Source organism: Staurois parvus, unplaced genomic scaffold (genome assembly GCF_062004578.1).
Source record: "Staurois parvus isolate SC_StPar_1 unplaced genomic scaffold, SC_StPar_1.0 ptg001017l, whole genome shotgun sequence".
In the NCBI taxonomy this organism is placed as follows: domain Eukaryota; kingdom Metazoa; phylum Chordata; class Amphibia; order Anura; family Ranidae; genus Staurois; species Staurois parvus.
The window spans coordinates 368322-440410 of NW_028318813.1; the positions used below are offsets into that span (position 1 = coordinate 368322).

Genomic DNA, 72089 nt, shown 5'->3' on the forward strand with positions numbered 1-72089 from the left:
TTATATTTAACGTGCGTGTGCTTCTATGTGTATGTTGGTGGATCTCTGTAGATCGGAACTTCTTGTCCTTCCTTTTAAAAGTATTAAAAATCTGGAGACCCCCCACATCACGTGACCCATACCGCACCTTATCGCCATACGTCTGGCCTTTCTTTGGTGGTAAATAGATATCGCATTATTTTTGCTTTTTAATTTTTTTAATTTTGGGATTTAGGTTTTAAAATATTTTATTTTGTCTAAAGTTCATTTTATGTAACGAAGATGAGAAATCGTTGTACTTACCTGATCCTCCACTCTCCTGCTCCCCCAGAAGGTGGCGCCTTCCCCCCCCCTCCACCCATGATCCCTGTCCCTCGGAGTCCTCATGACCACAGCAGGGCTATAGACCCTTGATGATGTCAGGACCTTTAGGGCTGGTTCAGGGGCAGACTGACAACTCATGGGGCCCCTGGGCAATAGGGAATTATGGGGCCCCTGTGTCCTTGCCCACACTCAAAAAAGACTATGAAAAAGGTACCAGGGGCATCAAATGGGGCCCCCTACTGACCCCCAGGCCCTCGGGCAGTGCCCGAGTTTCCAAACGGTCAGTCCGCCCCTGGGCTGGTTCACACCACATGCAGTCCAGTGCAGGGGCGGACTGACCGTTTGGAAACTCGGGCACTGCCCGAGGGCCCGGGGTCAGTAGGGGGCCCCATGAGATGCCCCTGGTACCTTCTCTCTTCTTCTTTTTTTTTTTTTTTTTTTTTTTTTTTTTTTCATAGGCTTTTTTGAGTTTAGGAAGGACATGGCCCCATGATCCCCTATTGCCCAGGGGCCCCATGAGTTTAGTCTGCCCCTGGTCCAGTGCATTTTTTTTTTCTGCATCAAAACCGCAAGGATAGTAGGTTATATGGTTTCCAATGGCATAGTTCACACCAGTGCGGTCAGTTCCAGGAAAAAAAAAAGCAGAACATGCTGCATTTTTTTTTTCTGCAGTGAACTGAACTGGAACGCACCAGAATGCACATGTCCTTTAAGGTGAGGAGAAAAATGCACCGGAACGCAGCAAAAACATGCATCCGGAATGCATCCAGACTGTTTCTATGGCAGGGGCAGACTGACCATTTGAGCACTCGGGCAGTGCCCAAGGGCCCAGGGTCAGTAGGGGCCCCATGAAATGTCCCTGGTACTTTTTTTTTTTTATTAGGCTTTTTTTTGGGTGTGCTTTGAGCGTGGGCAAGGACGCAGGGGCCCCATGATCCCCTATTGCCCAGGGGCACCATGAGTTGTCAGTCCGCCCCTGGGCTCGGGTGTCCAAACGAAGGCCCTCCAGCTGTTAAAGTACTACAATTCCCATCAGGCCTCTGCCTCTGGGTGTCTTGCCTGTGGATGTCAGTCTCGCAAGGCCTCATGGGACTTGCAGTTCCTCAACACCTGGAGGGCCTTCGTTTGGACACCCCTGTTCTATGGTGTGAACCGACCCTTCGTTCAATGAAGCATCTGCACCCCCCACAGTCCAGCAGTCTAAGGGTCGGTTCACACAATAGATGGGGTGTCCAAACGATGGCCCTCCAGCTGTTGAGTACTACAATTCCCATCAGGCCTCTGGGTGTCTTGCCTGTGTATGTCAGTCTCGCAAGGCCTCATGGGACTTGTAGTTCCTCAACAGCTGGAGGGCCATAGTTTGGACACCCCTGTTCTATGGTGTGAACCGACCCTTCGTTCAATGAAGCATCTGCACCCCCCACAGTCCAGCAGTCTAAGGGTCGGTTCACACAATAGAACAGGGGTGTCCAAACGATGGCCCTCCAGCTGTTGAAGTACTACAATTCCCATCAGGCCTCTGGGTGTCTTGCCTGTGTATGTCAGTCTCGCAAGGCCTCATGGGACTTGCAGTTCCTCAACACCTGGAGGGCCATAGTTTGGACACCCCTGTTCTATTGTGTGAACCGACCCTTAGACTGCTGGACTGTGGGGGGTGCAGATGCTGCATTGAACGGTCTAGCTGCAGGGCAGAGCAGATAATTAGGTAAGTAAATCTTCCTTTTATTGTATACCTTAAAGACCACTCTCAGTCTCTAGTAATGATTGGCTGCGACAGCCAATCACAGCAGTCACATGCTAAATCAGACCCACCCCCCACCCAAGGCAGAATTGCCCAGTTAAAGGGACTCCAGGGCTGGACAGGAAGGGGTTAGTCTTCAGATATTCTTTTTTTATTTAGTGCTTTGTGAACAATTCTAGGACCAGGATCCTTGGCTCTTCCAATTGTTTGTTTTTCTCTCCCAGGCATTCCACACGCCTCTCCTGCAGGCTGTGTAATCTGATCTCACTGCCATTGCCACAACAGCAGCTACCATCTGAGCCTGCAAAAGTATTCATTTGCAGTATTTCTTGTAAAACGTCGGACTGTTTATACAATGGGGATTATAATGATTTGATCCCCCGCAGATTTTGTATGTGTGCCTCTTACAAAGAAATGAAGGGTCTATAACTTTTATCATAGGTGTATTTTTAAATGATGGAGACGGAATATCAACCAAAAATCCAGAAAACACACAATACAAATGTTATAAACGGAGTTGCAGTTCAGTGAGTAAAATACGTATTTGATCCCCAAGCAGAACAGGACTTGGTACTTGGTGGAGGAACCCTTGTTGTCCATCACAGAGGTCAGACGTTCCTTGTAGTTGGTTCCCAGGTTTGCTCACATCTCAGAAGGGATTTTGGCCCACTCTTCTTTACAGATCTTCTCTAAATCTTTAAGGTTTCTCAGCTGTCGTTTGGCAACTCGAACTTTCAGCTCCCTCCATACATTTTCTATAGTATTAAGGTCTGGAGACTGGCCAGGCCACTTCATGACCTTAATGTGCTTCTTCTTGAGCCACTCCTTTGTTGCCTTGGTGGTATGTTTTGGGTCATTGTCATGCTGGAACACCCATCCACGACCCATCTTCGGTGTTCTGGCTGAGGGAAGAAGGTTCCAGTCCAAGATTTTACAATACATGGCCCCGTCCATTTGCCCTTCAATGCGGCAAACTCGGCCTGTACCTTTTTAGCAGAGAAAGCATAATGTTTCCATCTCTGTGTTTGACTGTAGGGATGGTGTTCTTAGGGTCATAGTCTTCCTCCAAACACGGCAAGTCGAGTTAATGCCAAAGAGTTCACTTTTGGTCTCTGACCACAACACTTTTCTTCCAATCCTTCTCTAAATCATTTAGATGTTCATTGGCAAACTTCAAACGCACATGTGCCTTCTTGCGGAGGGAACCTTACGAGTGATTTCAATTCATGGCGAAGTATTGAGTTACCAATGGTTGGTTTGGTGACTGTAGTCCCAACTGCCTTGAGATCATTCATAAGCTCCTCCCATGTAGTTCTGGGCTGATCCCTCACTTTTCTCATGATCATCCTTACCCCATGAGGGGAAATCTTGCATGGAGCTCCAGACTGAGGGCGATTGATGGTTATTTTGTATTTCTTCTATTTGTGAATAATCTCTCCAACAGTTGTCTCCTTCTCACCAAGCTTCTCGCTGATGGTCTTGTAGCCCATTCCAGTCTTGTGCAGGTCTACAATCTGGTCCCTGATGTCCTTTTGACATATCTTTTGGTCTTGTCCATCATGATGGTGCCCAAGAGAGAGATTCTGTGGACAGGTGTCATTTATACACATAACGAGTTGTTGTTAGATTAGTCAATTTAAGAAGGTGCTCCTGCGTAACACAAGAGCACATAGCCAGTCTGTGGGAGCCAGAATCATTGTTGGTTGGTAGGGGATCAAATACTTATTTTACTCACTGAACTGCAACTCAATTTATAACATTTTGTATCGTGTGTTTTTTTATTTTGTTTGTTTTTTGTTTTGTTTTTTTGGGTTTTTTGTTTTTTTTTTTTTTTGGTTTTTGTTTTTTTTTCTGGAATTTTGGTTGATATTCTGTTTCTATCACGTAAAATACGCCTAGGATAAAAATGATAGACCCTTCATTTCTTTGTAAGTGGGCAAACCTACAAAATCTTCCAGGGATCAAATAATTTCCCCACTGTACAATGTAACCTATATTCTTTATCAGGGAGGTCAGGCAGGAAGTCCCCTCCGGGGCGTGACCCCCCCCAGCCCCCTTGTGTTTCATTTCTCTCTGTCTTCCTGCAGGTGGTCCGCTGCGTACAGCACAGGAAGAGGATGCGCCGGAACCGCCTGTCTAAAGATCAGCTGAAGAAGATCCCCATTCATAAATTTAAGAAAGGTATAGGATGGGGGAGGGTGGGGACTTCCAAATGCTGTCCACAGGACTGGAACTCAAATGGTTGAACATGTCCCTCCTAGATTGTAAGCTTGAAAGAGCAGGGCCCTCGATCCCCTCATGTTTTGCATTGTATTGGTATTGTTCTGTCACATGTTCTGTCCCCCTTTGTAATGTACAGCGCTGAGCGAACTATTGGCGCTTTATAAATACTGAATAATAATAATAATAATAATAATGTTCACAAGCTTGGTGCCTCTTTTAATTCTTTTTTTTTTTTTTTTTTTTTGTTCTGGCTATCCAGTAGTGCCCCTCACACACCCCTGATGTACCCAACCGCCTGCTGCTCAAATTGGGCAAATTTGAGCATTTTTAACTGCATAGAAATGAATGGAAATGCACCATTCCTGCGTTTCTGCATGTTTTATGTGCATTTTTGGAGTGTTTTTCTGTTCAAATGAAAAAGAAATACAAAAAAAAAAAATAATTGAATAAAATAAATAATATGCATAATTATTCCCTAATAAATAACTAATCCCTAACCTTAACCTCCTAACCCTAAAAAATAAATAAATTAGTAAGAATAATATTAAACTATAACCCAAAAATACATTTATTATTATTATTAATAAGAATAATATTAACACCCTAACAAAAAAATAAATATTTAAATAGAAGACAATAAATCAAATATTAACACTTAACCTCTAACCCCTTGCCTTAACAAAAAAGAAAAACAATACATTGAAAAATTCTAAAAAATTAAATAAAAGCTGATGAAAAAGCTTTAGAAAAAAAAAAAAAACTGAAAACCCTAGCAACAAATGATGAAACAGATGATCTTTTTCTCTATTGGCTATTAAAAAAACGCTGTACAAAAACGCCAGAAAAAAACACTCAAATACAATGATCGGGTGTGAACGCAGCCTAACAGTCTCTTGTAACCTGAAAACAGCCGTGCGGCAGACTCTTGCAACATAACAAACATTTCCGGGTTATATGACAGAAGACTAACAGTTTCTTGTAACAAGGCAGCACCATCTAAGAATCCCCTGTGATATGACTGTAGTTTCTAACAATCACTTGTAGCATTAAAACAGCTTCCAGCAGAGTACCAGGCAGGAGTCCATACCAGCCTCTTGTTCTAGAACAAATCCCTAACAGTCTTTTAACAAGGCAGCAGCCTCTAACAATCCTCTGTTACATGGCCATAGTCTCTAGCAACCTCTTGTTACAAGGGACTATTAGAGACTACTGCATGTTACAAGAGATTGCTAGAGACTATGGCCATGTAACAGAGGATTGTTAGATGCGGCTGCCTTGTTACAAGGGACTATTAGAGACTACTGCATGTTACAAGGCAGCAGCCTCTAACCATCCTCTGTTACATGGCCATAGTCTCCAGCAATCTCTTGTAACATGCAGTAGTCTCTAATAGTCCCTTGTAACAAGGCAGCAGCATCTAACAATCCTCTGTTACATGGCCATAGTCTCTAGCAATCTCTTGTAACATGCAGTAGAGGATTGTTAGATGTTGCTGCCTTGTTACAAGGGACTATTAGAGACTACTGCATGTTACAAGGCAGCAGCCTCTAACAATCCTCTGTTACATGGCCATAGTCTCTAGCAATCTCTTGTAACATGCAGTAGTCTCTAATAGTCCCTTGTAACAAGAGATTGCTAGAGACTATGGCCATGTAACAGAGGATTGTTAGAGGCTGCTGCCTTGTTACAAGGGAATATTAGAGACTACTGCATGTTACAAGAGATTGCTAGAGACTATGGCCATGTAACAGAGGATGGTTAGAGGCTGCTGCCTTGTAACATGCAGTAGTCTCTAATAGTCCCTTGTAACAAGGCAGCAGCCTCTAACCCTCCTCTGTTACATGGCCATAGTCTCTAGCAATCTCTTGTAACATGCCGTAGTCTCTAATAGTCCCTTGTAACAAGGCAGCAGTTTTCTAAGTGATTATAAGAAGGCATACAGGCTTGCCTGTGGTTGCATCAAATTTAAGCCCCCCATTCACACCTGAGTATTTTATAGCGACAACACTCAGCGACAATTCCCAAAGCGCAAAAAACGCTCAAGATGAAGAGTCCCATTATTCTCAGTGGGCCCGTCACACCTGATCATTGCATCACGAGCTTCTTTGGGGCAGGGCCTCTAGATCACATGGCTATCCTCCCGCTAAGTGTGAATGGGGGCTAAGAGCCTTTTAAATGTTTGTGAGCTCAGGGATTAGAAGTTTCTAATGTTTCCTTCATGTCCTGTCCAGGAGACCCATATGAAGTGTGTGCCATCTGCCTTGAAGAATACGAAGAGGGTGACAAGCTTCGCGTCCTCCCATGTTCTCACGGTAAGACCCCCCCCCCCCCCTCTGTGGATTTGGTGTTTGGAATATACCCGGGGGGTTCCTAGGGGTGTCAGTTGAGCTTATGATATCCTAACTGCTCCTCTCTTTGCAGCATACCACAGCGGTTGTGTGGACCCCTGGCTGACCAAAACCAAGAAGAACTGCCCAGTTTGCAAGCACCGCGTCCTTCGATCTGAGGATGATTCAGACTCTGAGGGAGGGGGAGAAGAAACCAGCGAGGGCGGACGGGGAGATGAGAGTGACAACGAGCGCACCCCTCTGTTGAGGCCCTCCCCGTCCTTTGGGAGCATGGCGGAATCTCCACCCGCCCAGCAGGGGGAGCAGGAGCAGGAGGAAGCATCCACTTTGGCAGTCGCTGTGTGAGACCACAAGCCATGTTTCGTGGATTTAGACTTCCTGGCCCCTCCCAGAAACCCCGTCTGTGTGTGTGTGGCTGTCCCTTTTGCTCTTGTGACTCACCCATCTCCACAGTAATTTTCTAAGGTTCGGGTATCCAGTCCTTTCCTGATCCTGAACATTTCTGATTCTTGTCGGAAAATTATTTTGTTCCCCCCCACTTTGTGATGTTTGTTCTATTTCCCATAATTCTTTGATTTTTTTATTTTTTCAAATTCCTCCCTATATCTCATTTTACTCCACTATTAGGAAGGACGTTTTGAAGGCCAAACCCGCCCTAAACTGATATTTTAATATTGAGTAGATAATACTGGGATGATCCCCTTGTAGCTCAGAGGACGTTGGAAAGCTTTGTTCACCACTAAGTCTGTGAGGGTCCTCGTTCATGGTGTATCCAGCAGTTGTCTTGGTCAACTGGGCTTCTTCTGGAACCCTGAGTAGATAATACTGGGATGATCCCCTTGTAGCTCAGAGGACGTTGGAAAGCTTTTCTCACCACTAAGTCTGTGATGGTCCTCGTTCATGGTGTATCCAGCAGTTGTCTTGGTCAACTGGACTTCTTCTGGAACCTTGAGTAGATAATACTGGGATGATTCCCTTGTAGCTCAGAGGACGTTGGAAAGCTTTTCTCACTACTAAGTCTGTGAGGGTCCTTGTTCATGGTGTATCCAGCAGTAGTCTTGGTCAACTGGACTTCTTCTGGAACCTTGAGTAGATAATACTGGGATGATCCCCTTGTAGCTCAGAGGACGTTGGAAAGCTTTTCTCACCACTAAGTCTGTGAGGGTCCTTGTTCATGGTGTATCCAGCAGTAGTCTTGGTCAACTGGACTTCTTCTGGAACCTTGAGTAGATAATACTGGGATAATCCCCTTGTAGCTCAGAGGACGTTAAAAAGCTATTCTCACCACTAGGTCTGTGAGGGTCCTTGTTCATGGTGTATCCAGCAGTAGTCTTGGTCAACTGGACTTCTTCTGGAACCTTGAGTAGATAATACTGGGATGATCCCCTTGTAGCTCAGAGGACGTTGGAAAGCTTTTCTCACCACTAAGTCTGTGAGGGTCCTTGTTCATGGTGTATCCAGCAGTAGTCTTGGTCAACTGGACTTCTTCTGGAACCTTGAGTAGATAATACTGGGATGATCCCCTTGTAGCTCAGAGGACGTTGGAAAGCTTTGTTCACCACGAAGTCTGTGAGGGTCCTCGTTCATGGTGTATCTAGCAGTTGTCTTGGTCAAATGGACTTCTGGAATCTTGAGGACATTTCGCAACCTGTTCAAGTTGCTTCCTCATTTCTAGTGAAGTCAGGAACATATCCACAGGGTTAGCTCCTCTACCACCATGATATCACATCACTGAGTGCCAATGCTGGTGGTGTAAACCATTGAAAGTCATGTTCTATCTAGCAGTCGTTAGTCATGGTGAGCGGGACGTCTTCTGTTATGTTGAGAACATTTTGAAATCTATCCAAGTGGCTTTCTCGGTTCTAGTGAAGTCAGCGCCCTATTCACATGGTTAGCTCCTCCGCCACCATGATATCACACCACTGAGTGTATCTGTTGATTCCATGGGTGAAATCTCTGCTCTCAAGTTTTCGGCCCTTACCATTTTTCACACCCATGACCAGTAATGGTCGCCCTCATCCTTAAATTGTAGAGAGAAGAAGGGAAAGAAGCTCTCAGCCCTTACCATTTTTCACACCCATGACCAGTAATGGTCATCCTCATCCTTAAATTGCAGAGAGAAGAAGGGGAAGGAGCTCTAAGACACCATGACGAGAAGGCTCGGGAAAGCCAGGAACATTGAAATAATGACCTGAAGACTCATGTCCCCAAGCTTCAGAATGGTTCACCATCCTGGTGTCTATTCAACACATGAAAACATATTTTGGACGGATTTTGCCTTTTACTTTTCTTTTGCTGCTGCTGTCAGTGGGTTCCGTTATTATATGGATAAAGAAAGAGGCACCCGTTCTCATGGAGCCGATATCCAGGCCCAAGTGGTGTCCGCCGAAGGTTTGTAGGCTTCTGTTGTGGAGGGAGATGTGTTTTGCACTCTTAATGACATCTGTAATTAATCTGTATCTGACTAATTATCCTGTACAGGTTTTTATATAAATGAAATTTCCTAACGAATGAGAATTCTTTCGTGTTTTCTATTTTTTTTTATTCTATTCTCATTATTATATTTTACTGATTTAGTTTTCCAGTGCCAACAACAAATTTAAAGCTGAGCTCTAGGGGAAATGCATAGGAGCTGTATTATTTTATTATTTATTTCAGGTACTTATATAGCGCTGTCCATTTATGCAGTGCTATATATATATATATATTCCTATTGCCCGGGGGGCCCTTGAGTTGTCAGTCCCTCTGCTTAGGACAGAGCTTCTAACCTGCCCCTCAGGAGTCTACATCACTTGTAGGCTTTGTTTTACACTAGAGCCCCACCGGGCCCTGGAACCTGGCTGAATATTCTCCAAATCTGGTCATTGGGAAGGAAAGGTAACGCCTGGTCCACCCCCCCTACCATCTTCCACCCTCTGAACCTCCCTACTGGTGCTAAGTGTGATGGGTGGGCTCAACTGCCAAGTGCGGAAGGAGCGGGCCAGCCTTTGACCTCTCTTCCAAAAGTCAAGATCTGCATAAAAAAGTGCTCACAGTTTCTGGCGTACATTATTGGAAAATGAAAGGCACCAGGAGGGGCCCACTGTACACTCTCGGGGCCAGCTTGGACACTTTGTGTCCTTAGTACATTCAAGAGAACTACATGGAGGCTGCTCTTTGCTTACCTTTCCATCTGAAGATGCCAGTTCCTTGGCTGACCAGGGGCGGACTGACCATTTGGAAACTCGAGCACTGCCCGAGGGCCCGGGGTCAGTAGAGGGCCCCACATGAGATGCCCCTGGTACCTTTTCCATAGGCTTTTTTGAGTTTGGGCAAGGCCCCATGATCCCCTATTGCCCGGGGCCCCATGAGTTGTCAATCCACCCCTGTGGCTGACAGAGACAAGCCTCCCTGTGGCTGCATGGAGAAGCGCAGGATCTGACGGAGGAGTTCTGTCCTCTCTGCTGAGACAAGATGGGGGCGGAAATGAAGGGGGTGCCTCAGCTGCAGGAGAGGTGCAAGGGACACATGAAAAGGCCAGTTTTGGCCCGCAGGCCTTGCGTTTGACATATGTGCTCTAGAAAATGCTGAAGCCAGAGGATAAGCATAACAACTTCACAACAGGAGGTTGGCACTGGAAGGCTTTGTGCTTCTGTCATGGCAGGTATGCTGATGGGGAAGTGTGCCGGCTGTGATTGCTGACTTTTCTTTCTGAAAGTACCATTTCTCAAGTTGTCATGCCATCCTCTGGCTTCCTCCTGAAATAATCAGTTTCCTGACTGTCATGCTGATCCTGTGGCTTCAACATTTTTTTTTACATCATTTGATCAGAAGAAGTATTGACTTCATCCCGACTCTCCTGAGCTTCATGCTTGTGCCCGGTCAGTGACTCAATATTTCTCTAAAAAGGCCACGCTCACATTGGCTTCAGAAATCCTTTTGGCAACCAGTTCCTCAAAGTCATCCGTGGTTCAGCAAAGCCTTTGCTTAGGGAAGCATTGTTGCCTGCAACGTCTGACTCGCATTAGATGCTACTGATCGCATCCCCTGGTGGCCTCACCCAGAAGGAAGGCATTTCAGAGTCAGGCAAAATGCTGCCCAGATGGGGCTCCTGCACTCCACCCCGATTAAAAAGCTGTCCTTAAACTCCTGAATGATTTTGTCTAGGCTGATATGATGTCATCAGTCTGCTGCAGGAAGAAGGAAAAATTTCCTCAGTCTCCCTTCCTCCCCCTGTGATCACGCAGACTGTACCTCGTAAGGGAAGATGTTGTAGCAGCGGCTGATCTGTGTCAGACTTTTGTGAACACTGCCAAAATATAGACCGGTAGAAAAATTGGCATCATTGTATCCTCTCTGGGCCGTCATCTTAGCCCAAGAAGTAGATGGTTACTCTGTATGGTGACTAAACAAAGATAACGCCATCCTTCTAGATAGATAATGAGCAACCTCTATCCTGGGTCTACTAACAATGAGCAACCACTATCTTGGGTCTACTAACAAAGAACAATCCCCACATTCGGTCTCCTAACAACAAGCAAACCCCATCTTGAGTCTACTAACAGGAAACCCCTGTATTGGGTCTACTACAACAAGCAACTACCATCTTGAGACTAATGACAATGAGCAACCTCCATTATGGGTCTACTAATGAGCAACCTCCATCTTTGGTCTACTAACAACAAGTGACTGCCATATTGGGTCTGCTAACAATGAAAAACCACCAATGTGGGTGTAACAACAAGCAACCTCCCTCTCAAGGCTACTAGAACAAGCAAACCTCATCTCAGGTCTACTAGAACAAGCAAACCTCATCTCAGGTCTACTAACGACGAACAACCCCATTTGGATTTACTAACAATGAGCAACCATTATGTTTGGTTTTCTAACCATGAGCAACCTCCATCCTGGATCTACTAACAACAACCAACCCCCCTCTTGAGTCTATTAACATCGAGCAACCCCATCTTGGGTCTACTAACTATAAGTAACCCCCCTCTTGAGTCTATTAACAACATCGAGCAACCCCATCTTGAGTCTACTAACAATGAGTAACCACCAGCTTGAGTCTATGAACAATGAGCAACCATTTATCTTTGGTTTTCTAACCATGAGCAACCTCCATCCTGGATCTACTAACAACCAACCCCCATCTTGAGTCTACTAACATCATCAAGCAACCCCATCTTCAGTCTACTAACTAAGAGTAACCCCCCTGTTGGGTCTATCAAAATCGAGCAACCCCATCTTGGGTCTACTAACAATGAGCAATCATCTTGAGTCTATGAACAATGAACAACCACCATCTTGGATCTATGAACTATGAGCAACCCCCCCCCCCTCTTGGGTCTATCAACAACAAACCGCCGTCTTTTGTCTACTAACAATGAGCAACTGCCATCTTAGCTCTATTAACAATAATCATCATCTTGGGTCTACTAACATCATGCAACCACCATCTTGTGTCAATAAGCAACAAGCTGATCCAAACCCACCTTCTTCATCTTTCCAGGGCAGGTAAGTCACTGCAGATAGTAAGTCATGATTGAAACAGTAAAGGAACCAATCCATTCACACTCGGTTGTGGAGCACAGGTCTTTCATCCTCCATCCCTGACCTCTGAATGAGCCATTGGGTATCTAGTTATTACATAACAATGGCATGGTGCAGAGCCTTAAAGATATACTACTTTATAATACCTCAGCTGCCCTCACCTGGGCTTTGAATAACAATAAGTGACCTCCATTTTGGGTCTACTAAGAATGAGCAACCATCTTTTGGGATGGTGAGACACACCTCTAGTGCCTTGATAGACCATGTGGGAAGGAGGACCTCTCCATGAGCTCTGCAATGGAATCAAATTGTTGAGGCTCTTAAAGATTCCCTTGCCAGATCACAAGCCCTTCATTTCCCATGGGGCAGGGAATCAGGCCGATACACTCATAGCTAGCCCGAGCTGTATCAACCTCAAGTATGTATTTCACTCCAAGTAAATAATGTAACCAGCTGTAAGAGCCATACATGCATGCTACACCTTGACAAGCCCATAAAACAAACACATTTCACTGCCAGTATCCCTTGGGAACCTGATAAGAGCACATTAGTCTCCTTGGGCAAAGGTCGGGTGGTGCTGTAGACTCTGGACAAACTTACCAATGTGCACATTCCACCAGTAGAAGGCAGTGCCTTCCGCAGGGGTTGTAGTGTGCACAGACCACCAACAGGGGGCAGCAGTTACCAGGGTGGATTCAGATCACATACCCTTCAATATGGAACAAGAATAACTATAATTAGTAAGTATACTCCGCCAAGAACTGTTGAGTCATCTAAACAATGCCTACAGATAAAGGTGATATGGATATGGTGGACCGGAATAAAAATACAAGGAACATTTGCCTTTTCAATCATTCGTTCAAAACAAATATCAAATATCTATTAACAATAATCATCATCTGGGGTCTACTAACATCACGCAACCACCATCTTGTGTCGATAAGCAACAAGCTGATCCAAACCCACCTTCATCTTTCCAGGGCAGGTAAGTCACTGCAGATAGTAAGCCATGATTGAAACAGTAAAGGAACCAATCCACCCACGCTTGGTTGTGGAGCACAGGTCTTTCATCCTCCATCTCTGATGGATGGTGGAAAAAGTAAGCAGACCCTGGGGCCTCAGAAGCTGGCATTGGCCCCTGTAGCAGAAATAACTCTGTGTAGGTGTTTTGTACCCACCGTCTCTGATGTGGACTTGGTAAAAATTTGTGGACTGTTCCTCCATAAATATCAGTAGATGTAATGGTGGATGGTGGAAAAAGTAAGCACACCCTAGGGCCCCAGAAGCTGGTATTGGCCCCTGTAGCAGAAATGACTCCGTGTAGGTGTTTTGTACCCACGGTCTCTGATGTGGACTTGGTAAAAATTTGTCGACTGTTCCTCCACAAATATCAGTAGATGTAATGGTGGAAAAAGTAAGCAGACCCTGGGGCTTCAGAAGCTGGTATTGGCCCCTGTAACAGAAATGACTCCTTGTGGGTGTTTTGTACCCACCGTCTCTGATGTGGACTTGGTAAAAATTTGTGGACTGTTCCTCTACAAATATCAGTAGATGTAATGGTGGAAAAAGTAAGCAGACCCTGGGGCCTCCGAAGCTAGTATTGGCCCCTGTAGCAGAACTGACTCCTTGTAGGTGTTTTGTACCCACTGTCTCTGATGTGGACTTGGTAAAAATGTGTGAACCGTTCCTCCACGTACAATGTCTTCAGTTGTAAGATGTTTTGTGGGTTTTCTTGGATGACCTGCTCCTCTTAACTAAATATCAATGAAAACCAAATTGACTAGGACAGCCCATAACTCACGTTTTCTTTTTGGGCCATTTCTTGGTGGATTTGCTGGTGTGCTTCAGATTGTCATGTTGAGACGCATACAGTTGATTTTCACCTTTTGGTCAGATCGCCAACAGATTGCAGGTTCTCATAAAGCACACTTTGATGATACAGAATGTAAAGTTCACTCGAGGACTGTGAGCTGCTCAGGTCTTAAAGCAGAAAAGCAAACCCAAACCATAACATAGCCACCACCAGGCTTCACAGTTGGTATAAAGTTCTTCTCCTGAACACTGACCTTGGTTTGCACTAAGCAGGTCTACTATAGGGCTCATTTAGACTTGCTGCCCCTCAGTGGATCAATTTTCAAAGGGCATTTGAGTGGTGTCTGGAAGGAAATAAGTCACTTCATCACCACCTGTTTTTAACTCTATTAATTCTGCACCACAACTATGTGCATGGCACGTGGCTGCAGGGTGGTAGTGCGCAAACTATTCATTAGAATGGGTCACATTCTGTGGGCAGTATCACACCCCGAACATGACAGGGCTCGTGTACACTTGTAGTGGGGGTGAGGGGTTAAAGATGGGCAGTTGAGCCGCAGTTTTATCTCCCTGTTCCTCTAACCCACCACAGAGGGGGTTGTACGCAAGCCATAACGTAGTGCTTTGCTTCATGGGAGAAAGTGGAGCAGGGTTGTGGGTTTCACAGAGTTAAAACAGGCGATTAGGAGGTGCTATACCGCCTCCCAGACACCTATCAAATGCCCTCTGAAAAACCATCAACCAGGAAAATTTGCAATGGGGTGGCAAGAGTTGCTGCTAATGTAAACAAACCCACAGGGGGTGCAAGGATTCAACCTACTGTATGTCTGTGGCCCCCTTGTCCTCGATACTTTCCTTACAGGGGGTGGCAAGTATTTTTTCTATTGTAAGCAAGCCCACATGTGCTAGTGGCAGAATCACCAAGTAGAGGGGCTGAGGAGACACTCTGAAGAAAAAATAAAACGAATGCAGCCACTAAATATAAGACCTGTACGTGATATTTTTGTTCTTGGGTTTAGATACGCTTTTGTGTCTTGTGGGGGGGAAAGAAGTGTCAGCAGGAATGAGGAGGACGGGTAAGGCAGCTAGGGAGGGAAGTCTGGCAGGGGGTGGGATAGCTAGGGAGGGATCTCTGATCCATACACAAGTACAGTCACGGCCAAAAATATTGGCACCCCTGCATTCCTGTCAGATAACGCACCACTTCACCCAGAAAATTGCTGCAATGACAAATGTTTCGGCATTCTCATGTTTATTTCTTTTGTTTGTATTGGTATGACACAAAAAAGTGGAGAAACAAAAAGCCAAATCTGACACATTCCACGCAAAACCACAAAAATGGACACAATTATTGGCACCTTCTCAAAATGGTAAGAAATAATTGCATTCCAAGTTTGTGATGCTCCTGTGATTTGTAATTAAACTCCCCTGTATCCATTAACAGATCTTAAAGTGGAGTTCCAGTCACACTGTGAAAAAATAAGTCAGCAGTGGAAGTGGTAGCTGGTACCGGTCAATTTCGGGTAACCACTGCTTCCCCCTCCCCAAAGGTGTCAATCCTTAATGGGGAGTGGGGGACCAGTCTTTAAAGTGGAACATCCCCTTTTGGGTGGAGCTCCGCATTAACGTTCCTGTTTCCACTGTGTGCAACATTGTCAAGAGGCACTGTGGCTAACCTCCCTGGATGTGGACGAAAGAGAAAAATTGATCAAATGTAGGGCCTAATGTCAGAAAGTTGGGTCTCTGTCAGAGGTCATGGGTCTTACAGCAGGACAATGACCCAATGCACACGTCAAAAAAGCACCCAGAAATGGTTTTCCACAAAGCGTTGGAGAGGACTGAACTGGCCAGCAATGAGTCCAGATCTCAGTCCCATAAAGTTCCTGTGGAGAGATCTCAGACCAGCAGTTGGGAAAAGGAACCTTCCAATCTGAGAGACCTGGAGCAGTTGGCGAAAGAAGAGCGATCCAAAATTCCAGTAGAGAGGTGGAAGAACCTCATTGATGGTTACAGGAAGTCATTGATTTCAGGTATTTTTTCCAAGGGGTGCGCTACCAAATATTACATTGAGGGTGCCAATAATTTTGTCCAGTCCATTTTTGGGGTTTTGCATGGAATGGGTCAGATTTGGCTTTTTGTTTCTCCACTTTTTTGTCATACCAATACAAACAAAAGAAATAAATATGAGAATGCGAAACATTTGGAATTGCAACAATGTTCTGGGGGAAGTGGTGCGTTATCAGACAGAAATGCAGCGGTGCCAATATTTTTGGCCACGACTGTACTTGTGTATGGATCAGAGATCCCTCCCTAGCTATCTCACCCCCTGCCAGACTTCCCTCCCTATGCCATGACTGTATGTGACCTGCAGAGCTGACACTCTAACATAGTTATGCATATTCTACAGCGGTGATATTAATATTCTGAGATTTTAGATACTATAGTTGAATATTAGACATGACAATATACTAGAGTGGGGCCATGCAGAGCTTGCTTTAATTCCCACCAGGGCTGCATCTGCTGGTAGTTCGATTGATCTCCCCTTTTGTATTGGCGCTCCACTCTCCTTTCCCTATCCAGGTACACACTGATATGATCACTGCTGGGTGTGAATGTGCTGGACCTTGAATTTCCCCAGTACTAGGTCGGGGGATCTCTAGGAGCAATCACCAATGAAGGGATCTGTTTGGCTCCACAGATTTTCCTCCAGATGATGAATGAGGTCCTGTTCAGAGATTCAGACCTGGCTGGTTCAGTCATAAACCCAGTCATGTGGATTGACCACTTCAACTGCAAAATAGGGAGCCAAGTCACGTGGCTGGCCTCTTCAACCACGGAGACTAAGGGACACAATAGACCAGCCATTCTCACTCAGGTCTCCAAGGAACATTAGGGTTCCTCCAAAAGTATTCCTGTTGAATGACCTTCCATGCATAGTTCTGGGGACAGGGCCATTTGGCAGAGCCAGCACTGTGACACCAATCTTTAAGCTGTCTATAAGGAGAGCTACCAGGAAAGGTGCATTTACCACTGAACTCCAATGGATTCTTTTAAGCAGGGGTTTTCTGAGATCTAAAACTAATTTTAAGGGTTCTTCTGGGGTAAACAGGTTGAAAGGATGCCATAGACCAGCGGTTCTCAACCTGGGGGTCGCGACCCCTTTGGGGGTCGAACGACCATTTCCCAGGGGTCGCCTAAGACCATCGGAAAACATATTTCCGATGGTCTTAGGAACCGAGACACCGCTCCTGTCTCCGGCGATGTGTGGGCGGGATGATATGCTGCCCCTGTCACCGCCTCCTCGCCGCTGATTGGCCACCGGAACTGTAGCTCAGGAGAGGCACACAGGCGGCCAATCACCGGTGAGGAGGTGGAGCTTGGAGAGGAGGAGCCGAGCGGCAGCGCGCGGAGATCGAAGAAGATCGAGGGAGCTGCAGGAACGAGTGAAGAGAGAGGCCAGAGAAGGAAGACAGCTGACAGGTAAGTGCAAATTTTGCTGCTGCAGCCAGGTATGCAGGCTGTAGATGGGAGAGGGAGAGAGCGAGCCCAGGCTGGAGCAGGAGTCAGCAAGGTAAGTATCATTGGTGTCAGTGGAAGGGATAGTGCCCCATCATTTGTGTCACTAATACCAACGATGGGGCGCTATTCCTCCCCCCACTGACACCAACGATGGGGCGCTATTCCTCCCCCCACTGACGCCAACGATGGGGCGCTATTCCTCCCCCCACTGACGCCAACGATGGGGCGCTATTCCTCCCCCCACTGACGCCAACGATGAGACGCTATTCCTCCCCCCACTGACGCCAACGATGGGGCGCTGTTCCTTCCCCCACTGACGCCAACGATGGGGCGTTGTTCCTCCCCCCACTGACGCCAACGATGGGGCGCTGTTCCTCCCCTCACTGACGCCAACGATGGGGCGCTGTTCCTCCCCCCACTGACGCCAACGATGGGGCGCTGTTCCTCCCCCCACTGACGCCAACGATGGGGCGCTGTTCCTCCCCCCACTGACGCCAACGATGGGGCGCTGTTCCTCCCCTCACTGACGCCAACGATGGGGTGCTGTTCCTCCCCCACTGACGCCAACGATGGGGCGCTGTTCCTCCCCCCACTGACGCCAACGATGGGGCGCTGTTCCTCCCTCCACTGACGCCCACGATGGGGCGCTGTTCCTCCCCTCACTGACGCCCACGATGGGGCGCTGTTCCTCCCCTCACTGACGCCCACGATGGGGCGCTGTTCCTCCCCTCACTGACGCCCACGATGGGGCGCTGTTCCTCCCCTCACTGACGCCCACGATGGGGCGCTGTTCCTCCCCTCACTGACGCCCACGATGGGGCGCTGTTCCTCCCACTGACGCCAACGATGGGGCGCTGTTCCTCCCACTGACGCCAACGATGGGGCGCTGTTCCTCCCACTGACGCCAGTGATGGGGCGCTGTTCCTCCCACTGACACCAGTGATGGGGCGCTATTCATCCCACTGACATCAGTGATGGGGCGCTATTCCTCCCACTGCAAAATTACAGTTATGAAGTAGCAACGAAAATAATTTTATGGTTGGGGGTCACCACAACATGAGGAACTGTATTAAGGGGTCGCGGCATTAGAAAGGTTGAGAACCACTGCCATAGACTATACTGCAGCATGCATTGTATGAATGGGATGTAAAACGCAGACTGCAGTGTGGTGTAATAGTGTAGTCACCAGTGTAGAGCATCAAGTACAGGGTTTCTCAATCAGCGTTCCATGAAACCCTAGGGTTCGTCCAGAGGTTGCTAGGGGTTCATTGAGCAATTTCTGCCTCTCAGATAAGTTCCCACTGACACCATTGATTTTTTTAAGCTCTCTGTGAGGGAATTCTTCCCAATGACCACAAGTGTAAGGAGCATTCTTCCCACCGACCGTCACACTAATGGATCATGAGTTGTAGATATAGTAATTTTCAGCAGGGGTTCCCTGAGAACAGAAAGTTATTTTAAGGGTTCTTATGCGGTAAAGGGGTTGAAAATGACCGATCTAGTAGCATCTGCATGAACCAGAAATCAAGCGGCAATTTGAGGAAAATGGAAAAAAAAATATACAACTACTGGTTGATTGGCACCTACAGCACAGAGACATGGAGAATGGAGTGATGGTCACAGACCTCCCTATTGGAGGACAACTAGCTACATGACCAACCAGAAGAGGAACCAGATCTAGGCAGCATCTGGAGATGAGACTCTATGTATGAATAAATGAGAACAGGAGATCCATTTATGAAGGGTAGCAGTGCAGCCTAAAGCCACATGGGTAGAATTAAAGTATTGGTATGACACAGAACCAAGTCCGGGAGCAGCTATTATAAAGAGCAGGATCAAAACCTTTACACCTTGAAATTAGATTTATCAGCAATTCCTCAAGTCCAGGAAGTAATTTTTGGGGTCAGTATGGGGAAAGAAAAAAAAAGGCCCTAGACTAGTAGGAAGAGTCCACCCTTCAAGATAGCTAAAAAGATCTTTGGTGATGGAGCTAGGTCTACCATGTGGAGTTAGCCTTGGAACTATGGAGGCACCATCAAATGGGAGGTTACATAACCACTGCTCAAGGAACCCCCTATAAACCTCTGGAGGAACCTTAGTGTTCCACAGAAACCTGGTTAAGAATAGCTGGTCTATATTATTGCCAAAGTGTGTTGAATTTCTTCTTTTTTTTTTTTAAGCAGAGCACCAATATTGTGCAATTAGACCAAGTGAGGCTTATCGGTACAGTAAGAGCCAGGGTCAACAGATTGATGGTCATCAGAATTGAGACAATTCATAATTTTACAGGTACTTTAGACCTACATTGCACCAATCTTAAGAGGGTTTTTCATTCCCATAGACCTGTCTGCAAAATCTGTTTGACTCAAACGCTCGTAGGCCAAGACATTGACAAGAGATGATTTTATGAATGGCCACATACATGGTCAGTCTCATGAATCTGTGTGAAGCCATCTTATATGCACGCTTCCTTTCTGAAACTGCCCCATCCACCAGAAACGTATGGACCTTCCATTTTAGAATAGTCCTTCCACCTACTTCTATAGCCCTTCATAAACCATCCTGTCAGCAGCAGAAGAGATAGTTTGTTAGTTATTTGTATGTCTATGTTGCTAAGAACTTCTCAGATTGAAAATCACCAAGTGAAGCTTCCCAAGAAACCTACACAGCAATAGACAAGGAGATCATCAAAGGAACCAATGGCACCAAAAGGGAAAGCCTGAAAAAATGCTTCCTGGGGTGTCCAAGTGCTGCTCTTCCTTAGAGCTTTGGTTGGCAGGAGGACCAGGTTTAGTTTGCATGTCAACATTGTTGACAGAGTTACTTTAAATAGTAAAGTCTGTGGGTGGCAGCTAATCCTTCCCAACAAGAAAATAAAACCCTGTATATCCCATATGGGCAATTGTCCAGCACTGGTATAGATGGCAATCCTGAACAATGACTATAACAGCAACAAGAGGGCCCAACGTCTACAAAAGGAAATACTGACTGAAGGTCCACGCTAAGCCACCAAACATGTCTTACATTGAGGGTGTCAACTCCATTTCACTGCAGGCTGCATCAGCATTATAGTTTCCCTCAAAGGGCTGATTGTATGTGCAAGACTAGAGGTCCCTAGCACAAACACGGGGCCCATTTGTGCTAGGGACCTCTAGTCTTACACATACAACCAGCCCTTTGAGGGAAACTATAATACTGATGCAGCCTTAATGTTTGATGCACCATAAGCCAAGAGTTCTCCACCCTCCATCACATCACAATGAACCCCCCCTTACCTTGTGCTGCTGCTCCACAAAGTGCAGGATCTGGAGGACCAGAGGGTGGCTGGAGTCAGCTGTAGCTGCATAGAGAGGTGAAGGATCTACAGGGGTTCTGTACTCCACTGACAATACGGGAGGAATGAGGGCCAGGAAGTCACCAGGTGGGCCAGGTTCAGCCTGCAGGTCTTGTTTGACACATGTGCCTTACAGCCATTCTAAAATTAAAGTGAACCTAAAGTAAAAGCCAAGACTTGTTTTCCAAGCACCAACATGGCAGCAGGTGTGTGGGAGTATCCCCGCCATGGATTGGTACCAGGAAAAATGACAGTATGCATTTGATACAATTTCTTTTAGCTTTGACAGTAGGAAATGTTAAAGCCATCAGTTTATTCTGGCTGTGCAGCCCTTCGGGAAGATCTCTCATGTTCCTTCCTAACAGGAAACGGAGGAGGAAAAACAGTCTTTGGACAGGTGTCACTGGAATATGTGCGTATATTAGAAGGCTTTATTTTCCTTGTCCTGCAATGTTTTGGATCCAGATTTAGCCCTGGTGACCAGACCAAATAGGGGGAGTGAAGACCTCCCAGCTAGGACAGATTACAAATATAATGAATAAAATTCAAAATACTAACAACTTACAAAGCCATCCACAACTCTGCCCCCAGCTTCATCACCAACCTGGTCTCAAAATATCAACCAAACTACTCTTTGGTCCTCCCAAGACCTTCTGCTCTCTAGTTCCTGTGTCACCTCCTCCCATGCTCGCCTCCAGGACTTCTCCCATCCTATGGAACTTTCTACCCCAATCTCTCCAGCTGTCTCCTAATCTATCCACCTTTAGACAATCCCTGAAAACCTCTTAGAAGCGGGATAGACTTCTTTAAACTAGTAAGCCACAATTTCCCTCCATCAGCTCATCCCCCACACAGCTATTACCTTTTGTATCACTCAACCCTTCCTCCTAGATTGTAAGCTCTGATGAGCCAGGCCCTCTGTTTCCTCTTGTACCAAAGTGTATTGTAACTGTAATGTCAACCTTCATTTTGTAAAGCGCTGCGCAAACTGTTGGCGCTGTATAATATAAAAAAAACTCCTAGAAAGCATAAGGCTGGCACCAGTATAAGTCAGCTAAAACACATCTTTATATCGGTGATAAACAGCCATATGTGAGCCAACATATTGCAGCCCTCAGGTGGGAGACCTGAGGGTCAAAACACAGGTAAGACCACATGCTTTCGCCAACACTGCCACCAGCTATTCTGAGGAATGGTGGTTTACCGAGACCTTTGAAGACAGGAGCTATGGCTCAGAAGGGAAGGATGATCCATTAAAAACCCTCCTGCCAGGGAAACCTGCCAAAGTGTTAACGTGCCTACAATGCCATTTGGAAAAGTTTTATAAAATTTTGCAAATATTTTATCAAATCTTGGCCAAAATTTCTCTTTAGTAAAAAACAAAACAAATTAGTTTAACCAAAAATTAGAATGTTTTTAAATAACTTTTTTTAATTTTACATACCATCACCTTAGCGGTACAGTGACACTACTTTTGGGGGGGGGGGGGGCGATTTTTTTTTTTTTTTTTTTAACACCAATTGCTTTTACACCCTTAAAGGCTGTAAAAGCAATCATTTCTCCTCCTCTGGCTGCATTCTTGTGCCTATAGAAATCAGACTTTATGGTGCAGCACCAGAGGGGGTAGAACATGATCCTCAACATCTGCTATTGACTGGTAGATTACAGTGTAACCCTGGCAGTGAAACATGGGCTAGAGCGTGTGATTTGTGATGCACATTCTAGGAAAGACTCTTGGCTTTACCTACTTTAAAAAAATTAGGTGGGATTGCAGGATAAATTCACTTTATGTATATTCAGGGTGTGACGTTATGACCAGTCTGGTCATGTTCCCCCTGGCTTTGACAGCTAGCAGGGGGTTCTTCACCTCCCCCCCCCCCCCCCCCCCCATCCCTTCACTGTCAAATTTAATAAAAGTTGACTGGGGCTCTGGCTGCACCACTCAGTCCTCTGAGAACTACAAGCTGAGAGCCAAGGCTGTTAGGCTGACGGGTAGAATGAACTGCCAGTGCTGTTCATTGGACAAGACAAAGTCCTATGTGCTTGCTCATACATTCTGTGCAACACGGGTGTCAAACTGTGGCCCTCCAGCTGTTGCCAAACTACAAGTCCCATGAGGCATTGCAAGATTGACAGTTACAAGCATGACTCCCAAAGGCAGAGGCATGATGGGACTTCTAGTTTATCAGCTGGAGGGGTGCCGGTCTGCAGGAGCCCTGCCTGCCAAGCGGGCGCCGGTCTGCAGGAGCCCTGCCTGCCAAGCGGGCGCCGGTCTGCAGGAGCCCTGCCTGCCAAGCGGGCGCCGGTCTGCAGGAGCCCTGCCTGCCAAGCGGGCGCCGGTCTGCAGGAGCCCTGCCTGCCAAGCGGGCGCCGGTCTGCAGGAGCCCTGCCTGCCAAGCGGGCGCCGGTCTGCAGGAGCCCTGCCTGCCAAGCGGGCGCCGGTCTGCAGGAGCCCTGCCTGCCAAGCGGGCGCGCTACTGTAAAAAAAAGCGCTGTTCTGTGACCGCCAGGCCAGTCTACATAAGCAATTCTGACCACCTTTAGCGCAGTGCTACAGCCAGAAACTAGTATTTTCCCATAGCAGTCGATGACTGCAACCTTTATTGTAGGATGTCGCATGATCCTTTGGGTTGTTTTGTAGAATTGTAGATTGAGACCACTGTAGTTGTGTAAAGAGGTAACTTCTGGAGTGTGGTACATGCTAAAGTGAACTCTGGGTAAGGTAAAAAAAAAAAAATATGAGATGTTCAACTTTGAACATGCAGTTAACACATTGCTGTCAACACATACACCAAGCAGGTGGCTTACTGACCAAGTGCTGCTGGCTGTGATGTCCTCACTGGGACCACCCAAAGAAAGACCACCACACAAATAAAGTAAGTCACATGGTAGAGCATATTTTTTTTTATTCTTAAATCAGATATAAATTTCTTGGAAAAAATTCTGTTCATTCTGGTGTGGGGCAGCGCAAAAAAAAAAAAGAAATGAATAAAAAAAAAGTTGAGGGGTGGAAAGGATGGGGGGTTGGTGGGTGAAAAATCAGGTGGTTGGTCCAAAGTTGGCAGCTGGAACAGGCAACTGGAGAGGCAGCATCAATATCCTTGGTCCTTCAGGTACTTTATGGTTTCGTGACATTTTTGGTTCAACTGTCCACCATGAACACCGTCCCCTCCTTTCAGAAGGAAAATTGCTGTGGAAGAGAGGAAGAGACATTAGACTTGGCCGTTCCAGGCAATGGTAAAAGCTTTACAGAGAACCTACCTTGATTTGTTCTGACGATGTGTATGTTGAATGTTTTTCCTCCGCCTGTGCATTTTGTCCTTGCGTCCAGGCAGTGTTGCGAGTCGTCACACCAGAGGTCCCTGAGGATACCCAAATTATACTCTCCAAGCACCAAGCCATGGATAAATAAGCTGCTTCGTTCTTTGGAAACAAGGGGGGCAAATTCATGTGCCTGTGAAAAGACGACAAGGTTTAGTGCTCAGCCATCACCAAGCCCTAGGTCAGATCCCAGCCCTATGGGCCCCGCCCCCAACACAGATCCCAGCCCTATGGGCCCCGCCCCCAACACAGATCCCAGCCCTATGGGCCCCGCCCCCAACACAGATCCCAGCCCTATGGGCCCCGCCCCCAACACAGATCCCAGCCCTATGGGCCCCGCCCCCAACATCTGACAAATTGCAAATGAGCCAGCTGCAGAACACAATAAATGAATGGCTGTATGTCATTACTATAGGGGGCACTACAGGTCTTCTGGGAATAGGTCTGCAATTTGAACCACATGCATGAAAGATCTATAGCACTTGGGGACTCAGCACTTCTATCCTGTTGCCATCTCCGCCAATGAGAGGGAACCCTGGGTAGCTGAGAATCCAGTGCACACTGGACTGAGGGGGCCTAGGTGAGTATTGGGGGTGCTGCACAGAGAAGTTTACCCCATGCATAGAATACATGAAGGTAAAAAACCTTGAGCCTTTACCATGTTAAGTTGGTGTATCCTTTAAGGACGGAGCTGCAGTAATGGTCTCCAGGGACAGAGAAGTTCACCCTTCTCACAAATTATATTCACATTTTGCAGGAAAATTGTATTTATTGTACAGCCTGTATGAGCCAGCCAATACACCGACAGGAAGAATCAAACTGCCACTCGCCATCAGGTTCACATGACTTACTGGAATTTCTGAATAATTGAGCATACATGGGGGGGGCTTCACATATGTAGTGCACAGGACCCAGCTCCTAGTAATGGGGAGGAGTGGCTTGCTGCCAAGGCTATGGAAACTAGACTGGTCCAGCAGCACCAAGCATGGCTCCGCACAAGGGGCAGGAGATTCCCTGACAGCAGACGTGATCATTCTACTGGAATACATTACAAGAGCATCCAAGATGCCTCTAGTTGGGCTTAAACATTAAAATGGTGGGCTCCCTCTAAACCCCCCCCCCCCCCCCGAGCCCAGCCCGGGGGGGCCACGCACAGAGCCCAGCCCCGGGGGGGGGGGGGCCACGCACAGAGCCCAGCCCCGGGGGGGGGGGCCACGCACAGAGCCCAGCCCCGGGGGGGGGGCCACGCACAGAGCCCAGCCCCGGGGGGGGGGGGGCCACGCACAGAGCCCAGCCCCGGGGGGGGGGGCCACGCACAGAGCCCAGCCCCGGGGGGGGGGGCCACGCACAGAGCCCAGCCCCGGGGGGGGGGCCACGCACAGAGCCCAGCCCGGGGGGGGGGCCACGCACAGAGCCCAGCCCGGGGGGGGGGCCACGCACAGAGCCCAGCCCGGGGGGGGGGGCCACGCACAGAGCCCAGCCCGGGGGGGGGGCCACGCACAGAGCCCAGCCCGGGGGGGGGGCCACGCACAGAGCCCAGCCCGGGGGGGGGGGGCCACGCACAGAGCCCAGCCCGGGGGGGGGGCCACGCACAGAGCCCAGCCCGGGGGGGGGGCCACGCACAGAGCCCAGCCCGGGGGGGGGGCCACGCACAGAGCCCAGCCCGGGGGGGGGGCCACGCACAGAGCCCAGCCCGGGGGGGGGGCCACGCACAGAGCCCAGCCCGGGGGGGGGGCCACGCACAGAGCCCAGCCCGGGGGGGGGGCCACGCACAGAGCCCAGCCCGGGGGGGGGGCCACGCACAGAGCCCAGCCCGGGGGGGGGGCCACGCACAGAGCCCAGCCCGGGGGGGGGGCCACGCACAGAGCCCAGCCCGGGGGGGGGGCCACGCACAGAGCCCAGCCCGGGGGGGGGGGCCACGCACAGAGCCCAGCCCACACATACATAACAGCAAAATGCTTATATGGGAGCAGTTTATGGAGTGTCCCTATAAGGCGACTCCAAGAGAACAATAGGCCCCACAAATGTTACTTGCTGCCCATGCCACAGTCTGCAATGAGGAGCCTGGCTGATTAGGTGCAGTTCTCATGTTGGGGACCCCTGGTTCACTCTAGTGTGGGGGCTGCTGGATCAAACTACATCACAGCAGTGATTTGGCGGAGCAGACAGTGAGGTATTCTAGATTTATCTATCATCTAGTAAATTGTAATTTTATACCCGTCATGTTATAGTAGTTCAGCAGCTGAGCTAAAAGCCTGTAATTGCTGCTCACCACTCATTAGATGAGGCAACTGCATTCATTTTTAGCTCCTTAAATTTTAGATAAATTCCCATACTCCAAAAAAAATAAAGTCCCACACTAAACAAGGTGATTATCTGATGCCACCATCCTATAAACTGGAGCAAGAAAGGATGCAACACTGAACTACAAACACCATCTATAGAATGTTTATGTATTGCAACCCTTTGAATTCAGGGTAAACCTGTATAATGAGGGCCACTCAACTGACATGTCAACGCAATGCATGACAAACTGATCCTTCAAGTCTACATTCCTTCTAAAAATTGGGTCCATGATCATCTAATTAGATACATTGCAAGGTCTACTCAACCTAAAGAAAGGTGTTGCCCATTGGTTCCCAGGCAATCCTATACACCAGATCAGGATGCAGAGGACAATCTCAGAATAGGTACCATGTGACGGATCCAAGAAGCAGTGCTTTACAGCAACCAGAGCCCTGGTCCATATACTATGATGTAGGAAATGCAGTGCATCTTGTGCTCCCCCCCACACTGCATTGAAATTGCACCATGTGCTGGGAGGTGAATTGGCTCCTGTCTAAATTGTCCCTAGTGTATGTATGAATGCGAGTTAGGGACCTTAGATTGTACGCTCCTCGGGGGCAGGGACTGCTGTGAATGTACAATATATATGTAAAGTGCTGCGTAATTTGACGGCGCTATACAAGTACCTGAAATAGTTCATGTGACCTGCTTTGGGTGTCAGTGTTAGCATTGTGACTGCCGGAATCTATTACATGGGTCCATAAAACATGATATATAGATATGTACGCCTGCACCTTGTGTGGGTGCAATGTGATTTGAGATCATACAAAAAGGCCAGGCACAAATTACATTGCAAAGAATTGCACACAATTTGAATAGGAATGCAGTGTGGTTCCTACCCCAATCACATGCAGTGTCCTGAACTGCACATGCGTGAACCCATGCTGACCGCTGTGGCCAGGGATGCAGCTAGGGCAGCACAGCTAAATGGTTAGCCCTTCCGCCTGGCAGTACTTGGGTTGTTTGTTAAAATCCCAGCCACAGCACCTCCTGCCTGGAGTTTGCATGTTCTCCCTGTGCGGGATTCTTCTGGGTACTCCGGTTTCCTCCCACACTCCAACGACATGCTGGTAGGTTAATTGGCTCCTGTATAAATTGTCCCTAGTATGTGTATGTATGAATGTGAGTTAGGGACCTTAGATTGTACACCCCTTGAGGGTTAGGGACTGATGTGAATGTACAATATATATGTAAAGCGCCAAGTAAATTGATGGCGCTATACAAGTACCTGAAATAAAGGGTAGATGACCCCAGACCTCTCCATAGAGAACTCTCAGCTGCACAAACTAAAGTGTTCATAGAATTGAAAAGCAACCCAGTCATCCCAACATATATGAATGTTGGGTGTAGGGTCCAGGGGCAGACTGAACATTTGGAAACTTAGGCACTGCCTGAGGGTCTGGGGTCAGTAGGGGGCCCCATGAGATGCCCCTGGTACCTTTTTCATAGGCTCTTGAGTTTGGGCAAGGACACAGGGACCCCATGAGTTGTCAGTCCACCCCTGGTAGGGTGCACATGTGCAACCAATTGCACCACATGATGCATTGCCACCAACATCTGAATTAGTAACACTTCTCTGGCCACAACTCATGGTCACCCTTCACACTTGTCACTATAAAATGGAGTGACAGGACCCAAAAATGTCCTTACAGGTCAAGTGTTATCTACTTTACGCACCTCTGTCACATTGCTGATAATATCAGGACCGTTTAGCATGCACAGCCACTTCAGGCTACATTGTCCCCAATTTTGAAATCACTGCTCATGGTGTATGAAGTTGCTTTCTAGCTTGCCCCTGAACATTGCCCCTGAACATTGCCCCTGAACATTGCCCCTGAACATTGCCCCTGAAGTAGGTAAAAGCCTGACTTCAATAGCGCCAAATACCCTAAAGCAGGGGTGGGCAACTGTGGTCCTCCAGCTGTTGGTGAACTACAAGCCCCATCATGCCTCTGCCTTTGGGAGTCATGCTTGTAACTCAGTTTTGCAATGCCTCATGGGACTTTTAGTTCAAGAGTTGGAGGGCCACAGTTGCCCACCCCTGCCTTTACATCATATGCAGAGCTACAAGTTCCACACATTCTATAAGGACAGAAAATTCTGTTCTGCTCACACCGTGTGGATTTTGTATCTGCAGCATGTATAAGGGCTTGTTCACACCATGTAGGAGACCTCAGTATTTCTGCAACAATTGTTCTTTATGGGCCCTGCTCACAACCCTAGCATCACACGCAGATTTCTGTGCAGGAGTCTGCAATGTGTATAAAATGCATTGGAGCGTGCATGAAAACTGATGTATCCGCAAGTGAAATCTGCATGCGTTTCCATGCCTGGTGTGAAGCCCTAGAACTCCCCTCAATGAAAACAGAAGTGTGGTCTCCACAAGTGAAATCCGCATGCGTTTCCATGCCTGGTGTGAAGCCCTAGAAATCCCTTCAATGAAATCAGATGCAAGTGTGGGTCTCCGCAAGTGAAATCTGCTGTTTCTGTACTGTGTAAATGAGGCCTAAACCATCTTTACTAAAAAGAGGTCACCTGGTCTGCAGTGGTTTTTCAGAGCAGCTCCAATCCTCTTCCTATGGGGGTACTTGTGCAGGTTTGCTGTCAATTCTTACTGCCCGTGTCCATAAACAAAGCAATGCTGGCCCCCGGTCAGTTTGATGGCAATGGGATCCATTGGCTGCCAATCTGCCTTGAGGGCAGAGCCAGGGGAGCCACTCATGCACAGCTCTGGGTCTTGGTGGGGCTTAGGCAAGTATAAGGGGGTTGGTGGACCATTATGCATCAACCTTAAGGCTTTACCACATTTTAACTTCAAGAAGCTGCCTGAAGGTTCACGTGTAAAGCCTACTGTAGACCGTGCTCCCATACAAGTGTGAACAAGGTCTCCACTTGAATTAGGTTTTTTTTTTGGAACTGCATACCGAAGCTGCCTGCAATTTGCAAATGGAAACGCCTCATGCAGACTGATCAACTCTAACCTGAATTTGGAGATTAACTACGTCAAGTCCCCCCTGGGTTTTTCAGTGGTCAACTGGCACGTGTTCATTCTGCACTGAGAAAATGCAAAATCTCAGGCGTCTGATCGTTGTACTTCAGAGGAATCGTCACATCCTCCAAAGTGTGAAGTACGAGGCATGACCATGTAAGGAGCGGAGTTTGAGCTGAAAACAAATTGGTTTCCTGAGCAAAGTGAATGGAAACTTGCACAACCACAAAGTGCCACAATTTCACCATCTAGGCCAAGTCAGGCGTCAAGTTTTACAGGCCTAGATATACAGCATCTCGGCAATGAGTTCTTGCCCTCTTCAGCACAAGCTGCTCTTTGAGGCTCTCGGCATTGGCATGGGTTAATGATCCTTCATCATATAATGGAGCCTCTAGGAAAAGTTGTGCCTGTCCTGTCAGGTCTCAGGAATGTGGAGCATGTGGATGGCCCCTACAGGGCTTCCTGCAAGATAAGGCAGAGGCCCCGACTGCAAACAAGTGCAGATGCAATGGATCTCGAGACCAAAACCCTGTAGTGGCAGATAAATCTGGAACAGGAGTCTAGCCTTGAGGCTTCTGAGAAATTGCTAATGAAGCAGCTTCTAAAGTAGAGTAGCAGGCCGGAGCTGCGGGGACATGGCCATACCTGTCCAGTGTTAGCACACCATGGACTACTTTAGATGTCAGACCCATCAGGCTCCATTACACCACGTGTGGTAATTGGGTCCAGGGAACCCGTTACACAATCACTCCATAAAGCAGTCAATTATGGAAAGGGTTCAGGATGCATTGGCCCATCTCTACTAGTTTCTAGCAAAGGTCACAGCAACCTCAAGCCTGAACACAGACTACATTTAGTATAGCATTGCAGCAGAACTCAGTAGCAAAGTCTGCAGACCACCAAAGATTCAATATGCATCACTTAAACCTGGACTGAAATTTTGGTGGTTCACCAGGAACCAGCTGAGATATGACCTTTGTATGGGCAGGCCAACTGGATTGACTTGGGTACAACTAGCCTGATGGATTTTTGCATACAAATTACTGCTGGCACCTATAGCAGTAATCTGTTCTGCCACTGAGGAAGGGCCCCCCCAGTACAACACAATAGAGCTTCAGGATACAATCACTGACTGGAGGAGTTGGGGGGGGAAAACCTGCCATGAGCAAATTCTCACCCTTGGAAAGAATTGAATCCATGGACTGCAAGAGGAACTTCAGCCTTCACTCTTATATTTTCCCTCTGTTCTTACTGTGCTGAACACAGCATCAGGTAAGCACTCTGTTCACAGCCAGTAGATCATTTGGTCCTGCCAGGATCCACTTCACAGGTCTGGCGCTTATTTATGACCCGTCAGCTCCTCTGGGTGCAGGCACTACATTGCCTGCACCCCCTCTTCCTGAATGGAATACAGTGCTCCTAGTACCTCCTGGGATATACATCTAATGCATCCTATGAGGTGCTGGGGGCATAACATTCACCTAGGCAAGTGTGAGGATGAGGGGTGGGCTGAGACCTTTAATAAAAGCGTAAAGACCAGACTGGTATCTGTTGGAGGAAGGCAGGATGGAGAGGAGGGCTATGGAAGGGTAACATTTACATCAAGATAAAACTAGGTAAAATGGCTAGAAGTTCCAAGGAATGTTAGTTTAATGTCTATTTGACCCACATGGTTAGAAAAATAGACAGCAGTGATGAGAATGCAAACAATTTCTCAAAAATGTACAGTATTGCATTTGTTAAAACCCATTCAATCCAAGGCAATTGATAGGATTTCATATTCCAACCTTGTACATAAGTCTAAGGTTCCAAAGACTTCAAGCTATGTCAGCATAATTCTCCATGCCATGGAACTGGTTCCTGTAGCCTCTTCACCTATGCTCAGGCAGGTGCCGGTCCTATGACAGACTGGCCCAAAATACTGCATTGATATGCTCAGGCAGGTGCCGGTCCTATGACAGACTGGCCCAAAAGACTATTGATATCTGTCCTAGACCTAACGCGGTTGCAAAGCCTCAATTCTTTACCTTTGCATTTTATACAGGTAGGAATGCCTGTGTTCAGCATCCACCCCCATACTTACAAACCCCATTATAATCCAGCAATGCTTACAAGAGCCTTGGCTGTCCTACTTTCATTGGCTCTGGCTACTGTCAACCACAGCCAGGGAACCAATGAGTGTGGGTGGGGCCAAGCCACATCTGAATTGTCAGAGCAGCCCTTGGGTCCCCCCATAGCAAACAGCTTGTGGAGGCACTTGGCAAAAGAGGGAAGACCAGGAGTGCATGCCAGGGACCCCAGGAAGATCTGAGGACAGGTTTTAAATCTGCCTCACTTTAACCCTTGCAGTGTGAGGGCAGCCCCACGCCAAAGGACAAAGGACCCCTACACATCATGGTAGGGAGTGAAGACCCTACTAGGACCCCACTGCTCTGCCAGAAGACCCTACAGAAGAACATGGGAGAATTTGCAAGTATTAAGTTCTATTTCAAAAGCAAAGCCTCATCTACCCAAAATAGAGAGGTCCCCTCCTAACTGCTATGAGTTAACACTCCAGTCTGTTGCCTCAGAAGGAAGCGGAGCAATTGTAAAGGAAATCTCACTTCAGTATGGACGCCATGGGTCAGCAACCCCCTCAGGAAACCTTGAGGGCTGCAGTAGAAGCCTGCATACTTTCTGGGTCAGTTTCCTTCAAGTGGATGCCTGCAGATCCCAACTACCAATACGACAAGTATGAACATCTTCCTACCTTCCGCCAGGACTTGTTTGCACACTTCCCTATCATGATACCAGGTGACCTACTTCATCCATGGAGGGGGGCCAGCCTGAAGAAATACCAAGTCTACACAGGAGTGCAGTTTATACTTGTACAACAAGCAAAATGACTTCATGAAAGGCATGCCTTCCAGACAGCAAGCCTTGACAGTTTTATACATGTCAGCTCACAACCAGCAGACTCAGCTGAGCCAAAACCAAGAGCAGCTCTAAGAGCCCAACCAGGTGTTCAGTAAAAAGGGACGCCGCTCCATTTATTGTAGATGTGTCCGTTCTGTGAACTAATGATCCGCCATCCTGACATAACAAGTCTAACTTACAGGAAGGGGACGTCACAGAACAATGAGCTGGATGGAAGGGAAATACCAAGTAGCTGCATCAGAATCCTGCCTCCTGGCTATGAAATGTGGTAGGGTGTGAACCCAGGGCTGATGGTTGAACACATTTAGAAATTAGATCACATGGGTGCGTTTGGCATTACAGCTGATTTCCATGTATGTCTTGCATTTCTGCATGGGTCCAGCTTGGGCCAAAGTTCACTCAATGTCTAGCCAATGGAAGCTGAGATCACTGTAGTAGCCACTACCACAGCAACAGTATTCTGGATCCATGGTGGCATTGCCCCCCAGCAAGCACAGCACTGCCCCCCAGCAAGCACAGCACTGCCTTTGTGGAGAAAGCCTTCACTGAAGGAGGTGGAGGGCTGGAGCAGTGCCATCACCTTCTAATCATTAATACAAGGTTTTCCCTGAGAAGCTCCCATGCCAAACAAGTGCAACTGGTCTGCATGAGACCTGAAGCCACTAAGAATCACCTTAGAAGTAGCATCACAGGAGGGCTGGGGCATTGCCATCACTCCTTATCCAGTCTGAGGATGCCTTGCAATAGAATATAAGGTCTTCCCTGAATGGCTCCCATGCCACCCTGTATTTGCAGTGCAGTTGGTTGGTATGGGACCTGAAGCCACCAAGGATCACCTTAGAAGTAGCATCACAGGAGGGCTGGGGCATTGCGACCACTCCTTATCCAGTCTGAGGATGCCTTCTAATAAAATATAAGGTCTTCCCCAAATGGCTTCCATGCCACCCTGTATTTGCAGTGCAGTTGGTTGGCACGGGACCTAAAGCCACCAAGGATCACCTTGGAAGTAGCAGCACAGGAGGGCTGGGGCAACACAACGTATCCAGTTCTGAGGAGGCCTAATAGAAAACAAGGTCTTTCCTGAATGACTTCCATGCCACCCTGTATTTATAGGGCAGCTGGTTGGCATGGGACCTGAGGCCAGCAAGAACCACCTTAGTGGCAGCACCGAGACCCCAGTCACACTAGTGACTTGTCATGTGATTTGATTACAAATCAAGTTGCACCTGATGGCCTACAAAGTAAGCGGTCATGTGCGATTCTGACACTGGAGTTGCAGAGCTGGATAGTACTTCATGCACCAATTTTAGCAAGTTGCATAGACATCTGTACATGAAGTCAGATGTCATCCAAGTCACAGACATCCACCTTGGTCATTCAAATTCACTTGAACTTGTATGATTTCAAAAGTCTGAGTGACTGAAAACTAAAGGAGGAGATGGAAGAGGTGACATCACTCATCCAATGATGCCTTGGACTAACGCAATTGTCTACTTCCACGGGAATCTATTACTGAATACACTTCTTGCTCCAGCATGAATCAAACTGCACTTTATTCCCCACTCTAAACCCCCTTACCAATTATGGTGGCTATTTCTGGACTCCACCTCTGCCCAGCAAATCCATTATCCTTGCGATAATGCTAATGTACCAGATTGGACCCCATGCTGCCTCTGGGCATCCACCCACCAATGTGTCCGCTTGGACCAACAGCTGCCATGCCTCTGATCCTGCAGCCTCATGAGGTGGCATCCCAGGAAACAGAGGGAAGGAACACTTCATTCCTGCCAAGAATGGTGGTGGGGCTGGATAAGTCATTTTGGAGGAGGGACAGTGCAGGGAGCTGAAGTAGATATGGAAAATGAAGGTCCATCAAGTAGGCCTAAAACTAAGGCACTATACATCACCCATTTTCTAGTTAAATTGGCAGTTCAAGTGTTCATAAACCTAGGTGGCAAAAGGTCGTTGAACCCTGTTTTTTACCACCCACCCCAAGGGTTTGAGGTCAATCAGGGCTTTACTTGTTAAATAAAAACAAGTTACATTTGGCACTTCCAGAAAACACATCTAAGTGTTTTGAGTTCCGACCATATGCAATGCATGCAGTTGGTTCAGCTCTTGAGGTTGGAGGTGGTGAGGCACCACAACACCTTGGCACTGCTCGTCACCCTCTGAAAAGCGATCAGCTAAATATTTTCCAGCAGAGGCGGCAAGTGCTGCCACATGAGCCCTATGGGCTCCCACATGTGCAGCAGGGACTGCTGCTCCTGAAAAGGGATCCACACTATTCAGAGGATGCTAGGCAGGGAGGTGTATTGCCTCCTCACCACCTGCTTTAATCCCTTAGACCCCAGCATGATGCAAATGCATTGCACATGGCTGCAGGTAGTTCCCCCTGTTCACTTGCATTGCAACAGGTATAACTGCCCAGACATAAGGAGTACATTTCCTGCCAACCACTAAAGTGTTACTAAACCCATGAAGGGACCATATATTCACTATATCATGTCTCCAGCAGTACATATGGAAATTACATTAGTAAACTGCCAAATACCTTCAGTGTCCAGCAGAGCACTGGTTAAAGCTTGGGAGTTTTCATCCTCCCCCAATTGTCCTATGAGGCTGCATAACCCCTGACCCTCTGGACCGTGCTCTGCTTATTGGCACAGTGTTGATCACGTTCACTCCCAAGAAAACCTCTAATACACAAATAGAACAGAGCCTTGGGTGCAAGCTGCACATGCTCAGATGGATTGGGGACTGAAGGGGGAGGATCAGATAGCATTGTGTAAAAATGCTGTTTAATCCTGTTGAGGATTAACCCCTTAGGTTCCACAGCAAGTATAACAAGCATGCTTTACTGCATATATAGACCGATTGTACTGTTGTAGGCTTAGTAACACTTTAAAATGAGGCATCGTAGCCTCTGTATGTGTATACCCTCAGCATAGCCCACTACCCCCAACTGGTGGTGTGGCTAAACCCTCATAGAACCCCTGTTAAAGGGGGCGAGTGCTTTGAGCTCCTGGCATTGTCCCCTTGCCACGTTAGGCCCTGATAAACTACAGCCATTCCACCACATCGCACAGGCCACTATCCAGGGAGAAATTGTCAGCCAGTGCAAGGAGATGTAAAGTGGCTGAAAGGTTGGCGATCGGCGGCCCAGACCGGGCAGAGCGGCACGATCGGCAGCCCAGACCCCACACAGGGCGAAGCGGCACGATCGGCGGCCCAGACCCCAGACCGGCACGATCGGCGGCCCAGACCGGGCAGAGCGGCACGATCGGCGGCCCAGACAGGGTGAATTTGTAAAGCCCTTTGTTTAGACTCCAGGGCTCCCAGTATTTCTGCAGCACGGCATCCCGTGTCTTACAGCCATCTGCTGTGTGATTTTAGGGGGATTTCACAAGGAACGAGGAAGAACAGAAATCTCTAGTCTTGGTTTTACACAAGGCCACTTCCTGCAAGCCATCCACTTCTGCAGCAAACTGCTATTCTGATAAACAGGCAGTTCCTCTTTTCTTGGTTTTTCCTAGCAACCCCTCACTTATCCTTTTTAGGTAAAGCTGCTAAATTCAGGGCCTGACGTAAGCCGAGATATGAAATGACAGCCTGTGCCGAGTCATGCAGGCACAGGGTGGTGCCTGGAATTGTTTTATATACTGTGCCCGGCTATAGGACGTTCACTTTCTCACATACGACATTCTTGCTGGGGAAGTCCGCTGTGATCTGGAGGCACAAACAGCCGCTGCACAGTCACTGGCAGCGCTCCTCACAATTGGTCTCTGTATAACCCAGCACATCCAGAAGTTTCCTTTTTCGGGCTGAAAAATCTGTTTTAGTCGTGCCCTTTACTCCTCCCTGTGGGGAGGAACTCCTCCATTTTGTTCCCAACAGGAAGTAGAGCAGAGACAAGGCATAGGCAGGCAGAGGCAGGAGAAGTGCGGTGTGTCAGACATCTGGAGTGTTTACAGTTGGGGCACAGCCTATAGGAGGGGTTGTCCAGGCTCAGCAACATCAAACCTCTCAGCTCTGCATTGTCTGAAGCCTGTTACTCTGCTGATATTTCACATTCTCTGGTCCCACTACTGCTGCATATAAATTACATTTTCAAAATGCATATGAACCAGTGATTTCTTCACTGGGTCTCTCTGCTTCTCTATCATGGCAAGTAGGAGGGGGTTGGCTTTCTGAACACCATATCATGCCTTGGTACTCCTTAAGAGCTCTGTGGGCTGACCCTCGAGTTATACAAACCAAGAAACCTTACAGAGTGTCAAACTGGTGGCCCTCCAGCTGTTGGGAAACAAGTCCCATCATGCCTCTCTACCTTTGAGAGCCGTGCTTTTAACTGTCAATCTTGCAATGCCTCATGGGTCTTGTAGTTTGGCAACAGCTGGAGGGAAGACCCCACCATGGCCGGGAGGGGAAAGACCCCACCATGGCCGGGAGGGGAAAGACCCCACCATGGCCGGGAGGGGAAAGACCCCACCATGGCCGGGAGGGGAAAGACCCCACCATGGCCGGGAGGGGAAAGACCCCACCATGGCCGGGAGGGGAAAGACCCCACCATGGCCGGGAGGGGAAAGACCCCACCATGGCCGGGAGGGGAAAGACCCCACCATGGCCGGGAGGGGAAAGACCCCACCATGGCCGGGAGGGGAAAGACCCCACCATGGCCGGGAGGGGAAAGACCCCACCATGGCCGGGAGGGGAAAGACCCCACCATGGCCGGGAGGGGAAAGACCCCACCATGGCCGGGAGGGGAAAGACCCCACCATGGCCGGGAGGGGAAGACCCCACCATGGCCGGGAGGGGAAGACCCCACCATGGCCGGGAGGGGAAGACCCCACCATGGCCGGGAGGGGAAGACCCCACCATGGCCGGGAGGGGAAGACCCCACCATGGCCGGGAGGGGAAGACCCCACCATGGCCGGGAGGGGAAGACCCCACCATGGCCGGGAGGGGAAGACCCCACCATGGCCGGGAGGGGAAGACCCCACCATGGCCGGGAGGGGAAGACCCCACCATGGCCGGGAGGGGAAGACCCCACCATGGCCGGGAGGGGAAGACCCCACCATGGCCGGGAGGGGAAGACCCCACCATGGCCGGGAGGGGAAGACCCCACCATGGCCGGGAGGGGAAGACCCCACCATGGCCGGGAGGGGAAGACCCCACCATGGCCGGGAGGGGAAGACCCCACCATGGCCGGGAGGGGAAGACCCCACCATGGCCGGGAGGGGAAGACCCCACCATGGCCGGGAGGGGAAGACCCCACCATGGCCGGGAGGGGAAGACCCCACCATGGCCGGGAGGGGAAGACCCCACCATGGCCGGGAGGGGAAGACCCCACCATGGCCGGGAGGGGAAGACCCCACCATGGCCGGGAGGGGAAGACCCCACCATGGCCGGGAGGGGAAGACCCCACCATGGCCGGGAGGGGAAGACCCCACCATGGCCGGGAGGGGAAGACCCCACCATGGCCGGGAGGGGAAGACCCCACCATGGCCGGGAGGGGAAGACCCCACCATGGCCGGGAGGGGAAGACCCCACCATGGCCGGGAGGGGAAGACCCCACCATGGCCGGGAGGGGAAGACCCCACCATGGCCGGGAGGGGAAGACCCCACCATGGCCGGGAGGGGAAGACCCCACCATGGCCGGGAGGGGAAGACCCCACCATGGCCGGGAGGGGAAGACCCCACCATGGCCGGGAGGGGAAGACCCCACCATGGCCGGGAGGGGAAGACCCCACCATGGCCGGGAGGGGAAGACCCCACCATGGCCGGGAGGGGAAGACCCCACCATGGCCGGGAGGGGAAGACCCCACCATGGCCGGGAGGGGAAGACCCCACCATGGCCGGGAGGGGAAGACCCCACCATGGCCGGGAGGGGAAGACCCCACCATGGCCGGGAGGGGAAGACCCCACCATGGCCGGGAGGGGAAGACCCCACCATGGCCGGGAGGGGAAGACCCCACCATGGCCGGGAGGGGAAGACCCCACCATGGCCGGGAGGGGAAGACCCCACCATGGCCGGGAGGGGAAGACCCCACCATGGCCGGGAGGGGAAGACCCCACCATGGCCGGGAGGGGAAGACCCCACCATGGCCGGGAGGGGAAGACCCCACCATGGCCGGGAGGGGAAGACCCCACCATGGCCGGGAGGGGAAGACCCCACCATGGCCGGGAGGGGAAGACCCCACCATGGCCGGGAGGGGAAGACCCCACCATGGCCGGGAGGGGAAGACCCCACCATGGCCGGGAGGGGAAGACCCCACCATGGCCGGGAGGGGAAGACCCCACCATGGCCGGGAGGGGAAGACCCCACCATGGCCGGGAGGGGAAGACCCCACCATGGCCGGGAGGGGAAGACCCCACCATGGCCGGGAGGGGAAGACCCCACCATGGCCGGGAGGGGAAGACCCCACCATGGCCGGGAGGGGAAGACCCCACCATGGCCGGGAGGGGAAGACCCCACCATGGCCGGGAGGGGAAGACCCCACCATGGCCGGGAGGGGAAGACCCCACCATGGCCGGGAGGGGAAGACCCCACCATGGCCGGGAGGGGAAGACCCCACCATGGCCGGGAGGGGAAGACCCCACCATGGCCGGGAGGGGAAGACCCCACCATGGCCGGGAGGGGAAGACCCCACCATGGCCGGGAGGGGAAGACCCCACCATGGCCGGGAGGGGAAGACCCCACCATGGCCGGGAGGGGAAGACCCCACCATGGCCGGGAGGGGAAGACCCCACCATGGCCGGGAGGGAAGACCCCACCATGGCCGGGAGGGAAGACCCCACCATGGCCGGGAGGGAAGACCCCACCATGGCCGGGAGGGAAGACCCCACCATGGCCGGGAGGGAAGACCCCACCATGGCCGGGAGGGAAGACCCCACCATGGCCGGGAGGGAAGACCCCACCATGGCCGGGAGGGAAGACCCCACCATGGCCGGGAGGGAAGACCCCACCATGGCCGGGAGGGAAGACCCCACCATGGCCGGGAGGGAAGACCCCACCATGGCCGGGAGGGAAGACCCCACCATGGCCGGGAGGGAAGACCCCACCAGGACCCCACTGCTCTGCCAGAAGACCCTACAGAAGAACATGGGAGAATTTGCAAGTATTAAGTTCTACTTTAAAAGCAAAGCCTCATCTACCCAAAATTGAGAGGCCCCCTCCTAACCACTTCGAGTTAACACTCCAGTCTGTTGCCTCAGAAGGAAGCGGAGCAATTGTAAAGGAAATCTCACTTCAGGTGTCTGAGTATGGACGCCATGGGTCAGCAACCCCCCCAGGAAACCTTGAGGGCTGCAGTAGAAGTAGTTTGGCAACATCTGGGGGGCCACCAGTATGACAACTGGTCTACTGAATTGAAGCCAATCTGGAGTTGGCATTCCTAGGCAGGCACCATTTAAATGCAGACCATCCTAGGTAACAAATGTTATGCTGAGCCTCCATGACTGAAAAAAAGCAAGAGTGGTCAGGGACAGTCAGGCTGGGGAGGAAAGGGCTAGATGATGCCAATGTCCTCCAGTAAGCAATTGTGGGCTCTGCTAAACTTGCCGCAGCTTTTAAATGCACATTGTGAGACGCTCAGTGTGCAGTGAAATGAGTAAGCCATGTACAGGAGAGGAGCCGCTATGACTGCAAGACTGAAGGGAAGGCTAGAATCCAGCTTAAAGTTGAGTGTCAGCTGAGAAAAATAAGTCAGCTACAAAAACTGACACTTGCCTGTCCCTCGGTCCAGTGGTGTCCTCACCATGGCTGGTTTCATTGGCTGTCTTCTCTCCCCGGCTTCACAGCCAGGTGCCCACTGCGCATGCGCAAGAGCTGTGCTATGTGAATGGCCCTGTAGTCTGGTACCTGTCATGCGTCCCAGAAGACTATGGGGGGGTTTGGGAGGACAACTACTTCTGATTGCCTAGGCAATCGCAGCAGAAGTGGGAACCTGTCAAGTTCTGGTACCCACTCCCCTGCTCCCCAAAGGTGCCAATCTTTAACAGGGAGCAGGGGGCAAAGCATTAAAGCTGAACTTTCCCTTTTGGGTGGAGCTCCACTTTATGGGCCACTAAAGAGTTCACCTAGTCTTCTCTGGTTGTGAGTTCTCTGCATTTGAATTTCCAGACCTGGACAGTCCAAGAAGATCTCACCAACATGCAACCCAGGTTAGATGATTAAGCCCTGGGTCCACACCAATGTGACTTGTCATGCAATTTGACAGTTTCAAAATCACCCTAATGATGGCAATGGAACAGTTCAAATCAGTGTGAATCTTGAGTCCCATTGATCTAGAGTGTCAGCAGGATTGTGATTTCAGGTGGGACTTGCATAGAAGTCTGCATGAAGCTGTACAGATGTCTTCCAAGTTATTGGACATTGGACTTTGAAATCAAGCAACACCACTTGGAGAGCGGGAGAGCTTGCCCCGATGACCACTTGGAGAGCGGGAGAGCTTGCCCCGATGACCACTTGGAGAGCGGGAGAGCTTGCCCCGATGACCACTTGGAGAGCGGGAGAGCTTGCCCCGATGACCACTTGGAGAGCGGGAGAGCTTGCCCCGATGACCACTTGGAGAGCGGGAGAGCTTGCCCCGATGACCACTTGGAGAGCGGGAGAGCTTGCCCCGATGACCACTTGGAGAGCGGGAGAGCTTGCCCCGATGACCACTTGGAGAGCGGGAGAGCTTGCCCCGATGACCACTTGGAGAGCGGGAGAGCTTGCCCCGATGACCACTTGGAGAGCGGGAGAGCTTGCCCCGATGACCACTTGGAGAGCGGGAGAGCTTGCCCCGATGACCACTTGGAGAGCGGGAGAGCTTGCCCCGATGACCACTTGGAGAGCGGGAGAGCTTGCCCCGATGACCACTTGGAGAGCGGGAGAGCTTGCCCCGATGACCACTTGGAGAGCGGGAGAGCTTGCCCCGATGACCAGTCACTTTAAACATTTGATTCAATTCCTTGTTTCCAGTTCTAAAAACCAGAAAGGGGAATCTCCAACATCTCAGTAGGGAAACCCTGAACTATTCTACTCAACATTTGCTAGGCGCTCACTTTAAAGTGTTACTAAACCCACAACAGTGCAATCAGTCTGTATTTGCAGTAAAGCATGCTGGTTATACTCACTGGAACCTAAGGGGTTAACCCTCCCACATGGTGTAAAAAGGCTGTTTGATCCTGTCTTCTGATCCTCCCCTTATGTTCCCAACTCCTCTCCAGATAGAACAGCCTTGGGGTAAGCTGAACATGCTCAATTGCTTTTTTGCTAGAGTAATTTTTGGAGGGTCCATGTGATCAGCACAGGGCCAATCAGGGCTCAAAGGACAGTGAGGAGAAAACTACAAGCTTTAATCAGTGCTCTGCTGAACACTGATAGAAGTCACATGGCTGCTCTAACTGCTAAGGTATTTAGCAGTTTAGATTTACTAAAATAAATTTTCCATGTGTACTGTGGGAGACCCGATTGTCACAAATCCCCAGACCCTGCATTCACTAAGGATGCATGCAGTTGCATTTCTGACAATGCACCAAGAGGTCAGGAATGGCCTTTAATGGGGAAGGGGGGGTCCTCAGATCGAGCAGCCAACATCTAGGCCCAAGCATAGTTGCATGACGGGGGGGGGGGGGTCACCTCCACCACTTCCTCTGGGTACTCATGGTGCCAGCTGGGACAAAGTCATTGACCACTGATTGTTGTCGCCTCTCAAATCCATGCACCAAGTTACAGGTACAGCTTGCCTAGAGACTTCAGAAGTAGCTCTCCTTTACAAACCTCTAAGACCCCCTATAGTAGCACAGGGCTTTTCTGCAGGCAGGGCCTTGATCTATAGATTGTTGCCCACCATGCCATGAGTTAGTGAGAGGGTCTGAACTTAAGACTGGAGAGCTGACCACTCAGGAATACCAGAACTTGGGTGCATCATGGGACACAAGGTTGGACTTCCAAACTGATCAATTTATTGGTGTCCCAAGGCTTAGCCCAAGGCTGCAGGACTTCATATCCCACCACCCTCCTTTCAACCCTACCCTGACTAGACAGTGGCAGAACTGGTGGTGGAACTCCACTCAAGTCATATGTAGAACTGACCCACCATTGTTATAGTATTGAGTGTTTATGTAGCAAACTGATGGTTGAGCCTGCCTATCCACACTTCTGTATTTTGAAAACCCAATACAGAGACTGCTACCAGAACCTGCACTGCTGCACCTCAAGAAAACCCTTGTTAATGTGTGACCTGTCAGTAATGCAACTGGGACATATGGACCCGTAAAGGTGACCTTTGCTTTGGAAGTCAATTTGACCTAAAAATTGTCCATTTGATGTACAAGGAAGAGATCCAACAAGCAGAAGAGTCTAGGACTTGGGCCTCATCTACAGACCACAGTATCATTACGGTGTTGACACGTTTGCTTTAACTGGCCAAGAGACAGCATTCTGCAGCGTCAAGAATTTGCAAGGCAGATAAAAAGCAATGACTACATTTGCATGTTTTACACCAGATACCACTATTGGTACCTGAAAGACTTCCAATCAAGCACGGCTAACAGTTTATCCTATTGTTATACAATGACACGCAATGTTCAGTCATCTGTAATGCAGGAATTGTACAACTGACTACAGAAAAGCAACCCAAGTGTTCTAAATCCGTGATCTATTTATGTGCAGTCTGGGGGGGCAAGGAACAAGTTTGCCTATACCTTGGGAGTCCTGTACCAATCCCATCTTCAGTCTTGTGATTGGGTCTCAGTTGCAAGTGGAATCCACAGACCATTGTGTGACACCAAGATTAAAAAAAAGTGGCTCCACACAAGATCCACTATTAATTGCTTGGTAGACAGCTACTTGTATGTAGTAGACGTGAATCCAGATCCCAAGTACTTTTATGCCGCTTGCTTACACTACCTCAACTGATCTCACATGTGGCCTTCAGTGTAGAAGGAACGCTCTGCCCAGGTCCTTGGACTATTAAGGGTGGAGACTAACAATTGAAGGTCTGATCACCAATGGGTAGGCTTGGCTACTGTCACTCATCTGGCTGCAACCATGTTGGAGACCGCTGTCAGGATTTGGTTGCACTGAAGGCCGGATACGGTCAATCTGGGGTTGGCATAATAGCATTTGATATATTATATCTTACATATGGTGACCGTCAATGTCCTCAAATGCTGGCCCCATCAGATGGATGTGCAGCACAGGAAGTCAAGAGTATGGGGTTCCCATTTCAGGCTGATGACTCAAGTATAGAGGCCATAACGTAAGCAGATCTTACACTTCCCTTTTGGGTGAAGCTCCCCTATTTTAGGAACTTCTGTAGCACCAATATTTATGTAGCACTTTATACATATTTTACATTCACATCAAACTAACCCTCAAGGGGCATACAATTTAAGGTCCCCAACTTAAATTCATACACATACAAATTTTAGACTTGATCCAATTAACCTACCAGCATGTCTTTGGAGTGTGGGAAGAAACCGGAGTACCTGGAAAAACCCCATGCAGGCACAGGGAGAACATGCAAACTCCAGGCAAGTGGTGCCATGGTTGTGATTCGAACCATTGCCGTTAGTACGGCCAGGCAGATGTGCTAACCACTTAGCCAAAGTTCAGCTTTATGCTCCCCCTGCCATAATTGTAGAGAAAAGAGCACACCTAGTTTTGAAGGGTACCCATTTCTGCAGAGATCACCTAGGCAATTCGAATGACGTTCAGCACACCTTTTGCAAAACAGCTCCAGAAGGCTGCAGGACCATTCACAAAGTGCAGCTTGGTTGATGCATGTGCCATGGGGAGCCAGGTGTGATGGCCAATCCCAGTATGGTCAGTCATGTGCTACATTGTGCCATGTAGGGAGCCGTCATGTTGCCAGCTTGGGCAAAGCACTAGATGTGGTTTCTTACATGCTATAGTGTGGCTACTCCACAGCAGTCTATACAGGAATTTACAAGTGATGTACATTTTTACATGAGTGAGGGACATTGGCACCTTTAGATCCACATTATGCTAGTAAAGCATTGATGGACCAGCCTATGACCTGAACACACCCATAATGTCAGAAGCAATATCACATGTGCACTTTCATAGTAAACTTGTTTTGCCCCCTCCTTGACCAAAACCATCCTACTCTCCCTAGATATGTACTGAGATCCAACACCTATGGCATCCTGGGACTGTTTTCATCCCATGCCACAAGCTGCATCTGTGCAGCACAGCCCCATAGACTATGAATCTAGTCAACTTCCCAGCTCCTGGCCAGGAGACGAGCCCCTCTGACTTAGGGGACTCTCCTGCACAGATGTAGTCAGGAAACAAAGGACTTGTGGCACTGCATGTCAAACACTGGAGGCCATGGGCATCAATCATGGCAAGTATGCCACTGGTGGGGGGGTAGACTTTGGTCAGGGAGGAGGCAAAGTGCCCTCTGTACAAGGGTGAACTTCAAGGCCAAGACCAAGGTATGGATTCCATAGCATTACATTGGTCCAGCTTGGACCAAACTATGCAAATGCCATACCTGTGGAAGTGGAAAATCACTGTGGTAGTCAGTGCTACGGCTGTCTTCCAAGTACCATGCAAAGCATCTGCATGGGGATCCTCATTCACAGGTCTTTTCTTCAACGCCAAGACCTTTGCTGACTGGACAAAATGTAGAGGCAGGGTGGTGATGTCATGATCTGCCATGTCAAGATAAGGCTCTGAATGGCACCCATGCCTGGAAGTCAGCACTAAGGTCTTCTAGCCAGAGGCAAACTATTAGATGATCTGGTTTTGATTTGGGGGGGACACTTTGGTTACCCATTAACAAAACTGGTACTTATGCTGAGGAAGAGATTTGTTCAAATGTAGTTGGCCTAGTTTCCCAACATCTTTGGAAGTGTATGGTCACTGTTGACCACGGTAGTTCGCCTAGTTTCCCAACATCTTTGGAAGTGTATGGTCACTGTTGACCACGGTAAGCAAGCTCCAACATAAAATATACTCAAATTAATGAGAACCTGTATTGTAAAGTGGGCCACTGTTTAGATAGAAGAGCATACAATCATGATAAGATCTGGATGAACAGCTGATCAGACTCAAGCCAACAGATGGTGGCCAGTGACCTGACCCCTGAACAATCTAGGATTTGTCATAGAAAGTCCACAATGTGAAGTGGTTTAATGCTTTTGGAAATAAGCAATGCTGTAGGTGGCAGCATTCTCATGGAAGTGGATTTGCCAGGAAAAAAAAAAATCCATCTATGACACATGGGGCACAGCCATGGAATATTGGCCAGGACCATGCAAGCAGCCTAGAACACATCCTTCAGTCTCACTGTATTGGAAGGAAATCAAAGCATGAAATGCATTCAAGTCATGCAAGCCCTGGGAAATCTGACCACATCTGAACCTGTTTGAATGCATGATCAGACTAGAGTTTTGTTTGAGGGACAAGCCAGAGATTCAACAGTGAAACTAGCAATCCTGTACCTTTGTGCAAAGCAGGCTATGGTTATATGTACTTTGCTGGAATATTTACTCAGGGTCAATGACAAGTGTATTCTATGTATACATTTTACATTTCTATTCTAAGACTAGTCCCTGCTGTGGGTTGCAATCTGTCGTCATTGGAAAACCTGCTAAACACACTTAACCCCTTCCCACTGCATTCTGCTTGCTTTTTAAGAGGGGGTATGGATTGGAGGTGGCATTCGATCATGTGAGCACTGATTAGCAGCCAGTGGTCACATGAAAGGAGCCACTAGCACCGACTTACTGCGATGGGAGCCAACAATGGCCATTGTCAGCATGCCTGCTCTTAGCATAGAAAAGTGGTGTACCAGAGACATGCACAAGGGTGTCAAGGGCTACCTGATCAGCTTCCATACAGGGTAGATCACAGGTGTCAAACTGGCAGCCCACCAGTTGTAGCCAAACTGGTGGGAGGGGTTGGCTTTCTGAACACAGTATCATGTCTTGGTACTCTTTAAGAGCTCTGTGGGATGGTGATTGAGTTATACAAACCAAGGGGTGTCAAACTGGTGGCCCTCTAGCTGTTGGAAATCATGCCTCTGCCTTTTGAGAGTCATGCTTGTAACTCATTCTTGCAATGCCTCATGGGACTTTTCAAACCATTGCCCCCCCCTAGCTACAACCATGCTACCGAGTTGAAGCAGATCTGGAGTGGGCATTCCTAGGTAGGCACCATTTGAATGCAGACCATCCTAGGTAACACCAATGTTAGGCTCAGCCTCCATGACTGAAAAACAAAGTGGTCAGGGTCAGTCCAGTCAGGCTAGATCACAGGTATCAAACTGGTGGCCCTCCAGTTGTTCCCAAGCTACAAGTCCCATGAGGCATTGCAAGACTGACAGAAGCATGACTCCCAAAGGCAGAGGTATGAAGGGACTTGTAGTTTAACAGCTAGAGGGCCACCAGTTTGACACCCATGGGTTAGATGGTTTGCAGGAGTTACCAGGAACTGTTGGTGACAGCTAGTCCATGCACTGGATGTGCAGTAGGCATGCTTGGCAAAGAAAAGTGGTGCAATATGGGCGTCAAGGGTCGCCCACCCCGCTTCCACACAGGCAGATGGCTAGTAATGTTTACTAAATTTGAAGCAGCTGTGCATAGTGTTCTGTTACACTTTGAAATAAAATCTAGAAGCCAACTGGTTGCCATGCACAGCTGCTCTGGTCTTCATAAATCTCCCTATTGTGTCAGTTACTGTACCATGCATGCAATACAGAACATGTCAGCCAGCAGGAAATGGAGAAGCGAGGCTCGCGCCACCGGCACGAAGCGAGGCTCGCGCCACCGGCACGAAGCGAGGCTCGCGCCACCGGCACGAAGCGAGGCTCGCGCCACCGGCACGAAGCGAGGCTCGCGCCACCGGCACGAAGCGAGGCTCGCGCCACCGGCACGAAGCGAGGCTCGCGCCACCGGCACGAAGCGAGGCTCGCGCCACCGGCACGAAGCGAGGCTCGCGCCACCGGCACGAAGCGAGGCTCGCGCCACCGGCACGAAGCGAGGCTCGCGCCACCGGCACGAAGCGAGGCTCGCGCCACCGGCACGAAGCGAGGCTCGCGCCACCGGCACGAAGCGAGGCTCGCGCCACCGGCACGAAGCGAGGCTCGCGCCACCGGCACGAAGCGAGGCTCGCGCCACCGGCACGAAGCGAGGCTCGCGCCACCGGCACGAAGCGAGGCTCGCGCCACCGGCACGAAGCGAGGCTCGCGCCACCGGCACGAAGCGAGGCTCGCGCCACCGGCACGAAGCGAGGCTCGCGCCACCGGCACGAAGCGAGGCTCGCGCCACCGGCACGAAGCGAGGCTCGCGCCACCGGCACGAAGCGAGGCTCGCGCCACCGGCACGAAGCGAGGCTCGCGCCACCGGCACAGATTCAAGTCACCCAAAAAGACAGGTATCTGTAGTCATTTTGAAGGACAGTTGACCTGGCTTCATTTTCTCACATGCCGAACCCAACTTACAACACTAAACTGTAGCAAAGTCCCTCCAACTGTTTTGGGCCCATTTCACCCAACTAGAACAGTAAATGAGAGGTTAACATTCTGGAAAAGTACAGAAGGGATCCTGGACTAAGGCAATGGACACAAAGGCTTTAATTACAGTATGGAAAGATTGCACCATAAGCCATGTGCAGCAGTTCCAGCCCTCACCGTCCTCCCTGCCCCGCCCCGAGTACAGCCGCAGGGCTGTGTCACTGAAGTTTATTGTTCGAGAACTTTTATTCCCATCAAAGTGCACGGCCATGAGACTCCACCGCACTTCAGTAACCTGTGAAGTCATCGCTCTACAGAAAGCTCAGAATTCCGAGCGCACTGCAAGAGGAAGTGGTTAACGAAAAAAACTCACAAGAATGTGACATGCAGATGAATGTATGCTCAGCACAAGCGTTGGGAAGTTCAGAAGACCGTAGTCAAGCAGCGAGGTCTGCAAGTTGTCACCAAATGTCCCGTCAGACATGTGACTAAATTATGAGTCAAGCCTAGGCTGAGGATTCATACATGCAGGACAGACAATGCACAGGAAACTGCCACCTCACCATGCTGCAGACATGGGGGAGGGTATGCAGAACATGCATGGTACACAGCACTGCATGCCCGGGTCTATGAACCATACAATTATAAAGTACAATACAGAGCGCAGGAACTAGGACAGGGTTGGGCAATCTGCTGCAAATGAGAAGGAACTCAAGTTTCAGGAAGACTTGCTGGCTGCACAACACACAGCTGCAGGTTACACAATAGGCACCGAGGAGAGCCCACACCACATTCTAGATCTGCAGGGCGAAGAATCTGTCCATGAAACTTCAAAGAGGGAGATTTACTAAAACTGGAGCACCCAGAATCAGGGCAGATGTGCATGGCGGCCAATCAGCTTCTACCTTCAGCTTGTCCAATTAAGCTTTGGCAATAAAAGCTGGAAGCTGATTGGCATCCATGCAGAGCTGCACCAGAATTTGTACCCTCAAGTTTTAGTACAGGGATGTGCGATTCTAATAGCCCGACACATGCAGTTCCAGGTGCCAGCCACCAGGTTTTTCTACATGTAGCCTTGAGGGCAAGCAGTAGGGTTTGGAGCCAGCGGTCAGATCCAATGGAGCCAGCGGTCAGATCCAATGGAGCCAGCGGTCAGATCCAATGGAGCCAGCGGTCAGATCCAATGGAGCCAGCGGTCAGATCCAATGGAGCCAGCGGTCAGATCCAATGGAGCCAGCGGTCAGATCCAATGGAGCCAGCGGTCAGATCCAATGGAGCCAGCGGTCAGATCCAATGGAGCCCACTCCCTCCATTGGCTGTCCCATGTAGCCTGTCCCTGGACTCAAAAGCTCCTCACACCCCCTGGAAGTCACTGCCAGGCACTGTGCTCCCTTCTCCAGGCCCTCAGCCTGCTCTACAGTGAAGTCTGGTCCCACCCCACTCCAGTGGGCAGGTGTGGCCTGTCCTTGGAGCACCTCCCCCTACCAGGCATGTCACTGCTGGGCATTACCCCCCAGGCCTGTGGCCTGCTGTACAGTAAGGTCTGGTCCTATTCCACTCTGCTGTGTGGCCTGTCCTTGGAGCTCCTCCCCCTCCCAGGCATGTCACTGCTGAACAGTAAGGTCTGGTCCCATTCCACTCTGCTGTGTGGCCTGTCCTTGGAGCACCTCCCCCTCCCAGGCCTGCTGTACAGTAAGGTCTGGTCCCATTCCACTCCTGTATGGCCTGTCCTTTGAGCTCCTCCCCTCCTGACATGTCACCACAGGCAGTGGGCCCCCTGCCTCTGCTAGCCTGCAGCCCTCTGTAAGGCAAGATGCCACTCTTGGGAGTTGGTCCTTTTTAAATGTACCTGGATGTATGGCGCCTCTGTAGATATTTGTTATTGGGGGGCCCTGGTGGGACTCAGGCTTTATAAGGGGGCAGGATGCCAAGTAATCAGGGGGAAGAAAACCTCACAGGGAACAGAACCCACCAATATTCCTCAATCCATGGAGTACAGTCTATACTGGCCCTCAGCTCCCTATACATCCCGTGACCACCCTCCCCTCTTGTAAAGAAATCTGAGTGGCTAACTAGCCACTGGATCGCTTTTACAGGGGGAGCAGGATGTCCCATCCCACCAGGACACCCAATTGATCAAACCACTGCAAATACCATGGGACAAAACTGCAATGAATACCTATAGTTTGGGGTTTTAAGACATTTTACAGCAAAAACTCATAAAACCCCTTTTGTTCTTAAGTTCCAGACATTCCTAACATCACATTCCAATACATCAGGGGTCTCCAAACTACGGCCTTCCAGGTTGAGGAACTGCAACTCCCATTAGGCCTTGCAAGCCTGAGCCACAGGCAAGACTGAGGCAGAGGCATGATGGGACTAGTACTTCAACAGCTGGAGGGCCATAGTTTGAAGACCCTTGCAATACATCAACCCTTCATATTTTCCATCCTGGCAAGGAGTTTTATTTTTTTAATAAGGACAAGTAGATTGTCACAAGGGACAAGTAGATCGAGACCCCAATTTGGCCCATGGACAAGTAATTTTTGAAAGAATTTCCACACCCGTTAGTAAATAACCAACAGTAACCTAAAAAGATAGGATGGAGACATCTGTAGGAGATGAAGCATGTACTTCAGGTTAAACAGATGATATTTACCAGCAGTTGGGTGAAACAAGTTGACAATGTTGGTTAGGAGAACGTACAAGAATTGAGGGAAAAGCTGTACACGTGGTGAAAGGGCTGGACAAAGATGAACATTACAGCAAGACCCCAAAGTAACGCAACATGCACTAAATACTGTACAAGCTATAATTTGCAATGTTTTCCTTCCCTGCACCTCATTTTAAACCTAGTGAGGTCATAACTGGTCTATGCTTCTCTATGCAATGCAGGCAGATCATGACTGGTGGGAGGGGCCAGCAGTGTGCTGTACACCTCAAGGGTCCTCAAATTGATTCAAGCAGTGAGCCAGCTTTTGGGAGACCTGCAAGTATCCCAACTCCTTGACTGGGTGTCAACCCAGAGTGGGCGTTCCTAGGCAGGCTACATTTGCATACATAGGATGCCGAGCCTCCATGATGTAAAGAACTGAAAACCAATGAATGGGGCGGGTCAGGGACAGTCAGGCTGGGGAGGAAAGTGCTACAGGATGTAGAGCGTCCTCCAACCAGGAAATGACCGGACTTGCTGCTGCTTCAAGTGCACACCAAGAAGCCATTTAATTACAGGAGATGAACCGGTACAACTGAAAGGATGGAGCTCTGCTTTAACAAGACTGGTCATCTAGAAGGCAGGGAGCTGTACAGGCAAATGAAAGCCCTTCACTGAAATGTACGGCACTCAAATACAACTGAATTGGCTTGGTTACAGCCCTACACGGTGAAATGACGCAAGACTTCCAGCAGTATATAGAGAAAAGGTTATGCTGCATACAATGGCCACCAATCACCCGGCATATACAGCCATGTCATTAGCACAGGAGGCAATAAAGGAATTGACACGTCTATTGTGGACATCGGAATCTGGAGAAACTGCATACGTGGGCCCTATAGGACAATACAGAGTGGAGGCATGGAGCTGTGCCTGCATGGAGCAGTCATGTGCTATACAGGGACACCATAGATCGAGGGCAGGACTGATGGGAATGTACTATACAGGTGTAAAGCTCTGCATACATTGGCACTATACAAGTACTGGAGATAAATGGATGGGCACAGGAACCTACAAGGGTCCTGGTGTAGAATGGCATGAACCCATAACATGATTTACAATGGGGGACAATTTGCCCCCCATTGTGCTAGAAGCCAAGTGGTTGCTACACACAGCTGCTCCTGTTCCAGTAAATTCCACCCAATGTTTACAGGACACTGAAATGACTTTAGGGCCCTTGTACTTGAGGTAGGGACCCTATACAGGATGCTTATGAACCTGGTGTAATAAAGGCAGCATACCATAGAGATGCACCGAGTGCATAGGGATCACATGCAAAGCTTTGAAGGCCTGGGGAACACTAGATGCTCAGCCCCAGATCCTAAGGCACTGGCATCTAGGAAATACTGTACAGCCCTGCCGCCGGCAGCCTGTCAAACCGAGGCTGACAACTGGACTGCACCAAGCTGAACAAACATTTAGGGCAGTATGAGCCCCAAGACCAATCCCCCAAATGCAGTCTACATTGCAGACAATTGTCCCCGGGTGCATAGAGCCCCAAGACCAATCCCCCAAATGGCCTACATTGCGGACAATTGTCCCCGGGTGCATAGAGCCCCAAGACCAATCCCCCAAATGGCCTACATTGCGGACAATTGTCCCCGGGTGCATAGAGCCCCAAGACCAATCCCCCAAATGGCCTACATTGCGGACAATTGTCCCCGGGTGCATAGAGCCCCAAGACCAATCCCCCAAATGGCCTACATTGCGGACAATTGTCCCCGGGTGCATAGAGCCCCAAGACCAATCCCCCAAATGCAGTCTACATTGCTGACAATTGTCCCTGGGTGCATAGAGCCCCAAGACCAATCCCCCAAATGCAGTCTACATTGCGGACAATTGTCCCTGGGTGCATAGAGCCTGAAGACCAATCCCCCAAATGCAGTCTACATTGAAGACAATTGTCCCTGGGTGCATAGAGCCCCAAGACATATCCCCCAAATGGCCTACATTGCTGACAATTGTCCCCGGGTGCATAGATCCCAAGACCAATCCCCCAAATGCAGTCTATATTGCGGACAATCGTCCCTGGGTGCATACTGCCCAAAACATGAGCACTGCTTGCACGGTCCAGCAACGGTATCTCAGGATGAAGGCACAGGGGCTGAACACATGAAGCTTCTACCCAGACCTGAGAGCTGGGGCCTCATGCACCAGGTTAAATGGCCAGTATGCATGACTAAATAGGCCAGCTCCACCTTACAGAGACATTGCTCATGCACTTTATATGCCCTTGTACATTAAAAATGCTTTGATGAGCTTGTCAATGGAATGCCGCTAGGCCATATGCAGCCTGCCCCACATCTCCCCGGTAGGGGGCTTCAGCTGATGCAAGCACCACCAGTGTGAGGACTCAAGCCCTTGAAACCACCAAGCTGCAGTGCTTGCAATAGTCAGCCAGTCCCATCATCTAGATGGGATGAGGAAGTGGGTCACCTACCCAAAAGGTTTTGTTATAGGCCTCAGATGGCTCACATGTATGTGCCATGGGGGGGGGGGTTGGAGGCATGTGGCCTTTTGGTCAGGGCCTCCTCAGGAGTCTCCCTTCAGGAGAACCCCACTTAGTACTCAGGGTGGCATTGCTTCAACCGGCCTGAAGGAAGGAGTCCACCTGGTTTCAGCCAGGTGGACCTAGTGAGTGCCCCAGTCCCCATCAGGAGCCTCCAACCCGGTGATCAGGGCTACGGTCCTGTCTCTTCGGAGGAGGGCCACACATACATCCTGCACACTTCACTTTTCATGTGCTCACTTTTTTTGCAATGGGTGCTAGTTTTGTGAGGGGGGGATGCCACTGGAAATCAACCAAAACCTGAAACTTTATTGCACTGGGGACATACGTAACATTGTATAGGCAAGTCAATCATTAAACTACAGGAAGCTTGTGTGGTCAGGAATGAGAAGACATGGCATCTTGTAGTGGACACACAATTGTTGGGACTTCATGGAACAGGAGACACTAAAGACATTTACAATAGAAAAGGATGAGGTGCATTAGAACTGGCAGAAACCCAGAGATGTGGTGTCATCCATGTCCAGAAGGACATTAGGGACCTGTGACCATTACAGAGCAGGCACATATCAAAACTGGACAGAATAGAAGTTCTAGTGTAGGACAACAGTGGTGTCAGTGAGCAGAAGCCACAGGAGATACATAATGTATGGTGACAGATGAGACCAGAGTACTAGAGAACAGCCATCTATAAAAGGTAACAATGTATATAAAAGGTGTTAATGTATAACATGTAACAGATCAGGCAGAAACCCATAGAGGTGGTACAGTGTATGGAGGACAATGCAGGAATAAGGAGAGCCAGTCATTCACTGGATCTATAGTAAAAGGGACATTTTGAACAGATTTTATGAGCGATGTATAGAGGACACGACAGGTCTGATGGGGACCCTGGAGATGTAGCGCTGTACAGTATATATACCTGCCCATGGGCCATACAGAGCTCATAGGGGTGTGGCCGGCTAGGAAGAGGTCTACATGAACTGTAGAGGCAACCCTACAGTGACATGTGAGCCTAAAGAGGCATGGTGACCACCCAAGATCCCCATCCAGGGCCAGGCCAGGACAGCCAAGGGGCCCTCCCCTCCCCCATCCAGAGCCAGGACCGCCCCCATCCAGGGCAACACAAGGGAAACCTTTTCCACGCCATAGCCAGTAAAGTGTACAGGGGCCACCTCTTTACTCCATCCCAGATCAGTACATGGGCATCTCTTACCCCCATCCAGAGCCAGCACAGTGTACAGGGGCCACCTCTTTACTCCATCCCAGATCAGTACATGGGCATCTCTTACCCCCATCCAGAGCCAGCACAGTGTACAGGGGCCACCTCTTTACTCCATCCCAGATCAGTACATGGGCATCTCTTACCCCCATCCAGAGCCAGCACAGTGTACAGGGGCTCTCTTCCTGCCAGAACTGGGGCCACCTATTTAAACCCCCTGCTGAGCCAGTACAGGGGCCACCTCTTCGTTCCCTCCATCCCAGATGGGTACAAGGCCGTGCCTTATCTCCATTCAGGCCAGAACAGTAGCCATCTCTTCCCTCACCATCCTGGATCAGTACAGGGGCCACTGGAATTCATGAAGTGGGTGACCCCATACAGAACAGTAGCAGTGTATAGGTGACAAGCTGATGGGGAAGATCCTCATACAGTAGATGGGAAGTATAGAGGACAGCATGGAGGGTGAGGCAAGTATAGCGGAGTATAGAAGTGAGGAAGTATGGGGAGCGGGGGTGGTGTGTCAGACCCTCACACAGGATCAGACACATGGAGGGTGATGTATACAAGGGGAGGGGAAATGGTGTCAGACCCTCACACACAGGGTCAGAGACATGGAGGGTGATGTATACAGGGGGAGGGGGGGGGTCAGAGACATGGAGGGTGATGTACAGAATATACAGGGGGAAGTGGTGTCAGACCCTCACACAGGATCAGAGACATGGAGGGTGATGTATACAGGGGGAGGGGAAGTGGTGTCAGACCCTCACACACAGGGTCAGCGACATGGAGGGTGATGTATACAGGGGGAGGGGAAGTGGTGTCAGACCCTCACACACAGGGTCAGAGACATGGAGGGTGATGTATACAGGGGGAGGGGGGGTCAGAGACATGGAGGGTGATGTACAGAATATACAGGGGGAAGTGGTGTCAGACCCTCACACAGGATCAGAGACATGGAGGGTGATGTATACAGGGGGAGGGGAAGTGGTGTCAGACCCTCATACACAGGATCAGACATGGAGGGTGATGTACAGAATACACAGGGGGAGGGGAAGTGGTGTCAGACCCTCTCAGCAGACAGGATATATAGGGGACAGTATAGTACATGGGGGAGGGGATGTACACTATAGCGGTGACATGTCAGTCCAGTACATGGGTGTGGTCAGGCCAGTATACAGACATTGTCCATATACTAACATGGGGCCCCAGATACACAGGACCATCATACAGAAGAGCTCCTATACACAACACCCCCACTATACAAACAGTAGGACCCGCTACATACACAGCCCTATAAATAGACAGTGCGTGGGACCCGCTATACATGCACAGGGACCTGACGCACACAGGACCCCCCCCTCTACACACAGGACCTGATGCACAACACCCCCCTATACACAGGGCCCCATATGGACCGTGGGATCCCCCTCCACATACATGGGACCTGATGCACCCCCCTCCACATACACGGGACCTGATGCACAACACCCACCATACATACAGAAGGATCCCCGTTCATACAATACATACGGGGCACATGACCAGAGGGGTCACCCATACACCCACAGGGGCCCATACACAGACTGAACATCCAACTAAACTCAGTGAGGGCCCCATACACATTGCATCCCCTACACAGCCCATAAAAAAAAAAAAAAAAAAGAGTGGCCCCTGTATATCAAGAGGCATACATGTTATATGCACACAAGGGGCCCCTAGCCATACAGAGGGGTCACTATATTAAGGATCATGTATATGTCCATTGGGGCCCCTACACTACATACAGCCATGGGGCCCCCTTAAACATACTAAGGCATCTATGTCCATGGGGCCCCTACACACTAAAGTCCATCTACATTGATTGGGCCCCACTACACAGTGCCCCCTGTATACAGAGGGCCATACATCCAAGGGGCCCCTTATATGTACACGGGCCCCCCATACACAGTGCCCTCTGTATACAGAGCCATACATCCACTGGGCCCCTTATATGTACACTAAGGGCCATCTATGTTGATGGGGGCCCCCCCATACACACGGCCATACATACATCCAAGGGGCCCCTTATATGTACACCAAGTGCCATCTATGTTGATGGGGCCCCCCATACAGTGACCCCTGTATACAGTGGGCCATACATCCAAGGGGCCCCTTATATGTACACGGGCCCCCCGCATACAGAGGGCCATACATACATCCAAGGGGCCATCTATGTTGATGGTGCCCCGCCCTGAGGCGCCCACGTACCTTGACACAGGTGAAGCCCCCTCCAGGGAAGGCGGCCCACACGCCGTGTGGAGGAGCCAGGGAGTAGATGGCGCAGTCCGTACACACTTTGCCGTCCACCATGTTGTAGACGTAGTCTAGCCAGACGGCCGACATGGTGTTCCTCAGACGGGTGAGCGGGTGTGAGAGGAGAACACAGAAAAACACCTCGTGTTCCAGGAGGGGTGCGCGCGCAGAATCGTCTCCCGCCGGCCCCGCCCTTTATAAAGCGCGCCCTGACACGAGGGAGGGGGGACGGAACCTCCCCCCGCAGGAGTGCAAAAGGGGAGGGGTGGGCGGGGTTTGCTGTCTCTCCGGCCAGCGAACAGGAAATGGAGATTTGGAGAAGGAGGGGGGCGTGTCTGCGGCCTCGAGCCGAGCAAACGTGCTGCCGGGCAGGGTGCGGCCGAGGTGCAAGTGCGCGTGCGCGGATAGTAAAAAAAAAAATGTCGGCGGATGTGGCGCGTGGAAGACGCATGCGTGGAAGGGTACGGCCCGGTGTAAGAAGTTGACGCGTCCTTGATGACAACAAGGTGTCACTGCGCATAGTCTTCTGTATAAACAGACTATGCTGTATATAAGAGGCGATCAGAGGGCCATAGATGAGGGGTGTTATCACTATACAGGGCGTATCATGGAGCAAAGCACTAACTACAGCTTACAGGGCCCTATCATCATCCAGTGAGGGCGCCCCCTCACAGCCACACACGATACTGCAGCCTGGCCTTCCAAGGGACCTCTCTGCTGTCATTAGATTGGCTCAGAGATCACGTGACCTCCCTGCTGGCATACATTGGCTCAGTGATCACATGACCTCTCTGCTGTCATAGATTAGCTCAGGGTGATCACATGACCTCTCTGCTATCATAGATTGGCTCCAGGTGATCACATGACCTCTCTGCTTTCATTAGATTGGCTCAGGGTGATCACATGACCTCTCTGCTTTCATTAGATTGGCTCAGAGTGATCACATGACCTTTCCCATCTACAGCCCAATACTGCAGCCTCATCTCCCTCTGTGCTTTCCTATAATTGGCTCCCAACAATCACACAACCTCTCAGCTTCAATGATATTGGCTCTCAGTGACCACATGACATTTCTGTTTTATTACATTGGCTCTGAGTGGTCACAGGACATTTCTGTTTTATTACATTAGCTATGACTGGTCACATGACCTTTCTGTTTTATTACATTGGCTATGACTGGTCACATGACCTTTCTGTTTTATTACATTGGCTATGACTGGTCACATGACATTTCTGTGTTGTTACATTGGCTCTGAGTGGTCACAGGACTTTTCTGTTTTCTTACATTGGCTCTGAGTGGTCACATGACCTTTCTGTTTTCTTACATTGGCTCTGAGTGGTCACATGACCTTTCTGTTTTGTTACATTTGCTCTGACTAGTCACATGACATTTCTGTTTTATTACATTGGCTATGACTGGTCACAGGACATTTCTGTTTTATTACATCGGCTATGACTGGTCACATGACATTTCTGTTTTAGTACATTGGCTCTGAGTGGTCACATGATATTTCAGCTTTGATTAAAGAGCCCCCTTTTCACCATCTATACTGAAATTGCTGTCATCATCCGGCGAGGGCGCCCCCTCCCACCCACCAGCCAATACTGTAGCCTCCTTTCCCTCTGTCCAATTTAATTGGCTCACAGGGATCGCACGACCTCTCAGCTTTAATTGCATTGGCTCTGAGTGGTCACGTAACATCTCTACTTTACATTGGCTATTAGTGATCACATGACCTCTCAGCTTTAAATATTTATTGATTTATTTCAGGTACTTATATAGCGTCATCCATTTACGCAGCGCTTTACATATATATATTGTACATTCACATCAGTCCCTGACTCCCTGCCATCAAGGGGCGTACAATCTAAGGTCCTACACTCACATTCATACACATACCAGGGCCAATTTAGACCAGAGCCAGTTAACCTACCAGCAAGGCTTTGGAGTTTGGGAGGAAACCGGAGAACCCAGAGGAAACCCACAAAGGCACAGGGAGAATATGCGAACTCCAGGCAGGTGGTGTCATGGTTGGGATTAGAATCAATGACCCCAGGCAGATCATTTTTCAGAAAAGCTCCACCTTTTATCATTAAAAATCCATCCTTGGGCGCCAGTCCACTGACTTTGCCTAGACTGAGATGATGTCATCAGTCTGCTGCAAGCCAGAGGGAGAATTTCCTCAGTCCCCCCCCCCCCCTTCAGTGTTAAGCTAAATTTGTAGCAGGGGGCTGATCTGTGTTAGACATTTGTGAACACCGCCAAGAAACACACAGGCACCAGTATTTTCACAATTGGGTTCAAAGGCGGCCGCGCTGTGCAAAATCACATATATAAGCGTGATTCTGCACTTCCTTGTCACAGACACGCATGTGCCGCCAATGCACCACCTCTGCTGTGATTGGTCACAGCAGAAGCAGATCAGTGGGTGCCGGCCAATGGACGTAAACAGGGCAAAGCTGTGTCCTGTCAGCGGCAATGTGCTGGATTTTCTTTCCCTGCAAAGCAGGGAATAGAATCCAGCATATTACCAAGTGAAAGCATCACACACACAGCACCCTTGACTCTTAGCTAGGGATACAGTTAACCCCTTGATCACCCCAGATGTTTAACTCCTTCCCAGCCAGTCTGATTAGTGTCAGTGCATATTTTCAGCACTGATCACTGTATTAGTGTCACTGGTTCCCACAAAGTGTCAGTTAGTGTCCAATTGTCCGCCACTCTATTACTAGTATAAAATAAATGAATAAATAATATTCCAATACATAAACCATTGTCAGGGACCCCAGAGCCGGCCGCGAGTCTGCGCATGCGCGGTGTGCCCGGCCGCACTAGCGTGCGAGCATTGGGACCAGGGCACCCGCGATTTCAGCGGCACTCGCGCTTGCGCACTCACGGACGCGAGCCTGGCACCAATCAGGGCACCCTATTTAAAACAGGTCAGGACTGTGCCTAAGTGCCGTATGGTCTTACCTGTATCCTGAGTTCCTGCGTTGTAGATTGCCTTGTTGCCGACCCTGCCTGACCCTGATTTGCTGTCTGTCTCCTGTCCTGATCCCTGGCTTGTCTGACCATTCTCCTGCTTAACCCCGCACGTTCTGATCTCCTGTTACCGCCCCCGGCTTGTGACCTGTTTATTCCTCTGCCTGCTGATTTTGTACCACGCCGCCACCACTGTTACCGGCCTGGCCTAGCCGACGCTGCTCTTGTGACCTCCTCACATCAGGCTCTCACCTGCTACACACCTCCAGCGGTGCTTCTACCACAGCTGGGTGAACCCAGGGGCCGCGACCTGGTCTCGGCATGCTCCAAGTCCATCCCCACCATCAGGGGCTCTGGAGAACAAGCAGGTTGGGGCTTAGATTCCGCGCCTTGGGGGATTCCGGCCTGTGGCGTGCTAGAGGCTACCGCTGGTTGGATCCCTAACAACCATAGTTTGTAGAATCTATAACTTTTTGCACAAACCCTTCACTATATAGTTATAGGGATTTTTTATTCCAAAAATTATGTAGCAGAATACATGTTGGCCTAACTTTATGAAGCAATTTGATTTCTTAGATTTTTTTTTTGAATGGATATGTTTTATAGCAGAAGATAGAAAATATTGGGTATATTTTACAAAATGTGTGACCTTTTTTTGTTGATAGCGCAAAAAAAAAAAAAACCCAGAGGTGATCAAATACCACCGAAAGAAAGCTCTATTTGTGAGAAAAAAAAGGACATAAAATTAATTCATGTACAGCGTTGCACGACCGCGCAATGGTCAGTTAAAATAACTCAGTGCCGTATCAAAAAAATGACCTGCCCAGGAAGAAAGGGGGGGGGGGGGGGGTAAATCTTCCGGAGGGCAAGTGGTTATGCTAAAAACAGACATAGACAACAGACACTGATAGAAGTCACAAAACTGCTATATACCGCTGATGGGAACAGGTATTTAGCAGTTTATATTTACTAAAATAATTGCATTTCCAAGTTCAGTGTAGCGTGGGAGACCGGATATAGTGAATGCGGGGTCCGGGGAGACCAGATATAGTGAATGCGGGGTCCGGGGAGAGCGGATATAGTGAATGCGGGGTCCCGGGAGACCAGATATAGTGAATACAGGGTCCGGGGAGAGCAGATATAGTGAATGCGGGGTCCGAGGAGAGCGGACATAGTGAATGCGGGGTCCGGGGAGAGCGGATATAGTGAATGCAGGGTCCGGGGAGACCAGATATAGTGAATACAGGGTCCGGGGAGAGCAGATATAGTGAATGCGGGGTCCGAGGAGAGCGGATATAGTGAATGCGGGGTCCGGGGAGAGCGAATATAGTGAATGCAGGGTCCGGGGAGACCAGATATAGTGAATGCAGGGTCCAGGGAGAGCGGATATAGTGAATGCGGGGTCCGGGGGGAGCGGATATAGTGAATGCGGGGTCCGGGGAGAGCGGGTATAGTGAATGCAGGGTCCGGGGAGACCGGATATAGTGAATGCGGGGTCCGGGGAGAGCGGGTATAGTGAATGCGGGGTCCGGGGAGAGCGGGTATAGTGAATGCGGGGTCCGGGGAGAGCGGATATAGTGAATGCGGGGTCCGGGGAGAGCGGATATAATGAATGCGGGGTCCGGGGAGAGCGGATATAGTGAATGCAGGGTCCGGGGAGACCGGATACACTGAATGCAGGGTCCGGGGAGACCGGATATAGTGAATGCCGAGTCCGGGGAGACCAGATATAGTGAATGCAGGGTCCTTGGAGAGTGGATGTAGTGAATGCAGGGTCCGGGAGACCAGATATAGTGAATGCAGGGTCCTGGGAGAGTAGATATAGTGAATGCGGGGTCCGGGGAGAGTAGATATAGTGAATGCGGGGTCCGGGGAGACCGGATATAGTGAATGCTGGGTCCGGGGAGACCAGATATAGTGAATGCAGGGTCCTTGGAGAGCGGATATAGTGAATGCAGGGCCCGGGGAGAGCAGATATAGTGAATGCAGGGTCCGGGGAGACAAGATATAGTGAATGCGGGGTCCGGGGAGAGTGGATATAGTGAATGCAGGGCCCGAGGAGACAAGATATAGTGAATGCTGGGTCCGCGGAGAGCAGATATGACCAAATTTGTGGACAACTGACCATCACATCTACCTATATGGCCAAAAGTATGTGGACACCTGACCATCTCACCTACCTCTATAGCCAAAAGCATGTGGACATTTGTCAATCACACCTACTATATGGCCAAAAGTATGTAAACACATTACCATCACACCTACTATATGGCCAAATGTGTGTGGACATCTTGCCATGACAGTTACCTATTTGGCCAAAAGTATGTGGACACCTGCCACCCCCACTGTATGGCCAAAAGCATGTGGACACTGACTATCACCCCCACAATAGGGCCAAAAGCATGTGGACACCTGATCAACACACCTACTATATGGCCAAAATATGTGGACACCTGATCATCACATTTACTATATGGCCAAAATATGTGGACACCTGATCATCACACCTACCTACATGGCAAAAAGTATGTGGACACCTGACCATTACACCTATCTATATGGCCAAAAGAATGTGGACATTTGTCAATCACGCTACCTATATGGCTAAAAGCATGTGGACACCTGACCATCACACCTACCTCTATGGCCAAAAGTATGTAAACACATTACCATCACACCTACTATATGGCCAAATGTGTGTGGACATCTGGCCATGACAGTTACCTATTTGGCCAAAAGTATGTGGACACCTGATCATCTCACCTACTATATGGCCAAAATATGTGGACACCTGACCATCACACCTATCTATATGGCCAAAGGTATGTGGACACCTGATCAACACATCTAGTATATTGTCAAAAGTATGTGGAAACTTGACCACTGCACCTACCTACATGGCAAAAAGTATGTGGACACCTGAGTATCACACCTACCTATATGGCCTAAAGTATGTAGACACCTGACAATCGCACATACTATATGGTGAAAAGTCTGTAAACAAATGACCATCGTACCTACTATTTGGCCAAAAGTATGTGGACACCTGACCATCATACCTAACCACATGGCCAAAAGCATGTGGACACTGACTATCACCCCTACAATAGGGCCAAAAGCATGTGGACACATGACCATCTCACCTATCTATATGGCCAAAGGTATGTGGACACCTGATCAACACACCTAGTATATGGCCAAAAGTATGTGGAAACTTGACCACTACACCTACCTACATGGTCAAAAGTATGTGGACACCTGACCATTACACCTATCTATATGGCCAAAAGAATGTGGACACCTGAGCATCACACCTATTATGTGATCAAAAGTATGTAGACACCTGAGCATCACACCTGCCTCTATAGCCAAAAGCATGTGGACATTTGTCAATCACGCTACCTACAGTATATGGCTAAAAGCATGTGGACACCTGACCATCACACCTACTATATGGCCAAAAGTATGTAAACACATTACCATCACACCTACTATATGGCCAAATGTGTGTGGACATCTGGCCATGACAGTTACCTATTTGGCCAAAAGTATGTGAACACCTGATCATCTCACCTACTATATGGCCAAAATATGTGGACACCTGACCATCGTACCTACTATTTGGCCAAAGGTATGTGGACACCTGACCATCATACCTAACCACATGGCCAAAAGCATGTGGACACTGACTATCACCCCCACAATAGGGCCAAAAGCATGTGGACACCTGATCATCACACCTACTATATGGCCAAAATATGTGGACACCTGACCATCACACCTATCTATATGGCCAAAGGTATGTGGACACCTGATCAACACATCTAGTGTATGGCAAAAAGTATGTAGACACCTGACAATCGCACATACTATATGGTGAAAAGTCTGTAAACAAATGACCATCATACCTACTATTTGGCCAAAAGCATGTGGACACTGACTATCACCCCCACAATAGGGCCAAAAGCATGTGGACGCCTGACCATCACCCCCACTACATGGCCAAAAGCATGTGGACACCTAATCATCACACCTACTATATGGTCGAAGTAGGTGGACACCTGACTATCACACCTTCCTGTATTGCCAAAAGTATGTGGACACTTGACCACCACACCTTCCTGTATTGCCAAAAGTATGTGGACACCTGACCATCTCACCTATCTATATGGCCAAAAGTATGTGGACACCTGACCATCACACCTTCCTGTATTGCCAAAAGTATGTGGACACCTGACCGTCACACCTTCCTGTATTGCCAAAAGTATGTGGACACCTGACCGTCACACCTACCTGTATGGCCACATTGTATACATTGTTCTCTTTTTGGTGTGCTTAGCTAACACTTCACTCTTTCTTGGGCCCCCTGCCCAGCCTGTTCTATCAGCATCGTCTTTTCTTTAAACCACATCAAAGTTTTTGTTGTAAAGGAATTATAAACTACAAATAGTTTTTTTTTTTAAATAGAACATGTAGTAACCTCATCTTGTAAATGTCATAGGAACATATCAGAGTGGAAAGCAACGGTGAAAACCTCTTCCAAAGTGGGGATGAACTTTGACGTGGAGAATGGGACCCCCTTGTAATGGGCTCAGCAGGTGTGGAGACCCAGGACTTCAGCTCAGAGATCCCAATAGAGACCCTGAGTGATAGAAGAGACCTCCAGGAGGTTTAATTCTCCAGCATCCTCCAAACACTGAATGTTCATTTTATGGTGACCTGACCCCGTATGTCATTCTCCGACTATTGGAGCACATATGTGGCGTCAACTTTCACACAGCAGAAGTTCCACTCGTTTGCATTTTTCCCTTCGGCTAAAAAAGAAGTGCACATACAGTATACAGAACTCTAATTCTGACACTTCTGTATTTCTCCAGCCGTCACTTCCTTCCCCTGGAGAGCCATGTTCGGGCCCCGGCCACCATCCAGCCATATATGGTGCTCTGTGCTGGTGTGTACCGGAACCTCGGCGGTCCTCTCTTCCCCCCGCATCACACTTTTCAAAACTTATCGCCTTTGTGCTGACAGTTTCCACCCCGTCTTCACACCACAAGACCATGAGAACATTTCATACTATATGGCACTATATATGTGTCTGTATATTAGAGTGTCAGCTCTGCAGGACACACCTCTCTATATATACTGTATCCTCTGTATATTAGAGTGTCAGCTCTGCAGGACACACCTCTCTATATATACTGTATCTGTATCCTCTCTGTATATTAGAGTGTCAGCTCTGCAGGACACACCTCTCTCTATATACTGTATCTGTATCCTTTCTCTGTATTTTAGGGCGTTAGCTCTACAGGCTACACATTTCTATATATACTGTATCTGTATCCTCTTTGTATATTAGAGTGTCAGCTCTGCAGCAACACATCTCTCTATGTTCTATATCTGTATCCTCTTTGTATATTAGAGTGTCAGCTCTGCAGCAACACATCTCTCTATGTTCTATATCTGTATCCGTTCTGTATATTAGAGTGTCAGCTCTGCAGCAACACATCTCTCTATGTTCTATATCTGTATCTGTTCTGTATATTAGAGTGTCAGCTCTGCAGCAACACATCTCTCTATGTTCTATATCTGTATCCGTTCTGTATATTAGAGTGTCAGCTCTGCAGCAACACATCTCTCTATGTTCTATATCTGTATCCGTTCTGTATATTAGAGTGTCAGCTCTGCAGCAACACATCTCTCTATGTTCTATATCTGTATCCGTTCTGTATATTAGAGTGTCAGCTCTGCAGCACACACATCTCTCTATGTTCTATATCTGTATCTGTTCTGTATATTAGAGTGTCAGCTCTGCAGCAACACATCTCTCTATGTTCTATATCCGTATCCCTTCTGTATATTAGAGTGTCAGCTCTGCAGCACACACCTATGTTCTATATTCGTATCCCTTCTGTATATTAGAGTGTCAGCTCTGCAGGTTGCACATCTCCCTATATACTGTATCTGCATCTTCTCTGTATAGTAGAGCATCAACTCTGTGCAGGACACATCTCTCTATATACTGTGTCTGTATGTCCGCTGTATATTAGAGTGTCAGCTCTGCAGGACAAACATTCCTCTATATACTGTATCTGTATCCTCCCTGTATAGTAGAGTGTCAGCTCTGCAGCACACACATTCTTCTATATACTGTATCTGTTTCCTCTGTATATTAGAGTGTCAGCTCTGCAGGACACACCTCTCTGTATATTAGAGTGTCAGCTCTGCAGGACACACCTCTCTCTATATACTGTATCTGTATCCTCTCTGTATATTAGAGTGTCAGCTCTGCAGGACACACCTCTCTCTATATACTGTATCTGTATCCTCTCTGTATATTAGAGTGTCAGCTCTGCAGGACACACCTCTCTCTATATACTGTATCTGTATCCTCTCTGTATATTAGAGTGTCAGCTCTGCAGGACACACCTCTCTATGTTCTATATCTGTATCTTCTCTGTATATTAGAGTGTCAGCTCTGCAGGACACACACCTCTCTCTATATACTGTATCTGTATCCTCTCTGTATATTAGAGTGTCAGCTCTGCAGGACACACCTCTCTGTATATTAGAGTGTCAGCTCTGCAGGACACACCTCTCTCTATATACTGTATCTGTATCCTCTCTGTATATTAGAGTGTCAGCTCTGCAGGACACACCTCTCTCTATATACTGTATCTGTATCCTCTCTGTATATTAGAGTGTCAGCTCTGCAGGACACACACTTCTCTGTATACTGTATCCTCTCTGTATATTAGAGTGTCAGCTCTGCAGGACACACCTCTCTATGTTCTATATCTGTATCTTCTCTGTATATTAGAGTGTCAGCTCTGCAGGACACACAACCTTCTCTTGTCTTGGGGCAGACACTGGGTGTAGTTGTTCATAGCTCATTTATATGAGGACAGGAGGGATGAATAGAGAAAGTGGTTATTATGGGCTGGGTGTCAGTGCTGGTGACTTGGTGGATGTGTCAGGTCTGCGGGTCCCGGGCGTGCCCCTTGTCTCACCTATATAATTTTTTATTACGGTGTAGCTGTGCAGAGAGGCCGGCCTGTCATTTCCTGCGCGGTGCAGTGTGCAGGATATGTGTCATCCTCACATCACACACGGGCCTATGTACTACAGTCACTTCCAGCGAGCTCAGGCCAAAGCTTCCATCTGGTCCACCAATATCTTACACAGTTAATGCGTATCGAAATGCAAGAAGGAAAATGGACGTTATTACAGTCCTTCCATGTGGTGGCTGCATTTGTTTGATCTTTTCTGGCTTTTTTTTTCCTTTTATTTTCACCTGGTGATTCTGCCAGACATCCTGTCCTGGGGTGACAACACTTACTGAAAAGCATTTTTGTGAGAGTAGCGTGGTCACAAAACCAAAACAGCTCTTTGGGCTGACTGTCAGCATGCTGCTGTGGTGGTTGCCAGCGTGGGTCGCAGTAACCATTGATGCCATGCAGGCCAGCTGCCAGCGTTGTAGCAACCATTGATGCTGTGAAGGCCAGCTGCCAGCGTGGTGGCAACCAATGATGCTGTGCAGGCCGGCTGCCAGCATTGTAGCAACCAATGATCTTGTGCAAGCTGACTGCCAGTGTTGTAGCAACCAATGATGCTGTGCTGGCCGACTGCCTGCGTTGTAGCAACCAATGATGCTGTGCTGGCTGACTGCCAGCGTTGTAGCAACCAATGATGCTGCTCTGCTGGCTGTCAGTATCTTAGCATCCAATGATTCTGTGCAAGCTGACTACCAATGTTCTAGTACCAATGATGCTGCTCTGGTGGCTGCCAGCGTCATAGTGACCAATGATCCTGTGCAAGCTGGCTTCTGGGCCTCCTAGCAACCAGTAATGCTGTGTGGGCCAGCTGCCAGTGTCCTATCAACCAATGATCCTGTGCAGGCTGGCTGCCAGCATTGTAGCAACCAGTAATGCTGTGTGGGCCAGCCACCAGTGTAGTATTAACCAATGATCCTGTGCAGGATGACTGCCAGCGTTCTAGCAACAAATAATGCTGTGTGGGCCAGCTGCCAGTGTCCTATCAACTAATGTTCCTGTGCAAGCTGGCTGCCAGCATCTCAGTGAACAATGATGTTGTGAAAGTTGGCTGCCAGCATCCTAGTAACCAGTACATGCTGGCTGTCAGTGTCCTATCAACCAATGATCCTGTGCAAGCTGGCTGCCAGCATCTCAGTGAACAATGATGCTGTGAAAGTTGGCTGCCAGCAACCTAGTAACCAGTGATGCTGCAGATGCTGGTTGCCAGCGTTGTAGCAACTAATGATCCTGTGCAAGCAGGCTGCCAGCATCTCAGTGAACAATGATGCTGTGAAAGTTGGCTGCCAGCATCCTAGTAACCAAAGATGCTGTAGATGCTGGCTGCCAGCGTTGTAGCAACCAATGAGCCTGTGCAAGCTGGCTGCCAGCATCTCAGTGATTAATGATGCTGTGAAAGTTGGCTGCCAGCATCCTAGTAACCAAGGATGCTGTAGATTCTGGCTGCCAGTGTTGTAGCAACCAGTGATGCTGCGCAGACCGGCTTCCAGCATTCAACAACCAATGATGCTGCGCAAGCCCGCTGTACAGGCCTGCTGCCAGCATCCTAGCAATCGATGGCACGTCGTGAGTTCACGTGGTGCTGCTCATAGTGCCCACCTGATTGTACAATCTCCCAAAGATCTCCATTAGATTTAGTAACAACCAGGGGCGGACTGACAACTCATGGGGCCCCCGGGCAATAGGGGATCATGGGGCCCCTGTGTCCTTACCCAAACTCACAAAAGCCTATGAAAAAGGTACCAGGGGCATCTCATGGGGCCCCCTACTGACCCCGGGCCCTCGGGCAGTGCCAGAGTTTCCAAATGGTCAGTCCGCCCCTGTACATGACCAGTCCACTCAGTCTCTATGTACTCAGATCAGCCCCAACATTACAATGGAAGGAGATTGCACCGCATTCATGTTGTAACACGTGTGGCCCCGTGTACAGAGTTGTGGGCTGGGATCAATTCCTGATCTCCTACAGATATCAGAAGGGTGGGGGACCCTCAGGGGTCTGTGATGAGGGGAGGGAGGAGGTCATGTGACATCTTTTGGGGCCCCCATAGGTCAGGGACGAGGTTGGAGATGAAAGCCTTTATAGAGGTTTTGCATTCTTGACATAATGTCAGTTCTTGTTGGGTCCTGCACTCCGCAGGGGTCCTGGAATCTCAGGAATGACACTCATCATTTTACGGGGCGGGGGCAGGAGGATGGGGGGGGGTCTGTGTGTAAACATCATTATCACACTTCTGTATCTCATCATCATCAAAATCAGCTTTACTGAAAATCAGATTCACTATGATAGATGTGAAAGGTATGAAATTCCGGGTCCGGCCACATCTGGGAACACTCCTGGCGAAAGACGCACGCATCTGCAGCGCGGAAACTCTTCTTACATGATCCCCGGGTTACTCAAGTAAAGCTGATGGGAAAAAAAAACAACAAAAATATGATGTCGATATGTGTATGAATGGGCAACAAAAGACGTAAATGTTAGGATGGGTAGGGACCAAGGACGGACTGACTATTCGAGCACTCGGGCACTGCCCAAGGGCCCAGGGTCAGTAGGGGGCCCCATGAAATGCCCCAGGTACCTTTTATAGGCTTTTTTGGGTGTGCTTTGACTGTGGGCAAGGACACAGGGGCCCCATGATTTCCTATTGCCCGGGGGCCCCATGAGTTGTCAGTCCACCCCTGGTAGGGGCTCATAGAATGGCATGTATTCTAAATGCACTTTACAGACACCCTGTCACCAGCTGGAAAAAAAACAAGAAAATCAAGTATTTAAATGACTAAAAGTGATAATAATATTATTAAAATAAAAATATTAACACATAATATTACCATTAACCCCTCCCACTCCTGAGGATTCCCCCCCCCCCCTTCCTGACCAGGCCATGTTATTATTATTATTATTATACAGTATTTATAAAGCGCCAATAGTTGGCTCAGCGCTGTACATTACAAAGGGGGACAGAACATGTGACAGAACAATACCAATACAATGCAAAACATGAGGGGATTGAGGGCCCTTCTCTTTGGAGCTTACAATCTAGGAAAGAGGGGATAGTGGTACAGGAGGAGATAGCTGTGGGGGATGGAGTGGTAGGAAGAGTGGAGGAGGTGGACAGGTTAGCTGGGGGTGGGGTAGGCTTCCCTGAAGAGGTGGGTTTTCAGGGTGCGCGTTACGGCGCTGCGTTATGAAATGCCGCACCCAAATTAAATTTATATCTTTTTTCCCATGAATGGAGCTTTCTTTTGGTGGTATTTGATCGCCTGTGCGGTTTTTATTTTTTGCGCTATGAAAAAAAAAAAAGACCGGCGATTTTGAGAAAAAATTATATTTTGGACTTTTTGCTATTAAACATGTCCAGTAAAAAAAAATGTAAAAAATCTAATTTTGTCATCAATATAGGCCAAAATATATTCTGTGACATGTCTTTGCTACAAAAAAAAAATCCCAATCCGTGTAAATTAATTGGTTTACGTGAGGGTTATAGCGTCTACAAATGGCGGTACAGATACTGGAATTTTCTTTTTTCTCCTAGTAATGGCGGTGAACAGCGACTTATAGCGGGACTGCGGCGGACATTCTGACACTGGAGGGGGAACTGCTTTGGCGTCACTGTCATCCCCAGTGACACCAATACAGTGATCAGTGCTGAAAAAGAGCACTATATATTAATATACCTTATTAGGGTGGCATAGTAGAGGATACTGCACATATAAGATGATAATAATAATAATAATAATAATAATAATAATAATAAAACAAATAATAATGTAAATAAAAATATACAGAATAATAATAATATACCGTATAAGAGTGGCATAGCAGAGGATACGTCAGATATTAGCTGATAAAAAATAATATAAATACAAAATATAACAATAATATTAATGTAAATATACAATATATATTATTATTATTATTATTATTATTAATAATAATAATAATAATATACCTTATAAGGGGGGCATAGCAGAGGATACTTCAGATATTAGCTGATAAAAAATAATATACATGTTCTGTCCCCCTTTGTAATGTACAGCGCTGAGCAAACCATTGGCGCTTTATAAATACTGTATTATAATAATAATATAAATACAAAATATAATAATAATAATATTAATGTAAATATAAAATATATATTATTATTATAATTATAATAGTTATTATAATAATAATAATAATATACCTTATAAGGGTGGCATAGCAGAGGATACTGCAGATATTAGCTGATAATAATAACTATAATAATAAAAAATATATCATAAAAACAATAATATATAAGGGTGGAATGCAGAGGATATTGCTGATATTATTATTATTATACAGGATTTATGGCGCCAACAGTTTGCTCAGCGCTTTACAATATAACGGGAGAAAATACAGCAACAATACAGTTCAATACAAGAGGGATAGGAGGGCCTGATCCTGGGAGCTTACAATCTAAGAGGGAGGGGCTACTGGTACAAAAGGTAATAACTGTGGGGGATGGACTGGTTGGAAGAGTAGAAGATTCCAGTATTAGCTGAGGGCAGGATAGGCTTCCCTGAAGAGATAGGTAGTAATAGTAATTATAATAATATTACTGATATTAAAAATCATAACAATAATAGTATACCTAAGGGTGACATAGCAAAGAATATTGCAGCTGATAATAATAGTGATAATAAAATAATATTAATAATAATAATAATTATAAAAATAAGGGTAGAATAGCAGTGGATACTGCAAATGTCAGCTGATAATAATTATAAAATAAACAATATACAGTATAATAAAAATAATAATATATAAGGGTGGAATTTCAGAGGACATTACAGATAGCAGCTGTTAATAATAATAATAATAATAATAATAATAATAGTAATAATAATAATAATAATAATAAATAATGGAGGAATTGCAGAGAATATAGCAAATGTCAGCTGATAATAACTATAAAATTAAAAATATACAGTAAAATAAAAATAATAATATATAATGGTAGAATTTCAGAGGATATTACAGATAGCAGCTGTTAATAATCATCATAATAATAATAATAATAAAAAATAATGGAGGAATTGCAGAGAATACTGCAAATGTCAGCTGATAATAATTATAAAATAAACAATATACAGTATAATAAAAATAATAATATATAAGAGTGGAATTTCAGAGGACATTACAGATAGCAGCTGTTAATAATAATAATAATAATAATAATAATAATAAATAATGGAGGAATTGCAGAGAATATAGCAAATGTCAGCTGATAATAACTATAAAATTAAAAATATACAGTAAAATAAAAATAATAATATATAATGGTGGGATTTCAGAGGACATTACAGATAGCAGCTGTTAATTATAATAATAATCATCATAATAATAATAATAATAATAAAAAATAATGGAGGAATTGCAGAGAATACTGCAAATGTCAGCTGATAATAACTATAAAAATTAAAAATATACAGTATAATAAAA

General features: G+C 48.5%; 2 protein-coding genes across 2 annotated transcripts in view; one reads left to right on the forward strand and one right to left on the reverse strand.

Annotated features, from left to right (window-relative positions):
• The window catches only part of RNF167 (ring finger protein 167), a 43675-nt gene extending 34549 nt beyond the window's left edge, over positions 1-9126 (forward strand). The window contains exons 8-10 of the mRNA XM_089657659.1: positions 4132-4225; positions 6499-6579; positions 6689-9126. Of these exons, the coding sequence (XP_089513785.1) occupies positions 4132-4225; positions 6499-6579; positions 6689-6960 (447 nt within the window). The 3' untranslated portion in view covers positions 6961-9126. The remainder of the gene's footprint in view (positions 1-4131; positions 4226-6498; positions 6580-6688) is intronic.
• Positions 9127-23701: 14575 nt separating this feature from the next.
• On the reverse strand, positions 23702-56772 carry LOC149441178 (profilin-1-like). Its single transcript, XM_089657660.1, has 3 exons — positions 56552-56772; positions 24074-24266; positions 23702-24002 (listed from the first exon to the last, which is right to left on the reverse strand). Exons 1-3 carry the CDS (start codon positions 56684-56686, stop codon positions 23905-23907), a joined length of 426 nt encoding a protein of 141 aa, XP_089513786.1. The 5' UTR covers positions 56687-56772; the 3' UTR covers positions 23702-23904.
• Positions 56773-72089: the final 15317 nt, after the last annotated feature.

Excerpts from the sequence above, each read along its gene's own strand:
- LOC149441178 (XM_089657660.1), bottom strand. The coding sequence starts at position 56,686 with ATGTCGGCCGTCTGGCTAGACTACGTCTACAACATGGTGGACGGCAAA. Across the intron at positions 24,267-56,551 it reads GGGGCTTCACCTGTGTCAAG|GCACATGAATTTGCCCCCCT; the intron begins GTACGTGGGCGC and ends GTCTTTTCACAG. Across the intron at positions 24,003-24,073 it reads CATCGTCAGAACAAATCAAG|CAATTTTCCTTCTGAAAGGA; the intron begins GTAGGTTCTCTG and ends TCTCTTCCACAG.